Genomic DNA, 72,089 nt, shown 5'->3' on the forward strand with positions numbered 1-72,089 from the left:
GTCTAAATCCTCTAATTGAGACCACATTGTCCACTGAATGCCCAGATTTTGTACGGCTGTGGTTTGTTTCATGATCCAGTCGACTGCCAGAAGAAAGAGGAAAGGGGACAGTAGGCAGCCCTGTCTGACTCCTGTCTCTACTGTAAACCAGGTATCCCTCTGCCCAGTCGCTTGGCACCTTTTCTTCATCCCAGATCTGTCCAAAGAGTTTGTGGAGTAGTGTTGTTGCCATTTCTGGGTCTGCTTTTATGGCCTCTGGGGGTATTCCGTCAGGTCCTGGTGCTTTATTGTTTTTCAGTTTTTGAATGGCCTTTTTTATTTCTTGTTTATTGGGCTTGTTGGTATTGACCGGTAGGGAGTGTACCGCTGGATGGATGTTGGCTAGGGCTGTCGGTTTGGGTCTGTTCAGTATGTCTCTGAAATGTTCTGCCCATCTCTTCAGCTGAGCCTCTTGCTTTGTGAGTGTTTTTCCTTCTTTGTCTAATATTGGTCTGTCCGGAGTTTTGCGTTTATTAGCCAGTTTCCTTGTGATGTCGTAGAGTTCCTTCATGTTGTGTTGAGCTGCTGCTTCTTCTGCTTGAGTTGCCAGGTTGTTGATGAATTGTTTTTTGTTGTTCTTGATGCTCCTTTTTACCCGCTTGTCTGCCGTGGTGTAGTCTTGTTGTGCTTTTACTTTTGCAGCTCTTGTGCGACTATTGTTGAGAGTGTCTTTGGCTTGTTTGCAAGTCTGAATTTTCGGTAGTGTTTCTCCTGTCATCCACTCCTTGTGGTGCCTTGTCTTCCTCCCACATGTGTCCTCACATGTCTCCGTCCATGCCCTCTTCATGTTCTGCCAACGTTCATCGATGGATTGATGTTCTTCCAGTTGGCTCAGGGGGTGGAACCGGTTTGAGAGACTGATTTTAAATTTCTCTCTGGTGTTCTGATCTTGGAGGAGGCTGACATTGTACCTTGTACTGACTTTTTTTGCAGTGTTGGTGAATTTCTTGAGTTTTAACCGGAGAGTTCCTATCAGGAGGTGGTGATCTGTAGCTGCATCGGCTCCTCTTTTCACTCTGACGTCTTGGAGGGATCTCCTGAATTTCTGTCTGATGCATATATGGTCAATCTGGTTCTCTGTTTTGTGGTCCGGTGAAATCCATGTGGCTTTATGAACTCTTTTGTGTGGAAAGACGCTGCCTCCTATGACCAGGTTATGAAATGCGCAGAAGTCTGTGAATTGTTCACCATTGTTGTTCATTTCCCCTAGACCATGTTTGCCCATTATTTGCTCTTTTCCTGTGTTGTCTTGTCCTATTTTTGCGTTGAAGTCTCCTGTCAGGATGATGATGTCTTTCTTTTTCTGCCGGTTGATGACTTGCTGTAGTATATCGTAGAAATTATCTTTTGCTTGCTGTTCTGCCTCGTTAGTGGGTGCGTAGCATTGTATGATTGTGATTTTTTTGCTTTTGGTGAAAAATCTAGCTGTGATGATGCGTGCATTTATTGCCTCCCACTCCATGAGGGACCTAGCTGCTTCTCTTGAGAGCATGAGTCCTACTCCCTCTGTGTGTGGGGCATTGTCTTGCTCATGACCTGAGTATATTATTGTTTCTCCACTTGAAAGTTGTGCTTTTCCTGATTGAGTCCATGACAACGACAAGTGTAATAATAATGATATGTGTAATGTGACTGTCAGTCACGATATTCAGACATGGCATGAGATCATGGGTCATTGTAATTACAAGGATTTACTGAAACTGCAAGCAGTGACAGAAGGCATGCACATTGAAGGTGAAAAGCGTAGACCTGACAAAGAATGTGTAGTGTGCATAAAGGAGAAGTTCACTCAATCGAGAAACAGAAATCCCACAGAAAAAGTAAAGGTACCACTCGTCGTGGGCCTGGTCTTAACACAGATCTAGCCGGTCCAGTAAGCAACAAGTCCATAGGAGGCTTTAGATATGTACAGTCTTTTACAGATGTGTGTACAGGGGCAGTGTTTGTTTACTTTCTCAAAGCAAAGAGTGACACACTCCAGGCCACGGAGAAATTCCTGGCAGACGTAGCCCCTTATGGCAACATAAGATGCTTGAGGTCCGACAACGGAACCGAGTTCACAAATAGAGAGTTCCAATCACTGTTGAAAAGGAACAAGATAAGACACGAGACGTCATGTCCGTACTCCCCACACCAGAATGGAGTGGCAGAGAGGGAAGGACGTACTCTTTTCGAAATGGCTAGGTGTAAGCTAATAGCTGGTAACTTACCTAAGAGCCTATGGCATTATGCGGTACAAGAAGCCGCTTACACCAGAAACAGGTGTTTTAATAAGCACACGCGCACCACCCCGTATACAGCACTGACAGGGAAAAAGTGTAATCTAGCTAGAATGCACACATTTGGATCAGTGTGTTATGCTTACCAGCAGGACAGAGGAAAGCTTGAGTCCAGATGTGAAAAAGGACTCTTTGTAGGGCACGACAAAGGAAGCCCCGCTTTCCTAGTCTATTATCCCGGTAAAGGGAAAGTGCAGAAACACAGGCTAGTCAAATTTGTCACTGGACTCCAGAGTAAGGTGTGAAGAAACAGAGACACCTCAGCCTAGTGTACTTAGCACAGTCGTGCAGACAGACAGTCAACAACCCCCAGAGGACGATGACGAGGAGCACCCGAGGGTGACGTGCAGTGGGAGGTATCCCTCACAGGAACACAAACCCCCAAAGTATCTGACAGACTATGCCCGGAGAGAAAGTGACGAGCATTGATTACTGCTACAGAGTAGTGAGTGGAGTACCTCAGACCTTTAAAGAGGCCATAGTGTCCCCTGAATCAAGTAAATGGGAGAGAGCAATGGATGAGGAGATGAGGTACCTAGAGGACAACCACACCTTTACTCTAACTAAGTTACCAGAGGGCAGACAGACAGTGGGAGGAAAATGGGTGTACTCAATCAAGGAGGGTATTGAAGGCCACGACAAGTACAAAGCCAGGTTTGTAGCTAAAGGTTACAGTCAGAGGGAGGGGATAGACTACGGTGAGACCTTCTCCCCCACAGCCAATCTGACCAATGTAAGGGTAGTGATGCAGAAAGCGGCTGAGGACAGTTTGATTTTACACCAGATGGATGTGAAGACAGCCTACCTGCACGCACCCATAGATAGGGAGATATACATGCATGGAACAACCTGAAGGTTATGAGAAGAAAGGAGAGAAGCTAGTGTGTAAGCTAGAAAAATCCATTTTACGACCTGAAACAGTCTGGGCGAAATTGGAACGAGATGCTTCATACATGTCTCATTGAAGATCACTTCCTACAGAACCCAGTAGACCCCTGTGTTTACTCAAGGGAGTCAAAAGAGTCAGGAAAAGTGATAATTGTCATTTGGGTGGATGATTTGATCATCGCAGCAGACAACACTAGAAACCTAGAACAGGTGAAACTATGAATTGAAAATGGGGGACCCTGATGTAAACAAGTCAAACGTCTTTCTCTGGTCTGCATCCCCTTAACAATTGTATGTATTGAGCCGTACTGTATTGTACCCATTCTGCAATCTGTTAAATAAAGTTTTCATTCATTCATTCATTCATTCATTCATTCATTCATTCAGGTATGCTCTCCACCAGATTTAAAATGAAAGACCTAGGCAGGTTAAAGCATTTTCTAGGCATGGACTTCGAACAGTCTGCCAGTTGTGTAAAAATATCCCAGAAGAGATATGTGGAAAAGATCCTGAAACGTAGAACAAGGGAAACACCATGTGATCAAAAACTAGACTACCAAGAGGATGCTCAGAAATTGACAGATGTAAAAATGTACAGAGAAGCTGTAGGTAGCCTCATTTATTTGACAACATGTACTCGCCCTGACCTATGTTTTGTAGTGAGTAAATTGTCACAGCATTTTGCTGACCCCACAGAGGAGCACTGGATTACAGCAAAACATGTTTTTCGTTATCTTAAAGGTACAGCAGATAAACAGCTTTGTTTCAGAAAGAGCAGCGAGGGCTTAGGGCTTAAAGCCTACAGTGATGCAGATTGGGGCGGCAGACACCACAGACAGAAGAAGTACCACAGGGTATTGTGTGAGTTTGAACACAAACAGCTCACTGGTTTCGTGGAAAACAAAGAAGCAGCCCACAGTGGCACTATCAACTTGTGAAGCCGAATACATGGCTCTAGCTATGACAATACAGGAATGTATTTATCTAGAACAACTGCTCGAAGGAATGGATACCTATGTATATAAGAAAACTGTTGTTTATGAAGACAACCAGGGAACCATTGCAATTGCGAGAAACCCTGTGTGCCGACAGAGGTGTAAACATGTGGATATAAAATATAATTTCATCGGATCTGTCATCAGGGAAGAAAGGATGACACTGATTTATTGTCCGACAGACGACATGGTAGCAGACGCTATGACGAAGCCTGTTTCCAAACTGAAATTGAGAAGATTTGCAGAGGTCATGTTTGGTTTGTAAATATTGACTGTTATGTAGTATTGACTGCCATATCCTTTTTGATGCTCTGAACTGTATTATTTTCTTTGAAGAATTGTTTTTGAAAAGTTGTACAGTATACAAGACAGCCGTAAGTGGGAGTGTTAAAGTTATGTGATGTGCACGATTGCATGTAACTGTCTAACTGTTTCCACAAGAGGGCGCTATAGGCAGAGCTATTAATGCTGGCGCCAGGTAAGAGGTATAAACGGAGATGTTGACTCCCCATCTGTCTCTTCCTCCGTCGCTCTCACAAGAGAAGGACTCTCATGTACTATTGGGTGCAATGTGATAATAAACCACGCCGTTTAATGGCTAAGTGAGAAGACCTTGTCAGGGCTGTACACTGCGATGAGATTATCACGAATTGCCCCTTTAATTGGCCGTTGCGATTGGTAAATAATATTTGGGGGTGGGCTTGCGAGTAGTGATTTCAAGCCTTGCATTCGCATTTCACTCCTAAATTATCCAAGGCTGAGCACTCACTCTGATAGACTGGCTGACTGTCTGATTTAGCTATGACGAAAAGTAAAGTTTCTTCATAGCTCATTTCTTCATAGAAAGTCACAGGCACCTGGAATCGCGTGCCTGTGACTTTCAATTCCCTTATCGCTGCCAGGTTTTCCCGACCGTTATAACGTTAGCATGTAGCTAATGGCAGACTATTTGATTCCTTAAGGCAAGCCAAGGGCTCGAAATTGCCTGGGTTTTGGTTATATACTCCCGAAATGCTCCCGCTGTTTGGCTACTTCTATGTGCAGTGAAAACTACTCGAAATGTTTTATAACCTAGTCATTGATTTAGTTCAGGGTTAGCCGCGGAGCTAACGCTAGCTAACGCTAGCTAATCAAGCTCACAGAGAGAGATAAACAGCTGACAGCAGGTAGTACAGGTACAAATACAATAAAACAAGGGGTGGGGGCTGTTGTGTAAACCTTGTACTCTTTAGTTCACATATAATAAGAGACGGAGTGTTTGTTTACTAGTCTGTACTCTGTAAGCCAGGAAGTACCATGGTGCAACATACAAATGTGTCCGTGTAGCAACACAAGCCAATACCTTACAGGACAGGGGCCCGGGGATGGAGCTCTGTGTGTGTGTGTGTGTGTGACTGTGTGTGTGGAAGAGAGAGGGAGAAAGAGAAACAGAGAGCATGATTTAGTGTATGTCTTAGAGCTGTGTTGCAGTGTGCAGCAGATACTGACTATGAACACTGTTAATACACCGTTATCAATGAAAGAAGAAATGTTTTGCCCCTAAATTTGACCCTAAAAAATATTTTTTGCCCCTAAATTTCTCGTTTAGGGGCAAGTGTGCCCCTAGTGAAAAAGCTTAGCGTACAGCCCTGCTTGTCGTCATGACCAACTTATTGTCACCCCATAAGTGACTCTGTCAACAGGGAGTAAGGTTAGCATGATGATGGAATGTTTAAGATACTTGCCAGGCTGTCAATAAACAAAGATCTGACGCTGATGCTGGTCTTCTTGTAGGTGGTGAGGTGATTAGACGGCAGGTGTGGAGTCTCCATCCATCAGCATGATTATCAGCTGTGCCTTTTGCGCGCCCGTGGAGCGCGCACCGGAGTGCAGGGAGTGGATGGGACAGACACAGGGTTAGGGACAGACATGATGGGGGTGTGTGAGGGAGACAGAGAGGAATGTGCAGGTGAAACCGTAACAATCTTTAACACCTCCCACATGCTTCAAAGACACTACCATCATCCCGGTCCCAAAGAAGGCTTCTCCAGCCTGCTTCAATGACTACCGTCCCATTGCTCTGACACCCATCATTATGACGTGCTTTGAACATGCAACACATGAAATCCACCCTCCCTCCCTCCCCGGACCCCTTCCAGTTTGCATATCGGGCCAACCAGTCCGCCGATGATGCAATCTCCACTGCCCTCCACTCAGCTCTCACCCATCCAGGGCCGCGGGAACTCAGTCAACGTTGGGGGTGCTGAGATAAGTGATATAATAACATCATAGGTTTACCACTCTGGTAAACCAACACTCTCGTTCACTAGAGGAGACCACTGCCCAACTCCGCGCTCTCACGCTCAGCTCTGCGGAGCGAGACAAACAATGTAACCGTTTTGATGCATACATCACAGCCCAGCCTACCCCACCGCGTGAATATTTTAGGCAACCAACTTGTGTTCAGCGTTTCTCTGATTGGCCACTACGCCCATGTGACCGCGGCAGCGCGAGAGAGCGGCAGTGCGGAAATAGGCTGCATTCTATTGCCATTCTCTGCGACAAACTCTAACCTTAACCAACTCCGAAACAGCGCCTAAACTTAACCCTTCTAACCTTACCCAACTCCGAAACAATGCCTAACTTTAACCCTAACCTTAACCAACTCCGAAACAATGCCTAACCTTAACCCTAACCTTAACCAACTCCGAAACAATGCCTAAACTTAACCATAACCTTAACCAACTCCGAAACAATATTGCCATGCTCTAAGACAAACTCTAACCTTAACCAACTCCGAAACAGCGCCTAAACTTAACCCTTCTAACCTTAACCAACTCCGAAACAATGCCTAAACTTAACCCTAACCTTAACCAACTCCGAAACAATGCCTAAACTTAACCGGCGAAAGAATGCATGTTAAAAAAAATAATAATAAAAAATTGAAGGTATTCGAACTTGTCACCAACGCACCGCAGGATCCACAGCAAGGCGGCGAACCAGTTGAGCTAGCCGTCAATGTTGAAAGAGGGGGAATTACGGCTACATAATGCTGCCGGGGCAGAGCTCCGCGGCTCCGCTCTGCCGCTGCCGCGGGGGCGTGGCTAGACGCAAGTTGGTTACCTTAAATAATTACGCTACCCCACCTGTCGCGCCCCCGTACAGGGAGCCCCATGTCCCCGCACCAGAACGCTACGACGGGGACGTCTCTAAATGTTGTGCCTTTATTTTTCAATGTTCACTAGTATTCGGACAACAGCCGCACACCTTCCAAAGTGATACATCTAAAATCGCTTACCTGTCGGGTCTGCTCAAGGGTCCTGCGTTAGAATGGGCGACAGCTCTCCACTTCAGTCACCTCTGCAATTCGTTCCCTGCATACATCGCCGACATGCAAAAGGTCTTCGACCACCCTCCCGGCTCGGATAGTTCTGCTGGCTTGTTCGCGATCCGCCAGGGAAACCGCAGCGTGAGCGAATATTCCATTGAATTCCGTATCCTAGCAGCGGGCTCCGGGTGGAATGCCATTCCGTTAAGAGGGGCATTCCTTCAAGGCCTCAGCGACGTTCTTAAAGACGAGTTGGCGTCCAAAGAAAGACCGAACTCCCTGGACGAGCTAATTGATTTAGCCCGGTACTGTACAGCTGATGATATATTCCTTTACTGCGAATTCAGCGTCCCAAAAACTATTCCAGGCCGCGTCTATTTTTTTACCAACGGATTTCCAGTTCCGCGTTGACGCTTCCAGGCCATCGGCTACACGCTGCTTTAATAACACTGCATTATCGAGACAGCGCCCCTATGAGGATCTGGCCAGTAATGAATTCCAAGAGTAGGGTAAATCTGCAGTGCTGCTCTGTGACATTGAGTAGCCTCGGTATTACAATGGAATAAAAGCCAAAACAACCCTGCACCCATCTGGACACTAAGGACTCATACGCCAGTATGCTGATAGTGAAACTGGACCTGCTGGGGCTGAGCACCTCGCTGTGCAACTGGCTGCTAGACTTCCTGACCGAGAGGCGTCTATGCTTTAGGCAAGTGGCTTGTCCTTCTGCGTTCCCGTTTTGTGCTCTGATTGGCCACGCACGTTTCTGGTCATGTGACATGTGCTCCCAATAGCGTGACGAGCTGTGTCTTTGCCCATTTCCGCGTCGAACAGCCTGCAAACTACCTGGCGTTCTATCGCCATGCTCTAAGACAAACTCTAACCTTAACCAACTTCGAAAGAGTGCCTAAGCTTAACCGTCGAAAGAACTTGCCGTCACGCTCTAAGACAAACTCTAACCTTAACCAACTTCGAAAGAGTGCCTAAGCTTAACCGTCCAAAAACTTGCCGTCCCACGATTGGCGCACATGTCACATGACCAGAAACGTGCGTGGCCAATCAGAGCGCAAAACGGGAACGCGGAAGGACAAGCCACTTGCCTAAAGTATAGAAGCGACCGGGAGACCACAGGCAGTTCGGGTTGGCAACAACACATCCAGCACCATCATCCTGAACACTGGGGCACTGGGGCAGCCTAAGGATGCGTGCTCAGCCCCCTACTCTTCACACTACTGACTCACGACTGCACACCAAAACGCAACATCAACAACCTCTTTGTCAAGTTTGCGGACGACACAACTGTGGTGGGGCTCTCCTGGAACACCAACACCACATCACTGGCCAAGAAAGCTCAACAGCGCCTCTACTTCCTCCGCAAACTGAGAAGAGCTGGAGCCTCAGTGCCCATCCTGTGCTCCTAAGAGCCACCGAGAGCCTCCTGACCAGCTGCATAACCGCGTGGTACGGCGGCTGCACGGCATCCTGCCGCAAGACTCTGCAGCGCACTGTCAGAACAGCTGAGAGGATCGTTGGTGGCACACACTGCCACTTTAGTGCCATTATTGTACTGCCATTATTTATTTTAATATGTACCACTGCTGCTAGAAGATTTGCACTAAGTTCTCATTTATTTCACTCATTAATTTCATTTTAGCTACTGTTTCAGCCTCATTCAGACGTTGTACCACATTGTCTGCATTTTTACTCCATTGTACTTAGGTTTGTATATTGTATAGTCAGTGTTATTCCTCTTTTACTTACTTTTTAACTGTATGAAGCACATTCTCAGGGGCTCATACAGAACCAAGCATTTCACTGTAATGTACATGTAGGGGTGTAAAGTACTTGAGTAATTGTACTTCGTTACAATACTTAAGTACTGTTTTGGGGGATTTGTACTTTACTCAAGTATTATTAGGTTTGTATACTTGTACTCTTACTCAATTACATTTCAGAGAAAAAAAACATACTTTTTACTCCTTACATTTAAAATGCAGACCTACAAAGTACAAAGTATAAATCTCGCAGGTCCAACAATTTGAATTAGTATATTTGTTTCTGCAGCCAATCAAATCAGCCAATCAAATCCCCATCAATGGAAAATGAACCCGCCCACACCCATGCTGATAGGTCCTTATGCAAGACTAGAAAGTGGGGATCTTTGATTAAACACCTGCTATCAGAAGAATAGAGTCAGAAAAAAAGTGTTTACTTTTTAGTACTTAAGTACATTTAAAAGTAGAAACTTTTAGACTTTTACTCAAGTGTGTTTTTAGCCAGATACTCTTGACTTTTACTTGAGTACGATTTTGAGACGGTACCCATACTTTCACTTTAAGTATCATTTTTTTGGGTACTTTTTACACCCCATTGATGTACCTTATACGTGACACACACAAAATACTTGATATAGTCCTGTATATTGTGTCCTATATGTTACTTTATGTTTATATTGTCGAGATCTTTTTTATATACACCGTGGGAAGGGGGGAACGTAATTTCATTTGTCTGTGTATATCTTGCACATTATGGGAAATTACAATAAAGCTGACTTTGACTTGACTGATGAATTGAAAATGGGGGACCCTGATGTAAACAAGACGAAAGTCTTTCTCTGGTCTGCATCCCCTTAACAATTGTGTGTATTGAGCTGTACTGTATTGTACCCATTCTGCAATCTGTTAATAAAGTCTTCAATCAATCAATAAACTAAAGTGTTAAGGTGAGTGTGTGCAATAAGTGTAGATGGATGGGTTGATGTTACATAGATAAGAGTATAATGGGGGAGCTCTAAAACGCTAAGAGGTGGTGTAGAGAATAGATGCTAAAAGATTATTTGAATATTTATTCTTTAACACGAATATCAGTCTCCTTAGAGACCGTCAAAAATTGCCAATGCCGACTATATTTCAAGTCGTCACGGCGGGGTATTGGGTAAAGTTTTCAACTAGCAATAATCGCGCCTCGGATAAACCTCATAGGCTACGATACTGCCACTGCGCAAAGCTAACCCTTTTAGGTCCACAGCTGGGGTATACGAACGGCGAATATTAGAACCACAGTTACGGTCCAGAATCTTTGCACACGTTATAGTACGTTTTTTTTGCAAAGCAGACACCAAAAACACATGTGTTTTTATGTTTGTGTCTATTTGATCATTTGCGATTTGTTCTTAGCTGTATTTTATAAAAGAAATGTTTTGTGTACTAGGTCGCAATGCATGCCGGGATGTACATGATGTGGGTGTGTCTTCGGCTCATCTCAGACCGCTGGAACGAGAACGGCGTGTGGTTCTTCTTTCTCTACATCATTAGAGCAAAACATATGAAATGTTTACTCATATTTGGTTACAGAATGTATAGACTAAAGTAATTCCACGATTATATACTTCTTCATACAGTCTTCTTTCCATACAACAATCTCCTAACGTGTGAGTGCACCACCTTTCCAATATGTAGGTTGTAGTTACATTTACATGCCAGCAGATGACGGCATGTGGCCGCTTTCAGCACTGAAATGAGACAAAACATAACGTTTTTGAACAAACATATCCACTCAAATTTGAAGTGACATCACATAAAATAAATAGCCTCAGAGCCCAATATTACCACATTTTAGAGTATCTATCAGAGTTGATACTCTAAAACTGTTCAATTGTTAAGATATGTTGAGATTTATTATCTGTAACATTGGGTGAGATACTGTTGGGTCGAGAGATGTTAAAATGTATTGTCAACATACAGCACAAGTACAGTACAACGAAAATTAGTTTGGCATCCAACCATAGTGCAAATGTAACAGTAAAGTGCAACAATATACAGTGTTGAAACTTGAAACACGTATGAGCACGTTGTTGAGCAGTGCACGTGTGGCTCAGGATCCTGGTGGACTGGTCATATCAAACTCTGAGACCACTTATTTTCAGTGATCTCACTTCAGATTTGAGTGGGTATGTTTGTTCTCATAATAGCGTTTCACATCGCTACTTTTAATAAGTGCCACGGTTTCTGAACATATACGATTGATTGATTGATTGATTGATTGATTGAAAACTTTATTAACAGATTGCAGAATGGGTACAATACAGTACAGCTCAATATAAAAAAAAAACTGCTAAGAGGATGCAGACCAGAAAAAGACTTTTGTCTTGTTTACATAAGGGTCCTCCATTTTCAATTCATCAAGACATTTATGACATACAATACATACAAATATACCGTACTGTGTAAAAAAGAGAGAATCATCTTTAAAAAAAAATAGGAATCCGAAGAGGAAGAAACTGTACATTAGAGGGGGTGGGGGGGGTTTGATGAGTGGGTAGGGCGTTCCACATTATTGTGGCATAATTGAGAAACATGTTTAGTCCCTTGTTTGAGCCGAATCTGGGTTGAGTGTGATTTGTGGAACTCCCTCTGGTGTTGTGGTCGTGGACTTCACTGACCTTTAGGAAGTATTTCGACATGTACATGGGTATCTTTGTGGTGTAGTCATGTATCTTGTAGACCAGGCCCATTGCAAGTTGCTGTACTCTGTCGTCTACTCTAAGCCATCCTAGATTGTCAAAATGGGCAGGGGTACGGTGTGTTTTCGGAGTAAGGCCAAGCAGTAGTCTGACCAGTTTGTTTTGTGATGTTTGGAGCCTTGTTTTTAAGGCCTTTGAGGTGCTTTGGTACCATGAGGTGCAAGCATAGTTGTAGAAACCTTGAATGAGTGCTTGATTGATTGATTGATTGATTGATTGATTGATTGAAAACTTTATTAACATATTGCAGAATGGGTACAATACAGTACGGCTCAATACAAACAATTGTTAAGGGGTTGCAGACCAGAAAAATAAGTTTGTCTTGTTTACATCAGGGTCCCCCATTTTCAATTCATCAAGACATTTATGATATACACGACATACAAATATACAGTACTGTTTCATCAAGACATTAATGACATACAAGACATACAAATATACAGTACTGTTTAAGAGAAAGAGATCATAAAAAAAATATATACATTCGAAGGGGAAGAAACTGTACATTGGAGGGGGTTGGGTGGGTGGGCGGGGGGTTTGGACATTTACTGGGGCCAGTTTCTAATTGCAGCCACCCGTAGGTGCTCTTTGAGAGCGGTTTTGAAGGAGGGTATGGATTCACTTTATTTTACGGCTGTGGGTAGGGCGTTCCACATTGTTGTGGCATAATTGTGAAACGTGTTTAGTCCCTTGTTTGAGCCGAATCTGGGTTGAACATGATTTGTGGAACTCCCTCTGGTGTTGTGGTCGTGGAATTCACTGACCTTTGGGAAGTATTTCAACATGTACATGGGTATCTTAGTGGTGTAGTGTATCTCGTAGACCAGGCCCATTGCAAGTTGCTGTACTCTGTCATCTACTCTAAGCCATCCTAGGTTGTCAAAATGGGCAGGGGTGAGGTGGGTTCTAGGAGTAAGGTCAAGCAGTAGTCTGACCAGTTTGTTTTGTGATGTTTGTAGTCTTGTTTTTAGGGCCTTTGAGGTGCTTTGGTACCATGAGGTGCAAGCATAGTCATAGTACCCTTGAATGAGTGCTCCTGTTAGAGTATTCAAGGTATTCTTATTTACCAGAGAGGAGATCCTGTACAAAAATCTTGTTCGTTGGTTGACTTTTTTGATTACATTGGTTGCTATTTTGTCACAGGAAATATTTGCCTCTAGGATGGAACCCAGGTAGGTAATTTCATTTTTCCTTGTGACAATATTGTCACCCACTGTAACAGAGAAGCCGTTGGCCTTGCTGAGTTTGTTATTTGATCCAAAGAGAATGGATTCCGTTTTACCCAGGTGTAATGATAGTTTGTTATCAGCGAGCCAGGTGCAGATTACACAGAGTTCAGAGCTGAGGGCTTTTTCAACCTGCAACTTGTCCCTGTCAGAGACCAGCAGGGCTGAGTCGTCCGCGAACAGGAACAAGTTGCAGTCACAAGCTGATAACATGTAATTTTCATAAATTAGGAACAGTATAATATTTTCCTCAGTTTTATCATTGACAATGTTTTTTTGTGCAGATTTGATCATGGTATTTACATTGTTTCTTAGTCTATTTCGTTGTTGTCTGAGTCTAACCACGTGGGCTCGGAGATCACTGTTGAAGCTTTTGGCAAGCTTTGACAGACTTTTATGAAGTTCAGAGCATTTTTTGTTTCTGGTTTTCATAGCGGTCAGTATGTCCGAATGCATCCATGGCTCAGCGTGATTTTTAACCCTGGTGGTTCTCAGGGGAGCCATGTTGTTACTTATACTTATATTGCTGAGAATTTGGTTTTGAAGCCATGCCATGTTTCTTCAACTAGTGTAGGCCTACCCCTGAGCTCATCAGACCAGTCCAGGTTCTCCAGTTATATATCGTATTTGCTTCGCGTCCCGCTCTGAGCCTTATGAGATATCCCTTATCTCCTATGATACCTATTGTATCTCCCACGAACAAACTACATGCACCCCACCTGTATGGGGCCCCGCCCCCATGGTGGCACCGCCCATATAGCAGTGACTCTGGTCACCAAACACCCTTCCTCTATTTTCGTCCCAGCGTAATGGCTGCGTGCACCATACAATAACTAGTAGGATGAAAAGATTAAGGAAGGTTCGTAATGTTGAGGGCTTACCGGAGGATTGTGTTTCCCTGGATTCTCCGGAGCTTGTTTCGACGACGCATGAGACCTATGCTGGTGGTTCCTCGGCTGACGGCGACGGACCGAGGGGCAGCGTACAAGGTTTGGCTAACGGGTTGGCTTGTACAAAGGTGAGGTCTGTGTCAGTAGGCATCGATGTCGGTGTTGGTCGTGCTGTGGAGTATGTTTCGGCACCAGGGCCGGGGCGGCTTGGCGATCGTTCCACTGTAGTGGGCGATGTCCTGGCGATCCTGGAACATGCTGTTAACGCTAATGCTACTACTGCTTTTCCTGCTGACACTGATGTTGACGCTGGAATGTCTGATAATCCCCGCCGCGGAATTCCGCTTTTCCCTCCTCTTGCCAGCTTCATTGATGAAGGTCAGTCGGTGGTGGATGTGGGGGGGTTTGCTGAGCTCTATTTACCTTTTTTACGGGTGAAGGGGCTGACAACGGGGTGCAGGCCGGGGGTACCTTGGCTGAGCAGCCAGGTAGCTTTTTTCCTGTGCCCAGGCGGGGATGAACGACGTTCCGCCCGGCTGATGCTTGATAGCATATCGGCTCGGAGGGTGGCAGTATGGACGAATGAGTGGTATACTGCTGCAGGATGGCATTTAGCGGCGGCCAGTGTTATGGCTCAGCTGGCTACTTTCCTATCCAAGATGGCGTCGGGTTGTAGGTCTTTGGGTCAGACCGACATTGTAAACGTGATTCATGTTTGTGGTGTTATAGAGATCTTGACTCAGTCGCAAGCTATAACTGCGGGGAGGATTCGGATGCTATCGACTTTGGTTGTTAGGCATGCTTGGTTGGAGCAGTCTTCTCTTGGGGAAGAGGATAGGTTTTCTCTCCTCACGACTCCTTTTTCCACAGATAGTCTTTTTGGGCGTTCTGTGGAGGCGCAGGCGGTTATTGATCTGGGTCCTACACCGCCTCACGCTGTGCAGCCAGAGGTGGGAGCACGGTCTCGTCAACGACTGTGGCGAGATCCTCGACAGGCGGCCATGTTTCCCCCGCCAGTGGTGCCCTGGTTGGAGAGTCAACAGGGTATCGCGAGGCCGACAGCCTTGGCGGCCGAGGGATCGGCCATTTTGGGTGATTTCGGGTTTGGTATACCAACCCGTCGTCATTTTGCCGCGAGCAGCCCGCTCCCCGTTCAATCCGCTTTCTGTTACCCTCAGAAGCGGGGCTCTGAGCGTTCTCCTTTGGCTGCGGGCCGCGAACCTTCATTGAAGCGTATGCGGCCCCATTTTTCGCTTCTCATGGGGGCAGGGGCTGACACCCAGTTGATGGCTGAGCCTGGGTCTGTCCGTGAGAATGTTCTGTCGTCGCGTGGTTCCTACACCGCAGGTTGTGGGTGGGTGGAACCTGGTGTTACAGCTGCCACTAGCTCCAGTGGTCAGCAGGGGGACTCGGTGCCTCTTCTGTTGAATGCTCAGCAGGGGTTACCCCGGCTTCGCCCTCGCCAGGCGGGGTATCGCGCTGTTGCCTCCCACTCCCGTCAAACCGGCAGTGGTCTGCAAAGGAGAGGCGAGCGTGATTTGAGTGGTAGCAATATCACTGCAGGGCTTCGGCGTGTAGGAGCCCATGGGGTCCTCATGCCTTGCGTGTCTAGCTGCAGAACGACTCCTCAGCATGCGCTGGAGGGGTGTTCAGGGGGCGAGTGTGTGTCCACAAGTTTGGTGACAGCTCCTCCCGTATCAAACCGGCCCTTTCTGTCGGGGTCCTCCCTTGGGTGCTTTGCACGACGGGGGGGACCGGGCCAACTATCTACTGTTCCTTGCGGCCCAGCGTCAGTTGGCGGCGGGGGCACTGTGGGATTATATTCACATATGGCGACGGGAATGCCTTTTGAATCGGTGGATGCGGAGAACGTTAGAGGCGGGGCTGGTTTTGCAGTTCTCAGGTTTGGTACCGACCCTATTGTTAGGGTCGGACGCGGTGACAGCCCTGGCCGACGAGATCCAATCTCTGTTGGCGAAGCAGGCCATCGTTGTGGTCCCGAGCGAGGACGCAATGTCAGGCGTCTACTCCCGTTATTTTCTGGTGCCCAAGAAAACAGGGGGGGTCAGGCCTATGCTGGATCTGTCCGCGTTCAATCGGTTGATTGTAGCGAGACCATTCAGGATGTTGACCGTCCAACTCCTTCTGCTTGCTGTCAGGAGGGGGGACTGGTTCACCTCCATAGACCTGAAGGATGCGTATTTTCACGTTCTTATTTTCCCTCCTCACAGGAAGTTCCTACGGTTCCTGTTTCAGGGCGTAGCGTACGAGTACCACAGAATGCCGTTCGGTTATTCTCTGGCTCCCCGCACATTCACCAAGTGCGTGGCGGCTGCTCTGGGGCCTTTACGTCGTCAGGGGATACGAGTCCTATTCTATCTCGACGACATTCTACTCCTCAGCCGTTCAGAGGAGGTTGCCAGGTCTCATACTCGGCTAGTGGTGGAATTCCTCACCAGCCTGGGTTTTGCTGTGAATTGGAAGAAGAGTACCCCTCTTCCCAGTCAACAGGTGGAGTACTTGGGCTTGACATTGAGGTCGAAGCCCATGCTTGCGACCCTCTCGGAGCGGCGTCGGTGGGTTCTCCGTCGCGCGCTCGAGGGTTTCCGTCTGGGAGGGGCGGTTACGGCGCTGCAGGTGATGCGTCTGCTGGGCCTTATGTCGGCTGCTCACGTGGTGGTTCCTCTTGGCCTCCTCTTTATGAGGAGGATACAGAGGTGGTTTACCTCTTTGAGAATGGATCCGGTGAGGGACAAAAGGAAACGGTTGACGGTTCCTTTGTCGATATGGGGAGACCTCGCCCATTGGAGGAGGCTGGGTATCCTCTCCGTTGGGGTCCCCATGGGCAGCAGGGGCTCACACGTCACGGTCTTCACCGACGCCTCTCTCACAGGTTGGGGAGGTGTGCTTCGGTCCCATGCAGTGGGGGGCAGCTGGACAGGTCATGCTGGCCTGGCTACCCTGCATATCAATGTGTTGGAGTTGAAGGCGGTTCTTCTGGTCCTCCAACGGCTCCACCACCTGGTGGTGGGCAGGCACGTTTTGGTCAGGACGGACAATGTGACGGCGGCGGCGTATATCAACAGGCAGGGTGGGACTCGTTCCGCCCGCCTGCTCCGGGCGGCGCGCAAACTGTTGCTATGGGCATCCCGCAGGCTGCGCAGTCTGAGGGCGCTCCACGTTCCTGGTACGGAGAATGTGGGGGCGGATATAATGTCTCGGGGCGGTCTTCGTCACGACGAGTGGGAACTCCGCTCCGACATAGTCAGACAGATCTGGGATCGGTTCGGGGAGGCCTCGGTAGATCTGTTTGCGTGCCGACGTTCTCACAAGTGCCCCTTGTGGTTCTCGCTCAGTCGAGCAGATCATCCCCCCTTGGGGGTGGATGCCTTCTCGACTTTTCCGTGGCCACCCGGTCTTCTGTACGCCTTCCCTCCTGTACAGCTGTTGAGTCAGCTGTTGGAGCGGATACGGAGGGAGCGCAGGGCGGTGATCCTGGTCGCGCCGGACCGGGGCACGTCAGTGTGGTTCCCGGTCTTAATCCAGCTTCTGATCGCTCCTCCTTGGGTCATTCCGTGGTCAGAGACGGCTCTCTCACAGCACAACGGAGTGTTTTTCCAACCTCCGGTGTTGGGTCAACACCTGGTGGTGTGGCTGGTGGGAGGGTGAGTCTGGAGAGGATGGATCCCTCTGTGGTTGATACCATCCGGTGTGCGCATGCTCCCTCCACTGTCGCGGTTTACGCGGGCAGGTGGCGTGCGTTCCAAGAGTGGTGTAAGGGGGGGGGCTGGGACCCAGTCTCCTGCCCCCTGGATGCTGTTCTGAGTTATCTCCAGTCTCTTCTTGGTAGGCTGTCGGCTTCGACGGTGAGGGTATATGCGGCAGCTATATCCTCCTATCATGAGGGTTTTGAGGGGACTGTTTTGTTCAGCCACCCTCTTGTGAAGCGTTTCCTGCTTGGCGCTTGACGCGTTAAGCCGGTGCAACGCTCCTTGGCTCCGACTTGGGATCTTCAGTTGGTCCTCGGTCGGTTGTCCTTGGCCCCGTTTGAGCCGCTCGAGCAGGCGCCTTTGGGACAGCTGTCCTTCAAGACCGCGTTCCTACTGGCTGTCACTTCCGCTAAACGCGTAGGTGAGCTCTGTGCTCTCTCGGTACGTCCAGAGTGCCTGTCTTTTCGGACCGATTGCGGTGCCACTCTGCGACCTAATCCTGCTTTCGTGCCTAAGAATATCCGGAGTTCCTTCCGCTCCCGGGATATTGTGGTTCAGGCTTTTCGTCCTCCTCCTCACGCTAGTGAGTTGGATGCGGGCCTTCACCTGTCATGTCCAGTCCGTGCTTTGGGGGTTTACCTCAGCCGTACTCAGGACTTCAGGGTTACCGACCAGCTTTTTGTCTGTTACGGTGGGGCTCGTGCTGGTAAGGCACTGTCGAAGCAGCGCCTGTCCCATTGGTTGTGCGAGGGTATTACCCTCTGCTACACGTTGGCTGGGCAGGATCCCCCTGGGGGCGTCAGGGCGCACTCCACTCGTGGGGTGTCTGCCTCTGCCGCCCTCCTGGGTGGGGCCTCGGTGGAGGACATCTGTGCTGCGGCTTCATGGTCCTCCCCGGGCCCCTTTGTAAGGTTTTACCTCATGTACATGACCGGGGGTTCTGTCTCCCAGGCGGTTCTGGGGTCTGTGGCCTTTCCTGCTTCCCGTCCTTTGGTTGGGTAGCAGGAGTGTATGGGTATGGGCCACAGTGTGTTGAGTCACACGTGGTTCCGCCTGTACGGTGTGTTCAAGGGGTTCTAGTTCCCTCTTGTTCGCATTCAGGTGGAGTTGACTGCGCCCCCCCTTCATTAGGAAGGATGGGGTGACAGGGCTCCCCGCACCCCTTGATGTGGGCTTACGGGTCCTCAGGGGGTACATTTGTCGGGCCTCGCGTCCGCTCTTCCCCATTATCTCATAAGGCTCAGAGCGGGACGCGAAGCAAATATGATATATAACGATAGGTTATGTAGATAACCTAGTTATATTAGTATTGGCTGAGCGTCCCGCTCTGCGCGGCCATGAGTTCCCTCTTGAGGGATCTTTTCCTGGGACAGGTTTTGGCGAGGAAGGGTGTTTGGTGACCAGAGTCACTGCTATATGGGCGGTGCCACCATGGGGGCGGGGCCCCATACAGGTGGGGTGCATGTAGTTTGTTCGTGGGAGATACAATAGGTATCATAGGAGATAAGGGATATCTCATAAGGCTCAGAGCGGGACGCTCAGCCAATACTAATATAACTAGGTTATCTACATAACCTATTGTTATTGGTTAAAGGACTGTTTTGTGACAGCCGGCCTTTTGTTTTCGTTTTTTTGCGGGTACAGAATATCATAAAATGATCGCTCCTGCATACTATAACCCCTTTATTGGAGATCTTGGACTTGTCCGAGGTTAGAATGAGATCAATGGTAGTTTGAATTTAATCACACACCCTTGTGGGTTGGGTCATTAGCTGGCTGAAACCGTGCAGATCACAAAACCTACTGAAGGATTTGAAGACGGGTGCTTCTTTACGTTGCATATCCCTGTTATCCTGTGTGCCCTCCCGTAAAACGGAGATGTGATTGTTGTCTATATGTTGTCTAGATGTATCTATGTGTATATACCCTCTGTACAGCACTTTGGTTGACATGTGTCATGTTAAATGTGCTATATAAAAAAATCTGATTGATTGATTGATATCCGTGTTCCAGTCCCTAATACGAATTTTCTCTACATCATCCACCCCAGCTAAGCACCCATCAAGTATGTCATAAAAACCACTCTGCTCTGGACGACACACTGGTTTAGTGCTCCCAGTGAGAAGTATGAACAGAAATGAGTTAGTCCATTTCGGATGCCCCCACGGTTAAAAGAAATGTTGTGCTAAAGTGCCCTTTTGAGTGGAGAAAATGAGAGGACATGTCCTATTGATGCCCCTCCAATGGTTAAACTTGACCATGTGCCCCCACGGTTGAAAAACATTGTGCTAAAGTGCCCTATTGAGTGTAGAAAATGAGAGGTTGTGCCCTATTGGCTGCCCTTCACATGGGAAAACATAGCAAGAACATTTAATAACGTGTCTTAATGAGTGCTCTATTAGTGGTTAAAATGTGATGCAGCTTACTAGGGCAGGCTTTCCTAAAGTGGGTGCCATGATGACGAGTCTAGGGGTGTTGCCAAATAGTTAAACCCATGTTGTGCAGTCGGTGCCCTTTTTTCTTTTCGCCCCTGCCCTTCAAACAGCCCGAGTCCGCCACTGTGTAGATATAGCTATAGTATCTACAGATATGTAAGTAAAATGACTATGTGCAGGTAAGTACAGACAGGTGGATATATATATATGTGGTGAGAATAAATACATATATGGTACAGTATACACAGCATTTGTACATGCTATCATACAGAGCTATGGGTTATATATGCATGTGTATTCAGACAAATATGGATATATATATATATATATATATATATATATATATATATATATATATATATATATATATATATATATATGCGGTAAATATAATACTTTTTTGCTCCCTTTATTTAATCTTTCTGAAGTTAAGCACGTTATTTGAACATTTTATTTATTTTCTCTTATTTTGAAATGCAGCCCTACTTTTATTTAGTTAATAAGATAATATTATACATATCTGCAGTCGTACATATATGTTCAGGTCTATGTTACGTGACAATAAATATTGTCAAATGGTTTTTTAATCATACTGAATTCATTTGATTTGACAGTCAGGTATTGATCACATGCAGATGTTGATACAAGTGATAGGCTACTTAAATATATATCACACTAAATAGTTAGCCGGTTAGCCTTCGGGAGAGAGAGGTGTTAGTTGGACAATGCCTAGGCTAACCGGTACTGTCCGCTTCCATTCATTGTGCTAAGCTAGGCTAACATGCAGCCAGATAGATTTCTACTGAACGCACAGAGAGGAAACTGGTATCTATCTTCTTTCCCAAAATGTTGGCGTGTTCCTTTAATAAGGACCCAAACGACCAGAGAATTGGTACAACGTAATGGGCCTGAGTCAGCCAGGGTGTCGTAATACATACATTTTACAGGATAAGGCTGGTGTAATACATACATTACCTACAATGCATTTCAATGGGGAAGGATTCACTGGAGCACACAGACAGTTTAGGCCTTTATTTCTGGCATGTAATAAAGACATGTTTTGACCACCTCTTGTCAAGAGCAGACGATGCATTTCTCCTACTTACACGTATGATCCATCCAGCCAACACCCTGATGTAGCTCGTATCCAGAAGTCATAGAATTCCATTGTTGCCACAGAGCCATACTGTTGTTTTCGTCAGTATCATTGCGACGAACATGGGCATTGTACGCGTATATTGAATTTAATAAGAAACTGAATGTAGAAAAAGAGATGATATTCTTTCTGGGTATTTATTACAAAAGTGAATAAGCAGAGTACAGGTTACAGACTGTGAATACAGCTCGTCGAGTTCATGAAGTCAGAAGAGGCCGTGTGGTGTGTGTGTGTGTGTGACAGGTTCAATAGTTTGAAATTCAGTAATAGTCTTGGTATCGGGTGAAATGTCTTGGCAGTTTGCTGTGAGTTTTTCTTGAGTTCCCTGTAGGTTTTGAGCCCAGCAGGCTGCAACATTTTTGTAACGTGTATCAATTCATCATCAATTTGATAGCTTGGCTTTCCTTTGCATCTCACTGTAGCAGCAAAGCACACAGGGGTTGTGTCGGTGGCTGTGGTGCTTTAGCGGCATAATCTTTGCTACCCAGTAGCCCCCAAACTGTACTGCATGCATCAAGTACCACTGGTAGAATATATGTATAATGTTAAGCTATAAGGAAAACAAGACACTGGTGTGTTTGAGCTGCATAAAAGCTCAAGTAGGTACGAGTAGATTGTCAGCTGTCTACTTAGCAGGTTGTGCTGCCGTTGTAATATAATTGTGCTTGGCTAATGAGGGTATTTTTTATTATTGTAGCTCATTGAAATGACCTTGGTGTGGAGCCTACATGATGATATTGTGTCTTGTGCACCTATATCACCAGATCACCAGAATAAATCTGCACATGAGCTGAGAATCTGTGGACTTTGAATCACATCTGTTACACAAACTATACTGAATGATTTTAGCATACAATGGGAATACATGGCTTGCTGGTTGAGAGCTCCTAAGGGTAGGAGAGAGTAGGAAGAGTATTGTGAGTAGAATAAATCCATTGTAGGCTTTGGCTATGATGACAAGAATAAAAAATAAATACACTTACACTGACCTTATCCTTTACAGTTTCCCAGCAAAGTTCTATCAGTATTTGTGAACATGAGCTACTCTCTCCGGGAACCAGAGACCACTCAAACCTGTGACGTCATATCAGGTACAAAGTCTGGAGCTGCTCCATAGACGATGAACGGGAGACTGATTTTGTGTCATGTCCAAATGAGCCGTATTCTACAGTAATATTCTCAGTTTTGAAGCCGAAAACTGCATCCGTATACACATAACGCGGGGGTGTTCTCAGTGTCACCTGTAACATTTTTACCAAGTCCACTGTCTATAGCGCGGCTTCAGAATTTATACTTGATGACATCACAAGTTTGAGTTTTAGCACTGTGGTTTTTGGATTAGGGAGAGAGTTGTTTTTACTTTCCCTAATATCTCTGGACCGTCTCAGACCATGTGTAGAATTCTGAATTCATACATTATATTAAAAAGAAAGCTTGCCCTCATGTCATGCTCAGGTTTGGATTCCTTTCCCTTCTGTAGTCCATGGAAAGGAATCCCAACCTGAGCACGACATAATGAGCAAAATGGCCACCATGTGAAATATGCATAATAGAGGTGACATATTAGAGATACATAGAGTGAGCACCTCCCTATCTATACAGTACGGAGAAAGTGTTGCCATAGCTACCACTCCCATCAGAGGCACATTCAGAAAACTCCACACATTTTCTCCCCCGAAGACAACACTGCTTCTTCTTCCTTGTTCAGATTCAGTGTCGGTCGGAACACTGAACTTTACACATTACGGCCACTTAGTGGAAAGTGATGGTGGTCTGTAACCTCATTATAGAATAAATCATAGCCTCTAGGTGGCGGTATACACACATGAGAACAGTCAATAACCCCCCCATACAGGCTGTGGGCGAAGATCATCTGCCCCACACGCGTCTATGCCTTCTACAACGCTGTTCGGTTTCCGGGTTCCTCTGATTGGCCGCTGACCTATGCTATTACGCCCCCCTTTACAATCTCGCGCTGTGAAGCGCCAGCGGGGCGATGCGGTGGTTTCTCCCCGGCTTCCGTGCGCCGCGCTGCCGCCGGCTTGACTCGGTCCAGCTCCAGCAGCAGCGGCCGTCTTCCGCCGCCTGCGGTATCCTCCCTCCGAGGCGGCTCGTTCTTATTATTATCCCCCATTGTTCAGGTCGACATGCCTGCACAAACACCCGTTGGAGGAGTAGTGGGGGAGAAGCAGAGGAATATTTTTAAATAGCAAGAATTATCGACTGGCAACTCTGTGCTCGTGAATGAATGAATGAATGAATGAAAACTTTATTTAACAGATTGCAGAATGGAATCAATACACACAATTGTTAAGGGGATGCAGACCAGAGAAAGACGTTTGTCTTGTTTACATCAGGGTGCAGCTGCAGCTGCCGGTACTGTATGGAGAGAGAGGCACACAACAACAGACAGACAGCCGGTTTCAATCACTGAGCTGTCTGTCTGTTGTTGTGTGCCTCTCTCTCCATACAGTACCAGCAGCTGCAGGTATGACGAGCACAGAGTTGCCAGTCGATAATTCTTGCTATTTAAAAATATTCCTCTTCTTCTCCCCCACTACTCCTCCAACGGGTGTTTGTGCAGGCATGCGTTGCTCATGGGACGAGATTGCACTCCGTGCAGACTAAGATTTTGAACAGAAGCGCGTGCACGCACACAGGAATGCGCTGCACTCGCCAACTCGCTATAAGTACCCACCTGGGCTACTTTGCATATCAATAGCGCCGGTCGTCAGGTGTGTTAAATACGTTCTCAGATACATTCACACCTAACTTGTGAATGATAATGTGTTACATTCCATTCGTAGAGGCAATTAGGCACTGTCTTTAGTCTGTGCTCAAGCGAGGGGACATTTATGCGCATTAGGGCGGGCCATACTTATTTTTTTTTGGAAAATCAATGGAGTGGGGTGTCTAAAATATGTGTTTTCTTGTGGGGAATTCAAATATGGGATTATTTTTCTAATCGGATAACTCCTACCTACATTGTTTTGGATTTCAAAATGGCCGATTTGACAATTTTTCATCCCTTGGCCATACATGGATGCCAACATGAATCTGAAGGAAATCCTAACATGGAAGGTGTCTAAATGATGTGTTTCTTAATGGGGAATTCAAATACGAGTTCATTTTTGGCATAGGATAACTCTAACCTACATCATTTTGGATTTCAAAATGGCAGATTTTACCATTTTTCACCCCTTGGCCATACATGGATGCCAACATGAATCTGAAGGAAATCCTAACATGCAAGGTGTCTAAATGATGTGTGGATAAATATAACCTGCATAATTTTGGATTTCAAAATGGCTGATTTTACCATTTGAACCCATTGGTATTGTATTACAAATTTGCAAAGATAAAAAATATATGGGAAATCATTTATAATGACAAAGCCATCAAATTTATTAACAAGTGAACTGTATATAACTGGATACAACTCCAAAGATCAATAATAATAATGCTAACAATAATAAATTGTATTTGTAATGCACACAAACAACTAAGTGCTAAATCTCGATCTCCTGACTTCTTGAACTTTGCCAGGTTCCAATATCTTGATTGGACTCATTCCTACTGTACTGCTTTAGCCACCAACCTACAAACACAAACTTAAAGTCAACGTCAGCCATAAATAGGTGAGCTCTTTCCAGAACTACTCAGCAGAAACCTCTGTAACCATTTTAACAAACGTCTCAATGTATTGAGAAAATCGGGAGCGCGCATGCACGTGGCGCCATTAGCGTGCGTGCAATCACAGTTGATATCAGGAACGCACCGCTGTGTTTGTGCGACCATGTCGACCTGAACAATGGGGGATAATAATAAGAACGAGCCGCCTCGGAGGGAGGATACCGCAGGCGGCGGAAGACTGCCGCTGCTGCTGGAGCTGGACCGAGTCAAGCCGGCGGCAGCGCGGCGCACGGAAGCCGGGGAGAAACCACCGCATCGCCCCGCTGGCGCTTCACAGCGCGAGAGTGTAAAGGGGGGCGTAATAGCATAGGTCAGCGGCCAATCAGAGGAACCCGGAAACCGAACAGCGTTGTAGAAGGCATAGACGCGCCCCACACATGATGGCCGTGAGGAACGGGAATGTCTTCAGAAGTGCTCACTCCGTGAGAGGTGACGGGTGACCAGCCGCGACAAGACAGGAAACAGAAGGAGAGTCAATTCTAACTGGGCCAGCAGAGGCACGTGATAGGCCAACGCGCTGATCCTCCCGCCCACCAGGAAGACCAGGGCGGCTGACGGGAGCCAGGCCTCATGTCAGGTGACGGCATTGACACCGGGGCCTCCCTCGGTGGGGGCGAGGAACTGGACCTTGGGGACGGCCAGCGCGGAGTTGTTCCGCCTCATCCCTCCTCCGCTCGCCGCCGCCGCGCCTCCTTTCCTCATGGAGTTGTTGCGTCTCATGGAGTTGCGCTTGCGCAGAGAGTTCTGGTGCGACAGCTCGCTCTTCTGCAGCGTCTGGATCAGGATGGACGGCTTCTCGTCCAGTTCTCTGGCACTGCAGCGCGGCGTCGCCACCTTGAAGAACGAGCATCGGATCATTTAAAAACAAAAAAAAGGCAATGTTACCTGTGGTGTGTTTTTAGGGTAATTAGGGATGTGTACCGAATTTGGTACTTTTAAAGGTACTTACCGAAACACGTCGGTACTACCGAGTATCGATTCACGTGAGATAATTTTTTTTCTTTTTTTTTTAATATATATTTTTTCTTTTTAAACCTTTTTTTATTATTTCTTTTACTTTTTTCTTTTCATGTCAACGTTCACACGCACAATATATGCTTACCTAGGATTTGACTTGATTCAACAACAAAGCAGTCGGGGCAATGGCAAGCCGAAAACGGTCGAAAGTGTAGTTATTTGAAGTTTGGATTATTTTTTTCACAACTGAGGTAGGTAGATTAAATTTTTTGAGACTAAAGTACCGAAAAAAGGTACCGTTGGGTACCGGTATCGATTCACAGGTACCGGTACCGTATCGGTTCAAATGTGAAAGGTACCCATCCCTAAGGGTAATCCTATAGGGCAGTGGTGCCCAACCAGTCGATCGCGATCGACAGGTAGATCGCGGGCTGATTTCAAGTAGATCTCGATTAATAAAATTAGATTATAATATTTTTTTTATTTTTTTTTTTCCAAAATCAACTCTGCCTCTCCTTGTTAACTACAACAAGCAATGCTGTTTGTTATTTAAGATGAGGTCGGACTCGGCACTGACAGATTTGTGTTCATTATGCTGCTTTTATAAAGCCTCAAATGACGGCTTACAATATACAATTTTGGCTGGTAGCTCTCGGCTAGGTGGTAAATTAAAAAGTAGATCTTGGTTCAAAAAAGGTTGGGCACCCCTGCTATAGGGTGTGGGGATGGCTGGTTGGAGCATCCACACCTGCCCTTGGTGGAGGTCTGGGGGCAGGTCTGATTAGCTTGACCAGGGGCAGGTGTGGCTGATCCCAGGTCTGATTAGCTTGACCAAGGGAAGGTGTGGCTGATCCCAGGTCTGATTAGCTTGACCAGGGGCAGGTGTGGCTGATCCCAGGTCTGATTAGCTTGACCAAGGGAAGGTGTGGCTGATCCCAGGTCTGATTAGCTTGACCGGGGGCAGGTGTGGCTGATCCCAGGTCTGATTAGCTTGACCGGGGAAAGGTGTGGCTGCTCCCAGGTCTGATTAGCTTGACTCAGGGCAGGTGTGGCTGATCCCAGGTCTGATTAGCTTGACCTGGGGCAGGTGTGGCTGATCCCAGGTCTGATTAGCTTTACCGGGGGCAGGTGTGGCTGCTCAAACCAGTCCTCCCCACTAGGGCTGCACGATTAATCGATTTCGCGATTTGTAATGATGCAATTATCAAATCGCAAAAAAATAAAATATCGCAAATCTTTTTTTTTTATTATTATTATTCTTTTTTTTAACCAGGAAGTCCCATTGAGATACAAGATCGGTTTGGGAGAGGGAGGTAAGGGGTTTTAGATTGTGTGTTGTGAAGTTTATACTTCAGAGAGGGAGAGTAAAGTACAGAAAAAAATGTACCGTTGGGTACCGGACCGGTATCGATTCCCAGGTAAAAAGAAGTGTCCCGAAAAGACCCAACGCGTAGGCCAGATGCAAGCCGCATTTTACAATAACCTCTGTGGAGCTGCTTAAAAACTTAAGAATCTGTAATCCCGTCAAACAGCGTCCTCTAGACAAAAGAAACCCAGCTTGATTTCGCTATTTGTTTACATGTTTTTTTTGGGGGGGGGGGGGGTGACTGCCAAGAGCAGTCTGGATAAATTCACAGTATAATAAGTTACTGTGTTACACAAACCATTTGCTTATTTGCAAATAGTCTGAACTATTTTCTTGGGGAACAACCACTGGGCACAGTGATCGTATGCAGTGCCTCGAAGTCCTTATTGTAACTTCCATCAACAAAACAGACAGGAGCTCAAGCCCCTTTGCACTATCCGGAGCTAGTGTGAGGAACAGCATGGATTGTGCTGAGAAAGGACTCTACCGATCAACAGCATCATTGGTGAGTAGCAAGTGGGTCTAGGGTTCCCAAAGAAAAAAATCACAAGTATCCCTTTAAGAAAATGACAACCCCTTACCTTGACAGTGTTGCCAAACTTGGAGTAGTCCACCGAGTACACACCGTCTTCCTCCGTCACTATGGGAACGAAGCGGTGCCCCCACTGGATCTCCTCGGTGACGTAGGAGGTCCGGGCCTGGGTGGTGATCCCTGTGGTCTCCACCACCCCCTCCAAGATGACGATCACCTCCAGGTCGCTGCACTGCAGCTCCATGGCGGACACGTCGTACAGGGGACTGTGTGGAGATCATATGACAGCACGTATGTAGTGATGAACCCATGCCCTGCTAGCCACACCTATCACTGCTACAGTTTGGATGACGATGATGATGATGAAAATGTAGCACTTTTCAAAACATCGTTAGAAAGCATTTAAAAAGGAGCTGTAAGTGGTATTTCTTTTGTCAATATATGTGTTAAATAGCTCTACATTCCAACAGCCATCAATGGAAGACCTATGTTAGCCCTTTCACTGCCACAGGAGGTTAACCCTTTACTATCACACAACCGACGGTCGCCGGTTAACCTTCTGTCGTGTGGCAGTGAAAGGGTTAACCGGCTGTCGTGTGGCAGTGAAAGGGTTAACCTTCTGTGTATTGTTGCAGTGAAAGGGTTAACCGTTTGGTAGTGCGGCGGTGAAAGGGTTAATGACAAGCCAATTTATACCGGTGATGGGGGTGTAGAGCTATTTATTTAATTTTTTTTAGTAACGACTCAAATCAATCGAATACTGCAATTTGTCTGTGTGCTGTACTTACCTGTTCTTGTCTATGATATGACAGATGATGAGCGGGGCCAGCAGGAACAGACTGTTGCAGGCCACGTCGCTGTCCGTCTGGACGTCGATCTGGTGGATGGGTATAACCTCGCCCTCCGGAGTGGTGGTCTTCCTCACCACCTGGACACAACATCAACCGTCCTTGATGAACACCACAAACAGGTATTATACATTTCATTCACCCAAGATGTAGAATAGAATGCAAGGGAATAGAAGGCAGGATCCCCCACACCTTTTCAGTAGGGCTGTTCTCCACTAAAGATATTCTTAGTCGACTAATAGTCATAGGACTTTCAGATAGACAGATCTGTAATTCTTCCCACATACAATAATGCAGAGGGAATGATTTAAATCGAGTCCTTACCAGAGATGTGCTCATCATTTTAAATCTAGTCCTTACCAGAGATGTGCTTATGATTCTTCAGGAAATAACTCACTCAGCATGGAAAGAAGCAACAAACTCTTGGTGGACTAAGATCAAACCGCCTGATTAATGGACTAATCTAATGGAACATAAGGGGACAGCCCTAGTTATTATTATTAGGGATGCTCGATATTGGCTTTTTTACCGATACCGATATACCGATATTGTCCAACTCTTAATTTCCGATACCGATATCAAGCGATATAAACCGATACCGATATATGCACTTCCTGTGCGTTTATGAGCCATTTCTGAATAAATTCAGATGTTCAGTGATTGACGTGGAAGAAAAGTGTTGCATTATTTCACAATCTTGTAAGTCGTGATATTTGTTCTGGCTTGTGATTTGCGATAACAATTAGTCAAGTCAAGTCAAGTCAGTTATATTTGTATAGCACATTTCCAGGCAGCGGTAGCTGACACCAAAGTGCTTCACAAGCAGGTTGATAAAAACAAATTAGTGTGAGGCAAGGTATAAGATTAAAAGAAAGAAATAAAAAAAACATGGCAAAGCAATGAAAGCAACAAAACAAACAATATGGTGCAAGATATAAGATTAAAAAAACATAATAAAGCAATGAAAGTAATAAAAACTGGTAGGACACAGTAAAACAAAGAGGATAGAAGGGTCAGGGGTCTAGTGGTAGTTAAGTAGGGGGGAAGGCCAAGGAGAACAGGTAGGTTTTCAAGAGTGATTTAAAAGCCTGTCGGTTAGTTGGTTCTGATATATCATACATACGGGATAGAATAGAATAGAACATCCAGCCCAATGACAGCTACTATGATCATACTCCTCGTGATGTGTTTGATGCAGATAGGATAGAATAAAGTACAAACAACTCACAAATACAGGCACACATACACAGTACTGTAAATACAGGATAGGATAGAAAAGGATAGAAATACATGCATAGATCCACTTGCAGTCACATACATAACACTCTCAAACAAACCACACACCACACACACACACACACACACACACACACACACACACACACACACACACACACACACACACACACACACACACACACACACACAGTGTCAGCAGTGACATCACAGCATCATCCTCGCAGTTAATGTCTGGTAATGCCTGATCCCATACAACCAATAATGTCTTCTTAGTGATCAGAGCCAGTAATAATAGAAACACACAAGCAGGTAGGATCAACACTATACATCTCACCATACGGGCTGTATGAGGAGATGAGAGAAGAGAAGAGAGGAGCTACTTAGAGACCAACAGAACTGACTCCTCCCGATCCTCTCCATGACAACAACATCTAACATGATCATTTTAGATTGTGAATGTGTGTGTGTGTGTGTGTGTGTGTGTGTGTGTGTGTGTGTGTGTGTGTGTGTGTGTGTGTGTGTGTGTGTGTGTGTGTGTGTGTGTGTGTGTGTGTGTGTGTGCATATTTCCCCTTTTTTTAAAGATCACACAGAATTCATGTAACCAATATTTAATTTCTTTCCTGGTTCACTTTTGCCTTGATCACTTAAGTACAGTACCATATGACAAATAAATCAGCTTTATTCAAATCTGTAAAACCATATACTGAGCTGACCATTATTCCAATCTTTAAAATCCTATTATTGATTTAATTGTTTTAAAAATCAAATAAAAAGGTGGATTAAAATCTCAATCTCAATGCAATTGTTCCAGTTTTGTATTACTGTAGGCTACATATATTACTGTAGGTATTACTGTATGTTACATATATTAATGTAGGTTATTAATGTAAGCTACATATATTACTGTAGGTTATTACTATTGGTTACATATATTACTGTAAGTATTACTGTAGGTTACATATATTACTGTAGGTTATTACTGTAGGCTACATATATTACTGTAGGTTATTACTATTGGTTACATCTATTACTGTAGGTTATTATTACTATAGGTTACATATATTACTGTAGGTTATTATTGTAGGTTACATATATTACAGTAGATTACATATATTACAGTAGATTACATATATTACTGTAGGCTACATATATTACTGTAGGCTACATATATTACTGTAGGTTACATATATTATACTATTACAGACTGCAGAACAGAACAGATCAGAACAGATCAGAACAGATCAGAACAGATCAGAGCAGAGCAAAGCAGAGCAGAGCAGAACATTAACATAACTCTAACCAGACAGTGGCTCCAATGACTCTTCCTGGGGTATCTGATGTGGATCATGAAACACAGAATAGAATAGAATAGAACAGAACAAAACAAAACAAAACAAAACAAAACAGAACAGAACAGAACAGAACAGAACAGAACAGAACAGTACCTGCAGTCTGACGGCAGCACCAATGATCATGCTCTTGCGGAGGTCTCCGATGCGGATCATAAAACACAGCCGGTTGTTTCTGACAGCAATCACAGCGTGGCGGCTGAAAATCAGTGTCTCAGCGCGACGGTTAGACTGGGCTGTTTTCATAAAGATACACCCTGGGGAGATCAATACATAATTATTATAACTGAATTATTACTGAATCAATCCACTGATGTGTCAATCAATAAATCATCTATCTATCTATTTCTCTCTATCTCTCCATCTGTCTTGTCTTGTCTGTCTACTGTATGTTTACCTAGCATGATGGCGTTGATGTGCCTTGTCTGTCTAGTGTCTACTGTATGTTTACCTAGCATGATGGAGTTGATGTGTCTTGTCTGTCTACTGTATGTTTACCTAGCATGATGGCGTTGATGATGAGTCCTACTATGTTCTGCATGATGAGGACAGTGATGGCGGTGGGACACTGTTCAGTTATCATACGTCCTCCGAACCCGATGGTGACCTGGACCTCAATGGAGAACAGGAACGCCGAGGTGAAAGACCTGGAGAGAGGAATGAAGAGGGGTGTGAAATGGAGATGGAGAGATGGGAGAGAGAGAGAGAGAGAGAGAGAGAGAGAGAGAGAGAGAGAGAGAGAGAGAGAGAGAGAGAGAGAGAGAGAGAGAGAGAGGACAACAATGCCACAACCTCAGAGAAACTAGCTAGTTACAAAATCATCTCAGGAATACAGTGGGCGGGACCACACATACCCTTTTTGTCAAAGTACCAAAGTGCCTTTTTATATATATATATTTAAAGGTAGAGTCTGTAGTCCTGTCAAAACAGCGACCTCTAGGCAAAATAGCCCCTCATGTTTACATTTATTTTGTTTTGGTTTAACATGTGGGTTGGAGGTCAGGGGTTAGTATTGCTGGCCACATTTAAGGCTCTGCCTAGAGAAGTCTGGAGAAATGTAAAGTACAAGTTAGAGCTGCCGCGATAACCGCATTACCGCGGTATCGCTGTTGCATCACGCCCACCGCAGAGTTGGGCTGAATACCGCATCACAGCTGTTTTTTATAAAAATAATAAAGTAGCGCCCAGACGTTGGGCTTGCGGCTCTGCAGATATACCCTACTTGGTTCCAAGCGACCCTATTGGGTAGGAGTGGTACCAGAAAAGTCATGTGAAGCATTGCAGACCACCGATTGGTCAGAAGAGAGACACGTCACACGTTGGAGTCTCTGAACAAAAACATAAAGCCGCCATCTTTACTGCCTCGCTAAGGATGTATTTCATTCAGGATTTGTTTGCGACAGCACCAACTGCAATAAACAAAAAAGGATGGATTCACTGTGTATTCTGCCTCATTTATTGATGAAACAAAACCGACATCAACCCAATTTACCACCGAGCGGAGAGTTTAGTGTCACAACAAGATCGCTGATGTGTTAAGTTGGTTGTTGTTATTAGCCTAATACTACGTCAGCAGATATACACGAGAGGTAACGTTAAACCCGGGTTGCTTGGTAGAATAGACACAATGAGAGGTAACGTTAGCTTTAGCAGAATAGACACAACGAGAGTCTGGTTAATGTTGTTATTGATTGATTGATTGAAACTGTGTTAAACTCTGGCTTGCTGCAAGCCCTCGGACATGGCTATGCCCACGGAGCTTTCAGTGTACACAAGCGGCCCCGCCTGCATCCCCACACGGAGACAAACGGAGTAGTACCTGGCTCCTGGCTGCAGTGGAAAAGGAACGAAGTACCAGGTACCTAAAGCGGGTCGAGTCGAGTAGGTACTATGCAGTGGAAAAGCGCCATTAGACTAGAGGCAGGCTATAAGAGTAGACTACTAAAAAAAAAAAAAAATGCATTCAAACTTTTTTCTTTTTTTTTGTGCGCACTGTGCGGTAATAACCGCGGCGGTAGGAAATATTTCGCAAATTTGTGCGGTAAGGAAAATATCAATACCGCGGCAGCTCTAGTACAAGTTACTAATTTACTATATAACTATATATATTAGGGCTGGGCGATTAATCAAGTGTTGGCTTTCCATGATCATGAAAACAAGATAATTGAGATAAAACCCAGCTGGGGCCTCATATTTATGCGCCCGGAGTGAGTGGCCCTTTTTTAAATGTTTCGCCCCTGGCACTGAGAGAGTCGGTACACGGCACTGTCTACTAGAGCCATATGAAATCCGTTTTATTTTTTTCCAAATTCCATTAATTCTTTTTCCAAATTCCGTTTTAATATTTCAGAATTCTGTATTTTGCTTTGTACGCTCATTTTACCATCAGAAATAGTGTCTAATAAGTGGGAATGAATAAATGTCCACAATTTAATAAGATATAACAGTCCATTTAATAGGGCTGTCTTAAATACTTTGAAGCTTCGAAGCTTCGTTCGATGGGCATGGGATTCGAATATGAAAATAAAATTTGATTATTAAAAATAAAAATAAAAAAAAATTATATATATTTTAGCAAAATCAACTCTGCCTCTCTTTGTTAACTACAACAAGCAATGCTGTTTGTTATTTAAGATGAGGTCGGACTCGGCACTGACAGATTTGTGTTCATTGTGCTGCTTTTATAAAGCCTCAAATGACGGCTTACAATATTTCATGAAAGCAAAGTTTTTGTTTGTCTAAGATTTAAAAAGGTTTAAACTTTACAGCACTGACAAAGTTGAACAAAGTGCTGTACAAGTCCCACAACATAAAGAAAAAAAAAATTAAATATATATTTTTTTATAGTTGATTCCATTTTTATTGCTCAATTCCGCGATTCCGTCCGCGATTCCGTGATCGCGGATTCCATATGGCTCTACTGTCTACATATACAGCATGTATTATATATACAGTCTAATGTTAGTGTTTCAGCTTCCCTATGGAGACTTTTGCACTTCTTATTTTCCAAGTTGCTTGTTTACCTTTGGCGCCATCTGATGGTTCGTGTCATGTCAATAAAACCAATGGAATTTGAATTTGTCAGGGAAAATTGGAAGGAGAGGGTTATAAAGAGAGAGAGAAAGAGAGAGGGGGGAGCAGATGGGGAGTGAGCAGGGGTGGGGAGTGAGCAGGGGTGGAGAAAGGGAGGTGGGATGGAGAGAGAGAGAGAGAGAGAGGGGATGGAGAGAGGCGGTACAGAGACAGAGATGGAATGGAGAGAAGCAGATATAGTGGGGAGTGGAGAGAGAAGAGGGATGGAGAGACAGGGTGGGAATGTTGGGAGATAGAGAGTGTAAATATGGGAATGCGAGAAAGCTGGGTGGATGGAATGAGAGTTGATGGAGCAAAAAAAAGAGTAATCTTTTTCTTGTATATATATATATAGAATACATTCACAGAGCTTTTAGAAAGGTGCAAAATAAAAGTAGTGCCCCCCCCCCCCAAAGAAGTATTGAAAATTAATAATTAAAAAAGATTTTGTGCATCCAAAATTAATGTTGTCGTTTACATATTGCAGGCATGTATCCCCTCCCTAATTCCCATTTCCCCCACGTGGAATGCACCTGATTGGATAAATTACATGCTGGTGCTCTAGTGCGACATCTAGTGGCTGAATGTTATCTATAGCACCTTTAACTCATTGACCGCCACGCTTAAGTGCGCCAGATGGCGCTAGAGCGCCACCGCTTTAATCAATGGGAGGAGTGGGAGATTTGCGAGTGCTTAAAATATATCTTAAATTATGGCTATGGGTCTAATACACTCGTCGATTATCAGTGAGTTGCTTGCAGTCAACATGTACAAAACGGATTGTTTTTTCATCGGTACATTTCCGTTTTATACCGTTTTGAATACGAGTATAGTTTTGGTGATTTCTAGTAATTCCAGAGAAAGACGCGATAATAGCCCTTTAGTGGAATACACAAAACACGTTGTCATTTTTCGGCTGATTGTCGAATCTTCCTGAAATCAACACTAGATCATAATTATTATCCTTCCTCGTGCACGCATGCAATGTTGTTTAGAGCGGCGCGGCGCTCCCCCCCCTCCTCCCACCCAACGGAAAACAGCCACACATACACACACAGATACAGCGTCGATCGGGTAGAAATACATATCAGATCAACGATCAAATTTATATATAATTAATGTTCTTACCTTGTATCTGATGTAATGCAAAAGAAATAATCCAATTATCTGATCGCCATTTGAAGTACTGGGCGCGGAGGTCTGTCGTGCCACGTTCAACAGCATTGCATATGAGGGGGGGGGGGCCAGCGTCGCAGATGTATCGTTGAAATCAGGTTACCTCGCCTGATTATTTAAACCACGCCCGCCCGCACAGCTTGGATCATCCCAGAAAAAAAACTATACCATTCCCAGTGGAGTGCAATACCAGCCGGAAGGCGTAGGGGGCGGTATTTGCCCTTTTGCGAGCTCAGACCCATTCCCAACGATAGCATCAGGCTGAATGGATGAAAATGAATGGATATCGCTAATAAAAGAAATAACGATTAAAACCCGACTATACTCGTGATTGGCGCTGAACGGTCGGCGAGTTAACATGACTCATCATCAGGTCTGGCGTCCAATGAGTTAAAGGTGGGGTAGGCAAGAACCATTTTGGTAATATTTGATATTTGGTGAAATTGTCTACATAACAACTACCGATAAATCAAATGCTCTGAGAACAAATTCTGGTCTCTGTGACCCTCCCAGACCCAGAAATTAATTTACACATGACCCTGTGTGGCCCCCCCTGGTGGCCTGGGGTTTGCCCGGTGTGCCTCGTCGGTCGTTCAGGCATGGTGGTATGGAAAGAGAGGGGGTGTAAGGGACAGGCGGAGGGGTGAGAGGTGGATAGAGCGAGAGAGGGATGGAGGGAGAGAGAAAGAAAAAGGGATGAGGATGTGATACAGCGGTGAGAGATAGATGTGAGACAGGGATGAGAGAGGGGGGCGAGGGATGGAGAGCGAGGGGGCGAGAGAGAGGGGGGAGGGATGAGATAAGGAAAGAAGGAATGAGGAAGAAAGGGAGGAGGGAAGGAAAGAAGGATTGAAGGAAGGAGAGGGGTTGAGGTCGATGAAGGTCAGGGTTTAGAGAGGCGGATGGAAGGAGGGGGAGGGAGGGAGGAGAGGAGGGGGAGAGAAAAAAGAGGTTGATGGTGGGAGGAGTTGATAAGAATAGGTAGATGGGAGGTAGAGAGAAGGAGGAGAGAGAGGTCAGGGGTCAGAGGGAAAGGAAATGTGTTTTCACTCAAGTACAATTTTAAGGTACTTGTATTTACATTTTAGGGGACTTTGTACTTTTACTCCACTACATTTATCTGAACCAACCCATTAGTTATAGTTAATTTGAAGAAAAATATTTTTGCAATTAAAACGTGGCAGAAATGTGTGAAGATGATCAAATTTGAAGCCCGCTCAACCTCAAGAGTCTAAGAGGATGTAATCAGAGCAGCGTAACTGGACCACATACCACTTTAACATAACCTTTAGAGGTCAACGCTCTCCCAAGCACTGGAATACACAAACGGCATGCAGAACACATTTACGTTTACTTTTGAAGTACATCAAATATCAAATACTAGTTTTGAATGGCAGACTTTTACTTTCACCAGAGTACTATTTTATCTGGGTAGTTCTGCTTTCTCTTAAGTAAAGGAACTATGTACTTCTTTCACCAATGCATGGAAGAGAGGATAAAGAGGGATGGATGGATGGATGGGTAGAGAGAAAGGAGGGATGTAGGATGTTCAGGGGGGGGGGGGAACTCAGTAGAGGAGTGGGAATCGAACCGGGAACCTCCGGATAACCAGACGACTGCTCTACCTACCGAGCCACTGTCGCACCCCATTTTCAATTCATAATGACATTTATGACATATACACAACATAATGTCTGACTTTGGAGAAGGCGGAAAGCAGCGCACTTGATTGATTGATTGAAAACTTTATTAACAGATTGCAGAATGGGTACAGTACAGTACAGCTCAATACATACAATTGTTAAGGGGATGCAGACCAGAGAAAGACTTCCGTCTTGTTTACATCAGGGTCCCCCATTTTCAATTCATCATAACATATATGACATACACGACATACAGATACAGTACTGCTACATCTATACATTTATGACATACCAGATTTGCACATACAGTATAGCCTACTACTGTTTGTGATACAAAAAGAGTCCAGAAAAGAGAGTATATACATTTGACGTAAAAACTGTACATTGGGGTTGTTGGCGTGTTCTTTTAATAATGCATAATTTATTGTCCACTCTCTTTTATACTTACTTGACATTGGTGACGCACTGGTCCACCCCGGCGGAGACGCGGTTCGGGCCGCCGCGGTCTCGAACGTCGAGGTCTCCGTGAGCGAACGCCACCAGCCACCAGCTCATCGCGAACAGCAGCCAGCTGCTGACGAAGGTGGTGGTGAAGATGACCAGGGTGAAGCGCCACTTCAGGTCCACCAGCGTGGTGAACACGTCCTGTAGGAAGCGGCCCTGCTCGCGGATGTTCTTGTGCGCCAAGTTGCACGCGCCGTTTTTGGCGATGAAGCGGGCTTTGTTCACCCGGTCCCGGAACACCGGTTTGCGGGGAAGCCGGGACGCGGCGAGACCCGGCAGGGCGAACTCCTCCGGGATGATGCTTTTCCTCGCCAACATTTTCCTCACTTTTTAGTTCACGATAAAGTGCCGTTGATCGTTTCCGACAGTCTCACTCTCACCTGCGGTCGAACATGATTTTTACAAGACTTTTAAAAAACGTTTCATGTTTTCCTCGAGGACTGGTTCCATTCCGCCTTCTTTTGGGTTTTGATGAAGTAGATGGTGTGGGAATTCTGTTCCCTCATCCAACGCCCTGCGTCGTACCAAAGTTGCTTAGTGGAGTGGGAGAGTTTTTCGAGAGTTCAGGGCGCATCCCCAAGTCCTATTGACGTAGGCTGCCTTCCCTTCTTAGCCCATGGGCGGTTTGATCGATCTACTTTCATCGATCTTTCGATCGTTTTGAATACAGTGAGTTATTATCAGGGACTTTATTACTTTATACAATATATTTAGTGGATGTGTTGATTTGTGAGTAGAATATACATTATACAGTAAGCCTATGAGCGTGTATGTATTACTGTCAACGGTAGTTCTGATGCAGTTTAATCTACATTAGTATCTAGTTGTTAACTTAATATATTCATACCACTTAAATCCAGTCATTATTCACTTTCACTGTGGCAAAAAGTACAACTTTATTATGGGCCCTATAATAAACACATTTTGAAAAGAAGCCAGTAGGTGGCGCCATTTAGTAATGCATGGTATGGGACGGGCTCCGAATGAAACACAACCCTTTTCACTCGAAACCATTTGATCATGAATGAATGAATGAATGAAAACTTTATTTAACAGATTGCAGAATGGGTACAATACAGTACGGCTCAATACATACAATTGTTAAGGGGATGCAGACCTGAGAAAGACGTTTGTCTTGTTTCCATCAGGGTCCCCCATTTTCAATTCATATAGACATTTATGACATACACAACATACATGACATTTATGGCATAGGGACATATAGGTATTTAGTACTGATACATTTGTGACATAGGCGGTATTCAAATATACAGTACTGTTACCCCTAGATCCTGACAGAGTATATACATATGATGGGGAGGGGACTGTACATTAGGAGGGGGTGGGTGGGTGGGAGGGAAATATACATACGGTGGGGAGGGAATATATACATGCGGTGGGGAGGAGACTGTCTATTAGGAGGTGGTGGGGGTTTTGGGCATTTACGGTGGCCAGTTTCGAATTGCAGCCTCCCGTAGGTGCTCTTTAAGGGCGGTTTTGAATGTGGGCAGGGATTCACATTCCTTTACAGCTTTGGGTAGGGCGTTCCACATTGTTGTGGCATAATTGCGAAACGTGTTTAGTCCCTTGTTTGAGCCGAATCTGGGTTTAACATGATTTGTTGAGCTTCCTCTGGTGTAGTGGTTGTGGTATTCACTGACCTTTGGGAAGTATTTTGACATGTACATGGGCACCCCGGTCGTATAGTGTATCTTGTAGACCAGGCCCATTGCAAGTTGCTGTACTCTGTCGTCTACTCTAAGCCATCCTAGGTTGGCAAAGTGGGCAGGGGTGAGGTGGGTTCTGGGGTTCAGGTCAAGTAGTAGTCTGACCAGTTTGTTTTGTGATGTTTGTAATTTTGTTTTAAGCGCCTTTGAGGTGCTTTGGTACCATGAGGTGCACGCATAGTCATAGTACCCTTGAATGAGTGCTCCTGCCAGAGTCTTCAGGGTATTCTTGTTTACCAGAGAGGAGATCCGGTACAAGAATCTAGTTCGTTGGTTGACTTTTTTTATTACATTGGATGCCATTTTGTCACAGGAAAGATTTGCCTCTAGGATGGAACCCAGGTAGGTAATTTCGTCTTTCCTTGTGACAATATTGTCACCCACTGTAACTGAGAAGCCGTCGGTCTTGCTGAGTTTGTTATTTGAACCGAAGAGAATGGACTCTGTTTTGCCCATGTGTAATGATAGTTTGTTATCAGCGAGCCATATGCAGATTTTGCCTAGTTCCGTGCTGAGGGTTTTTTCAACCTGCAATTTGTTCTTGTCAGAGACCAGCAGGGCTGAGTCGTCCGCAAACAGGAACAAGTTGCAGTCACAGGCTGACAACATGTCATTTGCATAAATTAGGAAGATTTATCATTTTTAAAAGATACGCACAATTTATAATGCTTTATACTGTTTCTTTAAAAATACTTGGGTACAGAACCAAGCATTTCACTGTAATGTACACATGCACTTTATATGTGACAAATACAACAAAACTTGAAACTTTAACTTGAACAAAAGAAAGTCTAACATGGCCTATAAATACTTATACTATGGAATTACACACTACTTAATGTATTACATGGCCCATAATGGCCCCCAAACAGCATTGCCAATTTCAACAGACCCAATAACACTAGTCTGAAACGTGTTCGTTACTTCTCACATAATTGACATGTATTATACACGTGTATATGCACAGCTTTTAACACTGTGAATGTAAAGGTGTTGTAAGTGGTGTGTTTTTGTTCAAATACGTGTTAAATAGCTCTACATTCACTGATATAGAGTGTTTGGTGAGTAAAATGGGTCCAATCAGGAGAGAGAACCCTTGATATTTTTACTTATTTCTAGAAATCTTGCTGGCAGATTATTATACTTGTTTCAAGCACATTATTTGTTTTTATGTCAGTTCTCTCTCCTGATTGGATGAAGTGTAAACGGGATACTAGCAAAGGTATTTTCTGTTTACTGCAGAGCGGAGGGACTGGGAGACCCATGTTACTGACCAAACACTATCAGTGATGGCTGTCGGAATGTAGAGCTATTATTTTAACATGTAGAGCTATTATTTTAACCACTTAACTCCTCATAAACACCTATAGAATTGTGGAATTGGGGTCCTATAGACACAAAATAAGACTGAGAACCACTTGTGTATATTATCCATATGGTTATGGGGAGGGAAGAGGAAGGGAGCCCCCCCACCCCCATTGTTGTATATTAAAGTTGTACCTCCCCACGACCCATGCACCTTATGTGCTCCGTGGAGGACTGCGCACTGTGCAACAATGATTTTCACAAAAACAGGAGCACAGTCATACCATGTATGTGTGTGTGTGCATATACATGTACATGTTTGCACATAATTGTGTGTGTGTGTGAATGGAAAATGGCACAGGAGAAACGAACTAATAACAGGCTGACAGACTATCTCAGTTGAAGTACAGTACTGTACTATGCATTCTTCGAGACACTAAATCAAAACAAAGTGAAAAGAAAACAATTATTTCTTGAGATGAGACGTCCGTTTCAAACATGACAGGACAGTTATGGCGTGTGTATGATAGAGCAAAAATTATGAAATCCTTGCAATAGAATCTGTTTGGCATTCTGTTGGGCTGATAACCATGCCAAATGTGGCGGAATTACAAAATAATTTATGTATAATTTGATTTGATATAATTGATTCCGTTTTTTGGTGAGAAAAACTTTGTTCCTAGTTGGCAATTGCAATTTTAGCTAGCTGATATAGCTAACATTCGCAAACTTTAGGTCAGCAAATTTGTCTCATTTCTTATTATTAAACTGCAAAGAAAGTAATTGGACACTCTGCTTTCTAAATATTGGCACCAGCACCAGTCACTGAAAAGCCTATATCAGTCAACCACTACCCCTTACCAGATATGATCAGATTATTGTACCCTTGAGCAAGGCACATAACCTCTGTGCACTGGCAAAAGTTAATCTCAAACGGTTCTTAAAAAAATTAAGCACTTTGCATCAGCATTTCAGCCAGTCCAACATAATAGATAGTGTGTGTGCAATATATGTGGGCTAATAACCATTCAAAACACAATAGATCTCTGGGAATTTACTTAAAGGGGCCTAGCTTAGCACAAATGAATAGAAGCGGATACTGATCAGCTAGCCTGGCTTTTGGCCAAACATACCCCTCCCGGAGTTTTAAGCTAGGCTAGTGGTCCGTATCCACTTCTATTAATTTATGCCAAGCTAGCCTAGCTTGTAGCCGGATAGCTTTCTACTGAAAGCACAGAGAGGAAATTGGTATACATCTTCTTGTCTGACTCTGGAGAAGATGGTAACTGCATTTCCCATAATGTTGGCATGTTCCTCTAAAGCAGTGGTTCTCAAAGTGGGGGGCGCAGAGGCATGACAGGGGGGGCCTTGAGATTAATTTTTTTTTTTTTTTTTTTTGGATTACAGAAAATTATCACTAAAGTGCTATCTGTTGCAGCTGCACTGTTCTCCATGAAAATACCATATTTGGATAAGTTTGACCATTTCTCAAAATCTGAAAATCATTATTTAATAAAACACAGAAAAGGATCACCAAGTTACTCTCGATAAAAAAAAATTTACAGACAACATTGAGACAAAGCTTCCTGACACATCTCCATCCAAACTCTTGGAAGAACTAATTGAAATCTCATCTGATACCACCTGGAGAGCTAGTTTCAGAGTGTGGTGCTGAGTACCAAGTATCTCATGATGCAGCAGTTAAGGTGTTGATACCATTCAGCACCACATCTGTGTGAAGCTGGCTTTTCATCCATGACAGCTCTGAAAACAAAATATAGGGCCAAGTTGAGCCTTGAGGATGACATGCGTGTTGCCTTGTCAAAGACTGACAGCAATAAAGACTGTTTGCTTATTTCCTATGTTCGCTTTGTAAATTCCCAGTCACTGAGTGAAGATCTGCTGTTTTGCAAATATGTCAAAAACATGAGCTCTTCAAAATTATTGACAGTTACCTGACAGAACATGGACTGAAATGGGAGAACTGTGTGGGCTTTTGCTCTGACGGTGCGCAGGCCATGGCAGGGAAAAGGAGGGGGCTACAGGCGCTCATCAAGGGGGTCTCGCCAAACGCGCAATGGACGCACTGTAAATTCACAGAGCGCCAGCGTCAAGACAGCTTAGCCCTGAGCTGAATGAGGTTTTGACAGAAGTTATAAACGTGGTAAATTTCATCAAAACCCGAGCCCTGAAAGCGCGCCTGTTCTCTGCGCTGTGTGAGGAGATGGGAGCTGACCATTCTGCAGTGCTGTTTCACAGCGAGGCAAGGTGGCTCTCGCGAGGGAAGGTGTTGTCAATTTGAAAGGTCACGATATTGGTGTTATTTCAATAAATTTAAACATGGCCCATTTCATGACTATTTTGTTGGGGCGGGGGGGGGGGGGGGGGGGGGGGGGGCCCAAGATATTTTGGTCCGCCAAAGGGGGGCCTGACAGAAAAAGTTTGAGAAGCACTGCTCTAAAGGAACATGCCAACATTATGGGAAATGCATTAACAGTGTCCTAATTATTACTGTGACACAGGATGGCTTAGAGAGGCTGACCAGTAAGCGATCCCCGCCACCATCAGGAGGTAGGGCAAACAAACTAAAATGTATAGATACTGAATTTCCCCAATGGGATGAATAAAGTATCTATCTATCTATGTTATGAATCTCTTACTCAATTTAATCTTGTATTAATAAAACATTTTACACGACTAAGGTACCCAGGTACATGTCAAATTACTTCCCAAAGGTCAGTGAATACCATGACCACAACACCAGAGGGAGCTCCACAAATTATGTGAAACCCAGATTCGGCTCAAACATGGGACAAAACACGTATCGCAATTATGCCACATCAATGTGGAATGCCCTACCCACAGCTGTAAAGGAATGTGAATCACTACCCACTTTCAAAATCACTCTCAAAGAGCACCTACGGGAGACTGCAACAATCGAAACTGGCCCCTGTAAATGTCCTAACCCAACCCCCTCCAATGTACAGTAAATGTCCTAACCCAATAATACACAAGACCCTCTTCTTGGGACCAAGTAAGGTTTCGTGGATAATCCAATGTACACCCCCCCCCCCCCCCACCGCCAATGTACAGTTCCCCCACCCCACCTACAAACCTCCTCCAATGTAGTTTCTTTATCAAATGTATACTCTCTTTTTTAGACTATTTTTGTATCACAAACAGTACTGTATTTGTAAGTCTGGTATGTCATAAATGTATAGATGTAGCAGTACTGTCTATCTGTATGTCATGTATGTCATATGTTATGAATTGAAAATGGGGGACCCTGATGTAAACAAGACGAAAGTTTTTCTCTGGTCTGCATCCCCTTAACAATTGTGTGTATTGAGCTGTACTGTACTGTACCCATTCTGCAATCTGTTAATAACATTTTCATGCAATCAATCAAAACTATAGAGACAGAGCACAAATAGGTCCCGCCCACATCGGAGGAGAAAACATTCCATCTCTCTCCATTGACTTTGTCTTGTGTGATAGTGCCTCCTTGTCATTTTGGTCAGCTAGCAAACACCAGGAAAATACCTAAGATCTGCTGTGTGATGGGATGCAATGCCAACAGGGTAAAGAACCCAGAACTACGTTTTCATAAGCTTCCAAACCAAAAGAACTGAGCCTTTAAGAATGAGAAAAGTGGATTTAGGTGATAAGATGTGAGGCATCAGCAGCAAGAATGGGAAAACTGTGGTACCCTGACACTATGGCCTCTATGCCTACTTGTGTAGCAAGTCATGGTAAGCATTAAAAAAAATGCATCAGAAAGCTATAGCCTGCCCTACAGTATTATTTTTGCAAGTTTCTTAGTTAACACATTGGCTAAAATTGGCTTGATAACAGCTAACTTGCTCCATTGTAATTTTAGTTCAAATCTTTTCATTTGCCATAAACGCTACTTTTCCTCCCTCCTGTGGTGTGTCTAACCTGGAGATATTGACAGTATATTGTTAGTCAATATACCTTGGTCTCTGGTATAGACACAGGGTGCTACAATAATGCTTTGACATGCTAATATTAATATGTTTTTAATAGGGCTGTCAGTTTATCGCGTTAATTAGATCAATTAATTACACAGCAAATTATCGCATTATGAAAATTAACAAAAAATTATATTAAATTATATTATATTAAAATTGTAATGAACCAAATGAGAATATCAATTAATTTTTTTTTTATATCTTTGACTGTGAATAACACCATGCTAAAATTGACCAGACCTGAAAAATCTAAGCAAATTAATAGATGGAAGATGATTAAACAGAAGGTTTTGTAGAGTACTGCATTCTGCCATCCAGACACATGCAATTTTAAATATGATTATAGAATATCAGGCATAAAATGGTTATGCGATTAAAATGCGATTAATTAGATTAATTAATTACAAATCCTGTAATTAATTAGATACATTTTTTTAATCGCCTGACAGCACTAGTTTTTAATTAACTACAGGCATTTTGTTTGGTTTTCCCCCTCCTTGGTTACATATTACTGTGCCAGATTGTTTCCCCTCCAGTGGGCGTGGTTTTCAGAGTATGTGCTCTAGCTCTATATCAATATGTTAGGCAAATGTATTCCTCCAGTGTAGGCCATTTCAGTGTAGGCCAAATGAGACATTTTAATTAAACTGAATGTACAATCAATCACATGTTGAAAGACAAACATGTTGACGGAGGGGCAGCATAATGGAGAATGTGGTATTTGTTGGCATTTAGAGAATGAATTATCGCTTAATTTATGGTTATGAGGTTGGGCGTTATAATAATACCGTGATATGGAGTTCAGGGTCATAGCTCCCAGCCCCAACAGGGGGGTGTTATCCAGCTGTGATCTAACGAACATCTACAGTCATCTACAGTGCCCACCATCTCTACCAACATGTCCATGAGAAAGGCATCAAACCCCCCAAACTGCTCCAGGGGTGCTGCACTGACCTCTTACCTCACTGATGAAATACATGGGGGGGGGGGGGGGGGGTTGGAGGAATAAGCTGAAAGACAAATCTCAAATTTATTTCAAAAAGATTTATAATAAAGTAATATTCGAAGTGACCATCTTCACTCGTCAATCGATGTCCCACTAATTGCTAACGGTCCGAGACACCTGTAACGTTTCTCTCGACAGGAGTGGAGGTGAGTTTCGGGTCAGCAACGATGATTGCAGACAGACAGAAGGGTTAGTTGGCTTCGGAAAACAAGGCCTGCAACACCCGACAGTGTTTGTACTAATGTAGATGCTGTGGAAATAGAATCAACAGAACTGCAGACTTTAAACCCTTTCACTGCCACACTACAGAAGGTTAACCCTTTACTATCACCTTACTAGGTGATAGTAAAGGGTTAACCTTCTGTAGTGTGGCAGTGAAAGGGTTAACCTGCTGTTGTGTGACAGTGAAAGGGTTAACCTTCTGTGTATTGTAGCAGTGAAAGGGTTAGCCATTTGGTAGTGTGGCAGTGAAAGGGTTAAACTCCGGTGGTGAGCTTCGGCATGTGTAGGCTACGCCACAACAACCAACCGCTCCCACCCGGTCGATTTCTCATTGAGCGCGATGGTAATGTCAGTTCTATCGATTCTTATTCTGTGGTAAATACACGACATCTAAATGGAACACATAAAAACGACCCAGGTCTATGCGCTAATTGCGTTTCAAATCCTTGCATTTTTTTTTTTTTTTTGCTTTGATCGATTGATCTTTCTTTGCATAATGGCATTAATGGAAATCTTTTGTAAAAGTACAAAACCCAGCCCACTTAAAAACATACTTTCTTATTGCTTACATACAAGTGATAAAGAGTATTACAATTGATACATAATTATAGTACATATGATCTGATACGTGTAACAAAGATATAATTTTAAACAAAATAATTAAAGACTTGAAATCATATTCATAGAAAATATCCTTATGGGACCCAGTTGTTAGATCAGTTTCTAGATCAATCAATTAATCAATCAATCAATCAATCAATTTGACAATAAAAAGCATCAAAAACATAAATATATAAAAAGCTAAATTGATTGATTGATTTGATTGTTCGATTGACATGATGGTGTGGCTGTGCTGGTCTGGTTACAGATTTCACTCTTGACCAGCTATGGAACTTGGGATGGATTTTCAGCTCTAGCCTGGGAGCCATTATGAATTGAAAATGGGGGACCCTGATGTAAACAAGACGAAAGTCTTTATCTGGTCTGCATCCCCTTAACAATTGTGTGTATTGAGCTGTACTGTACTGTACCCATTATGCAATCTGTTAATTAAAGTTTTCAATCAATCAATCAGGTCTTTTTGGATGCCATCTCGCAACCATCTCCTCTGGGTGGCGACACATCGGGCAACTTTTTGGGCAACATTATAGGGCAATATGCTCGCCAACAGGAAATTAAGTGAGACAGAGGAAACAATATACAATACAATTCAACTGGGCAACAAGAGGTTGTCATGCGATCAGTAAAAAACATGTTGTCCAGTGTTGTCCAACAATGTTTCCTAAAAGGTTGCTAAAAGGGTTCACCACCACACCTCCACGTCAGATCTTAGCCATGTCAATCAGTGGCTAGTGAGGTCATTTGCACCTAGTCTTACTCTTGAAATAGTAGCCAAAGGCAAATGGCCTTAGTGATTCTACTCCTGGCTCTGAAGAATCAAATGATCAGTTTGTTGAGTAATTGATCGACTGATTGATTGATTGATCAGTCTATCTATCAGTTGATTGACAGGCTGGCTAAAGGCTGATGGTGATTACATGTTTATTGAGAAGATTTGACCAAGCAGCAATCAAGCCTTTGTTTTCACTTGGTGTCTCAATGCCCTGTGGCGGCCATTCTGTGTCCCTGCTAGTAAGTGTTCCTTTGTACTGAATTCAGGGGCTTGTATTTATCAAACTTCCAAAAGGGTTGGGCACCGAGAACCGGTTCTAATAGGAACCGGTTCCTAACTTCCGGTTCTGGACAACATATTTGCATTTCGATTCTTAATTTCGATTTTTTTTTAACTTTGTTAATTAATACCCTAGTTACAGTACAGCAACCAAATTAAACGGTATCAAGTCAACTGACAATGTGAATAGTATGAAAAAAAAATAAAAAATCCCGCGAAATAAGCTGTGACCTGTTTTGACCTGCACCTCAAAGAATCGGAATCGAGAATCGTTTAGAACAGGAATCGAAATGGAGAATCGGAACCGGAACCGGAATCGTTCAAATCCAAACGATGCCCAACCCAGTGACCTAGGATCAGACTGCTCAGGTCACATGACTGCAGGGGTGCGTTGCTCATGGGACGGGGTTGTGAGCAGAAGCACGCACACGCACATGCACGGATGTGCACGCGCGTGCACACGGGAATGCGCTGCACTCGACTGATGCGCCAACTCGCTAAGTACCCACCTGGCTACTTTGCATAACAATAGTGCAGGTCGTCAGGTGTGTTCAAATACGTTCTCAGATACATTCACACAAAACTTGTGAATGAAATGTGTTACATTCCATTCGTAGAGGCAATTAGGCACTGTTTTTAGTCTGTGCGTATGCGAGGGAACATTTATGCGCACGCACACGTGGCGTCATTAAAACACTGTGCAACCAGCTTTGAAATCAGCAACGCACCCCTGCATGACTGTATAATTATATTATACACCATCACTATGACTGATCTCAGATCAACACTCCTTTGATGCTTGAGAATTACAAGTCGTGGACAAACAAAATGGCACAAGTGGAAACAACCCGTGGATTAATCGTCTTGACTATAATGATCGCTAGTGTGTGTTGCCTTCCGCTGAATACACACGGTGTGCTGCACTCAAGAACCAGAACCACTTAAAGAGAACACGTCACACGTTCCTCAGGTGTACAATCTCACAATTGAGACTAAATATTCGAACGATGACGTAACAAAGGCTATACTGGCCACTGATGAGCCTCTGGGGTTCTAGAATTCCCAGATGGAATCCAGAGAGAACGCACCAACGTCAGTTTATGCCTGAAAGGGTTACGCGTTATAGACGAGCGAATGGTGACAGTCTACAGGGGTTTCTCTTTCCCTTTCACAGCCTGCCTCGCTACTTCAACCCACCCGTCAAAGACACTTTTGTCCAGGTGTGCACGGAACGTCTCTGTCCAGAGTCTTTAATCTTCAGGATTTCCCCCGGCTCACCGAGAAAACAACCCCCGAAGGAAACACCGGTCTGTATATCGGCTCTGCCGATTGATTGACAGGGCTGACCGACGGACAACTGCATGGGCGGGTCTACATGTCGGCCTTGACAAAGGAGGCGAACATCCCGCCCTCTCGCTCCAGCAGAGTCTCGGGCTTGTCGTATTCTAGAATGTTCCCTCTCTTCATCACTATGACCAGGTCAGCAGTCAGGATGGTGTGGACTCGATGCTGAGAGTGCAGAGAGAGAGAGAGAGAGAGGGAGATCAGCACCAGACAATAGAAATAGTGTTTAATAAGAAGCTGAAAAAATATAGTTTTGAATTATTACATAAATCACTTTTTATCTTCCATCTGTTTATTTTTTTTATACATCCTCATTTATAACTATTACACTGAATAGTTTCAAAGTACATTTGAAAGTACATGTGAAAATACATTTGAAAGTAAACTTCTTCACTTTATAATCTGACATGTTATAATCCTATGTTAACATTTTAAAAGATTTAAAAAACAAATTGGCAATGTTGAGCTCAAAATATGCTTTTAATTAGGGATGTACCGATACTGATACTGGTATCGGATATATCAGTCCAAACCCAGGCTAAAATAGAATATTCGTATTGGAGAACATACTAAATCTGATACCAAGAAACACGTCTAACATGCCATAAATCAAAGCAAAGCAACTTGATTTGCTGCATTTTTGACACGTTAACTCTCTTAAATGGAGAAAAATGGACGATTCTTTGTCCAATGACCTCAAAATTATGGTCCAAGTCTATACTGTTCAAGTATCGGATCGGTACTCGGTACTCGGCCAATACTCAAAGCCCAGGTATCTGTAACGGGACTGAAAAAGTTGGATCAGTGAATACCTACTTTTAACCAGTTGGTTGTACTTACCCTAACCCACTTAACCCTTTAACCCTAACCCTTAATCTTTACTGTACCCTAACCTTAACCTAACCTTATAACCACTACCCTTCTTTGCCATAACCTTACCCTAACCAGGACTAGTATGTGAGTCCCAAAATGTCAGAATATGACATGTAAAAAATAGAGTATGTTGGTACAAATAACACTGTTATGTCTGTGATAGTGATATTTCAAGCAATGTTGAGAAATAAAGAAAAAAGAAAGAAAGAAAGAAAGAACAAAAGAACGAATGAAAAAAGAAAGAAAGAAAGATAAAGAAAACATTGGTCCTCATTCTCGAACGGACATATACGTAAAACTTACCAAGGAATTCCTTCGTAACTCGATTTACGTACTTAATCAGCATTCTCGAATGGCTTCGTATTGTAAGTTCTTTGTAGGATTTATGTAGGATTACGTACTAAAAAAGTTAATCGGACGGACCGGTGTGCGCCTGTGATTTCAACAGCTTTCTCTGGGACAAGTCATTGGGGATTGCCGATACTACCGACATCCGTGGAATTAAATAATTATAATGATTATTAATACAACAATATTTGTATCATTAATAATTACGTTTTGCATTTATAGTCCTGACTCAATGAGGCATCGTGAGTATTACACACACACTGCAAACTAAATAAATAAGAACTAAACCGATCGCCGCGGATAGCTACTGTATAGTGGAATATACTGTATTAATATGCCATATACTGTCTTCTTCTCTATGATATTATTTATTGTTGGTTTGATGTATTCCTATTGCTAAATTTGCGGCTTAGTGAGGCAGCCTCAGCGCACGAGCACACACACACATACTGTATATGTGCAAAATTAATCGTTCCAGCAAAGTAGGCTATTATTCTATTATTCTAATCACTTGTTTTATTAGGTATTGTAGTAGTAACTTCTACTGTAGAACATGACATCAAGTTTCAAGTTTCAAGTTTCTTTAATAGTTGTCATACAGAAGTACAGAATACTTTTATACAAAATGCTTCTTACTGTTACGCTCCAGAGACTGTGCTAGACAAGATAAGTATGAAATAAAATAGTATAGCATGTAAAATAGAAGTAAAAATAGAGGTCACAGTGTTCAGTATAGACATATGTACAATGTTCGATGCAGAATAGAAGTAACTGAGTTACCATACAATATACTATGCAATGTACTAATATACAATACTATATAGTGCAAAGCAGAAATGGGATGGTACAATTTAGGTACAATTTACAGTAAGGTGTACGAGTTGTAGTGCAAATGTGTTTAGGTGATCTAAAGTGTGGAGAGTGGGTGCTGCAGTGTGTTGTTTGTTTAAAGTGAGTGTGTGCGTGTGGATGTGTGTGCTGTGTGCATTTGATGGTTGTTGCATAGTGTTTATTGTTCGTTGAGCAGCCTGATGGCCTGGGGATATAAGCTTCTTCTGAGTCTCTCTGTGCTCGCCTTGAGACTCCGGTATTGCTTGCCTGACCGCAGCAGTTCAAAGAGGCAGTTGTTTGGGTGGCTGGAGTCCTTGATGATTCTCTTAGCCTTACCCCTGCACCGCTTGTTGTAAATGTTCTGGAGGGTGGGAAGCCCCCCTCCAATTGTGCGTTCGGCTGAACGTGTCACTCTCTGTAGTCTGCTTCGGTCTTGTGCAGTGATATTCCCAAACCAGGAGGTGATGTTGCCAGTCAGGATGCTCTCTATTGTACATGAGTAGAAGTTCTTAAGGATCTTCTGACTGACTTGGAACTTCCTTAGGCGCCTGAGGAAGTAGAGGCGTTGTCGTGCCTTCTTCACAACACTGTCAATGTGTGTGGTCCATGTCAAGTCCTCGGATATGTGGGCTCCGAGGTACTTAAAACTGTTCACTCTCTCAACCGGTGCCCCGTCGATGCTGAGGGGGCTGTAGACCCCCGACCTTCTAAAGTCCACAATCATCTCCTTTGTTTCGCTGACGTTCAGGGAGAGGCTGTTCTCCTGGCACCATCCCGCCAGGACCTTTACCTCTTCCAGGTAGGCCCTCTCGTCGTTTGCAGAGATCAGGCCCACCACTACTGTGTCGTCAGCAAATTTGATCATTGTGTTGTTACTCCGCTGAGCCACACAGTCATGTGTGTACAGGGAGTAGAGGAGGGGACTCAGAACACAGCCCTGGGGGGGCCCTATGTTGAGGGTGATGGATGAGGAGGTGCAGTTGCCTGCTCTCACCACCTGGGGTCTGCCCGTCAGGAAGTCCAAGACCCACTGGCAGAGGTCATAGTTCAAGCCCAGATCCCTGAGCTTGGCTATGAGTTTGGAGGGGACTATGGTATTGAATGCCGAGCTGTAGTCGATGAATAGCATTCTCACATAGTTCCCCTTCCTCTTGTCCAGGTGTGATGCTGCTGTGTGCATCACATGGGCTATGGCGTCCTCCGTGGACCTGTTGGGGCGGTATGCAAATTGCAGGGGTCCAGGTTGATGCGGAGGGAGGAGCAGATGTAGCCCTTTACTAGCTTCTCAAAGCACTTCATGGCTATGGAGGTGAGAGCTATAGGGCGGTAGTCGTTGAGGCAAGCAGGCTTGGATTTTTTAGGTACAGGGATGATAGTGGACTTCTTCAGGCAGGTGGGGATGACAGCCTGTTCTAAAGACAGGTTAAATATGTCAGTGAATACCGGGGCCAGTTGGTCAGCACAGACTTTTAGGACGCGGCCAGGGATGCCGTCCGGTCCTGTTGCCTTCCTGATATTCACTTTTTTAAAGGTCCACCTCACCTCATGCTCTGTTACCCTGAACACTGAGTCTCCATCAGCAGACCCCCCCCCCCCATTGCCGTGGCTTGTAGGCTGGTGTTGTTATTACCAGCCTCAAACCTCGCATAGAAGGTATTGAGATCATTTGCTAAGGAGATGTCACTGTTCAGTTTGAGGGAGGTGCCTTTGTAGTCTGTCATCGTTTTGAGGCCCTGCCACATAGCTCTGGAGTCAGCCTGTTCAAACTGAAGTTCAATTTTATCCCTGTAGCGCCGTTTTTCCTCTATTACTGTCCTCCTTACATTGTATCGCGCCACCTTGTGGTCATTCATGTTGCCTGCCACCAGGCCGGCGTTGTATGCTGTGGTGCGCGCTTTCAGAGCTTCACAGACGGATTTGTCTACCCAAGGCTTTTGATTTGGGTAAACTTTAATTATGATAGTGGGTATTGTTTCTTCCACCAAAGTACAAACAAAGTCCATCACTGTCTCCGTGTAGTCATTTATGTTATCTGTGTTGTCACGGAATACACTCCAGTCTGTGCACTCAAGCGCAGCTTGGAGCGTCTCCTCTGACTCCACATCCCATTTCTGCACCTCTCGCGAGACTACCGGAGTGCTCTTGATTCTTTGTTTATTTTTTGGTGAAAGAAAGATGGCCGCATGATCAGACTTCCCGAAGTCACTAGCAGAATGAGCCTTGTACCCACCCTTGAATTGCGAGTAACAGTGGTATAAAATGTTACCGCCTCTGGTGTTACAAGTCACATGCTGATAGAAGTCCGGCAATACCTTTCTCAGATTGGCGCTATTGAAATCACCCACAACCACAATAGCAGCGTCAAGGTTCGCTGACTGGAGTTTGTTTACCTCGTCGTGGAGCCTGGAGAGCGCGTCACCAGTGTTTGCTTGCGGTGGAATATACACTCCGATCAGGATGATCGACGTTAGCTCCCTCGGGAGGAAGAAAGGTCGACACTTGATGGATATATATTCCAGGTTGGGGGAGCAGTGGTTCGATAGTTCCTTCACGTTGGCTGGATCGCTCCAATTGTTGTTCAACATGAAGGCTATTCCACCTCCACGCTGTTTGGCGGATTCTACTGTTCTATCCTTGCGGTGAATGAAGAAGTGTTCGGCCGGTTGGATGGCGTGGTCTGGGACGTCCGGCATCAACCACGTCTCGGTGAAGCAGAGAACATTGCAGTCTCTAACGTCTCTCTGGAATTGAATCCTTGCTCTGATGTCATCTAGTTTATTGTCTATTGATTGTACATTGGCTAGCAATATACTGGGTAGTGGCGTTCGGTGTCGCCTGTTTCTCAATCTGTTACGGACTCCAGCTCTCTTCCCTCGCCGCCTGGATCCTTTGTTCCTTGGATCGAGGTCTGGTCCGATTGTCCTCAAGATCTCAACAGGCCATTGTTGTGGTTCAGAGAGCTGATCCAGAGAGTAATCCAGTTGGTAAGTTTCCTGTAATCCAATGTCTATGAGTGACTGACGGTCATACACATTAAATGCACCAACAGTTGGTACAAACAAAACTCTTAAAACTATAAATATTAACAAAAGTAAGCACAGTCTCGACAGAGCGCACAGACAGGCAGCCGGTCGTTGCGGCGCCATGACATCTCATTTAGTAATGTCAATACTGAACGACTTGGCTTGATTGGCTCTTTACAAGCGCGCAGTCATTCAGTATTGACATTACAATGAGATGTCATGCTAATTAGGTCATGCCAATATCACTTCGATATGACAGACATCCGTGGAATTAAATAATTATAATGATAATAAATACGACACTATTTGTATAATTAACAATTATGTTTTACATTTATAGTCATGACTCAACGAACCATGTCCGGAAATTAATAAATAAATAAGAACTAAACCACGGATAAGAAACCACGCCACGGATATAGCTATAGTGAAATAGACTATTAATATTCCATATACCGTCTTGTTATTATTGTATTATTTATTGTTGGTTTTATTTATTTATTACATTGCTTGCACAGATCTAAGAGCCAGTGTAGAAACGGCTTGATTGTATGTTATCTTACATTTGCACTCTGGTTGGATGCCAAACTTATTTTCGTTGTAATGCACTTGTGCTGTATGATGACAATACATTTTAATCTAATCTAATCAAATTTTGGGAGATTATATAAAAGATTATTATTATCATTTGGAGTCGCAAGTCGCTGTTGCGCTACGGAGCGTGCGCACGTGTGTGTACAGGATACAGTATCAGCTGCTGCATCGTTAATGAACTATAGATTTAAATGGAATTCGTTAATCTATTCTTAGTCTATTCCACTATATCGCACGATTGGGTTATTAAGATGCAGTAGGTGAGGCAGGCGGCTATGTGAAGATACTGTACATAAGATAAGTGTGTGTAATGCTGATTCCTCATTGAGTCATGACTATAAATGCAAAACGTAATTGTCGCATTTTTTATCATTATAATTATTTAATTCCGATGATGTCTGCAATCACCAACTATTTTTCCCAATGAATCATTTTACCAGTTCCATCACCTGTGCATTGTATGTTTAATGTTTCTATTGCACTTTACTATTACATTTGCACTCTGGTTAGATGTTGTATTGTACTTGTGCTGTATGATGACAATACATTTTAATTAGGGATGTCCGATATTATCGGCCTACCGATATTATCGGCCGATATTGGCATTAAAATGTGATATCGGAAAATATCGGTATCGGTTTTAAAAAAAGAATTATTATAATTTTTTTTTTTTACATTTCTATAACCTTTATTTATCCAGGCAAGCAAGTAAGAACAAAATCTGATTTTATTTATTGTCAAAAGTATGCATAATGTTGTGTTAATTCCACAACAAGAGATATATAATGTTAATTACCTTATTATTATTATGTTTTTTGGTGGGGGAAACCCTGCATATATCGGTATCGGTTGATATCGGTTGATATCGGTATCGGAAATTAAGAGTTGGACAATATCGGTATATCGGTATCGGTAAAAAAGCCAATATCGAGCATCCCTAATTTTAATCAAATCGAATTGTGATCAGTCGCAAATCGGTTCCGCGCTACCTGTTCCACACAAGGATCCACACAGCAGAGATGCAACGGCAGACCCTCTCACCTCCTTATAATGAGCTGGCGGGGCGTGTCTGTATATGCAAATGAGGATATACGTGAACGCGCCTGGAGTTGTGAAGGAGTTATGTCAGTTCATTCAGCGGAGCACAGCCACGAACATTCTGCCCACTTACGGAGATCGTTTCACGCGTTCAGGAATCTGGAAGAGGATTTCTGTAAATCTGTCGGTACAAACATTTGACCAAGATATTTACGAAGGCACTTGCAAACACGTTCGAGAATGAGGACCATTGTTTCCTTCCTGTGATTATAAATTTTAGACTAATATTCTAACCTTCTTATTCTCAGCCTATTGACTGGACACGGTTTACTTTCTCTCAGTTCTTTCAGGCTACCTGTTATGTTGATGATAGTAGAATTTGATCTTTACTCTATTGTTGCACTTGTTGTTACTAGTAAGTAAGTTACTCTGGATAAATGCCTAAAATGTAATGTAGGCTAGTAAGGCTACATGAAATGGGCATGCAGTATAGGTACCAACCAGGCTGTGGCAGTGAGGCCTCAGCAGACCCAAACCCGGCCACACGCCCCCCCTCGAGGAACAGACCAGAACCAGGTTCAGAGAGAGAGAGAGGGAGGGGGAGGGGGAGGGAGAGAGAGGGTGGAGGAGAAAAGAGGGAATGAGAGAAATAGAGGGAAAGAAAAGGACAGAAGGAAGAGAGGGAGAAAGACTGAGATAGAGGGGTGGAACATAGGAATATGGAGAAAAGAGGTAAAGAGGAAAGAAGGAAAGAGGAAAGTATAGAAGGATGCGAAAATGAGAGGAGAGGAGAAAATAGTATAGAGAAGAGGAGAGAAGATAAGATAAGAGAAGAGAATAGAAGAAAAGAGGATAAAGAGAAGGACTAGAATTGGGCTGGGCCAAAGCGGGCTAAGCTGGACTGGGCCGGGTCTACTTGTGAGACCTCACTAGCGCGCTAAAGAGGCTGTCCTGCTGAGCTAGCAGGTTAGGCCCAGAGTCGCTCTCCACCAAGAGGCCTGAGGAAAACACCAACACCTGGCCAGCATCCAGGATGGAAGCCAACTGGTGCTGGGAGGTTACAGATGGATAGATGGAGGGAGGGAGAGAGAGAAATAGAGAGAGAGGGAGGGGCGGACAGGAGATAGGGAGCGGGATGGACAGAGAGCGGGAAAGAGGGGCGGATAGGGGGATGGAGGGAAGGAGGGACAAAGGAAGAAAGGGTTGAAAAGTAAAAACATAAGGGAGATGAGATGGAGGGACGATAGAGAGAGATGGAGAGAGAAATAAATGGATGGACGATAGAGCAGAGAGATGGAGGGATGATAGAGAGATGATAGAGCAGAGAGTGGAGGAAGTGGAGGGATGAAAGGAGGGAGGAATGGATAGAGGAGTGGATAGAGAGGAAGAGGGAAGGAGAGAAAAGGACAGAAGAAGGATTTAAGGAGGCAGAGGGAGGGATGGTAGGCGAGTATGGCACGCACAGAATTGAGAGGGAGGAAGAGAGTTTGCAGAGAGGAGGGAGGAGAGGACGATCGAACATGAACAGGAGACAAGATCACAGAGGGAGGGAGAGAGAGAGAGAAGAGGAAGAGAGCAGAAAAAAGGAGAAAGGAAGAGATATAAGTGAAGCAATCAGAGGAGAAGATCGAGTTTACAGCAGAGAGAAAAAACACTTTTGGAAAGTTAAAGCTTCTACATGTAGAATATCAATCCAACATCAACATATCATTGTCAAACTGATTTTGCATTTAAATGACCAAAATGACCAATTCTAAATGTTCTAAAACCTGCACACAAAAAAGGGATGCAGGCTTTACTTTTCACATATTAATTTATTTGTTGACGCAGTAGCCTATCCCACGTACAGGTTTGCTTCCTGTCACAAAGAGGATGTTGTCATACTTAACCTCTTAAGTCCTAGTCATATTTTCAGAAAATTTGCCTAAAGGTACATACCCAAGTAAATGGAAGATTGCTTCACTTCTTCAAGGCCCATTTGCATGTTCTTGGTATCTAGGGACATCTATGGACCTCAGGGAATGTATACCCAGTGTCAGAAATAGTGTGTTACTATGCTTAAGTAAATTATAATGAACCAAAGGAGAATATAAATAATTTATTTTATTATTTGTTTTCCATCTTTGACGGTGAATAACACTATGCTAACATTGACCAAAAAAAATTCCACTGAGCTCATTTAGCACCTTCTTGAGATCAAGTGTACAAAAACTCTAAGCAAATGAACAAAGGGCAGATGATTGATACAGTACTGAATTTTTCCATCCACACACATGCAATTTGAAATATGAACATAGAATATAGAATATTGGCCTATAAATTACCTTATTATGGCCACGTCATACATCTATGGATCGGCCCAAATCTCCTCTTTCCAATGGCAGAGTTAAATATGGATTTAGTACCATCAGGCGCCCGTTACAGGGCAGCCAAGACCATGAATGAAATCTACTGTAAGTACAGTTACTTTTGTATAATGTCCATAGCTCCGCCATCTTTTACAGGATTGCGAAGCGTTTTTTCCTAGACATTCACAGAAAGGTAAGGAAACAATATACGTTGTATTTGATGGCAATAACGTTGAGGTTTGTTTGATCTGAATTGATTTTTTTTATTTGATTTATTTTGAAAAGCAGTAAAACATATTTACAGCAAATGTCACAAGAAAGTCGTGGGACTTATTTCCATTGTTCGACCCATGAGATATAAACACAAATTTCACGTCAATATTTGTAAAAGAAAAATGGTTGGACTACGTTTGTATGCGTTATAAAATGTTTTATAAAATGTAGACATCCATCGAAAGCCCTGGGTCTCCTCTTTCTTAGGACTACAATGATTTCATGACAGCTTCGATTTTTATAAGCTCACAGCTAATAACACTTCAAATCATTGGTAAACAAATGTAGTGCTGAAAATATACACATTGACTGCTGTTTTTATAGGGTTATTAGGGTCTTTACTCTTGGCTACATTCTAAAAAGAAACGCAACATCATTAAATACGGACTGTATTGATCTATTTGTGACGTGAAATAAATCTATCATTCTGTTGAGAGGACGATGTTTTGTGTCCTCACAACTGCGCACATCACACCAAGCTGTCAAAGTTTGACAATGAAATGTTGATGAAATTCTACGTACAGCTGCTTTAAATAAGGTTACATTTGCAGAAACAGCAGAGGGAAAATGTACTGGAGAAAGATGCAGGGGAAGGATAATATAAGGCGTCTCTCTCTCCGACGATGGATGCAGAGAGAGCTCAGACCTGGAGAACCTGTAATGGTACAACATGACAGAGAAATGTTGCCTCGCTGTAGCCTCAGTTTGAGTGCTGATCTAGCTAAACTAACGTGGAGACACGCTAGTGCCTTTGGTCTCAACAGTGGCATTGTTGACGTTTACAAAACGAGACAGTTTCTGCATGCTACAGAGCATCCATTGCAGTCTACCTCATATTCATTCTTAATACCTACATTTGCTCCATCTCGTCTGGCTCCAACGGTGCTCCAAGGATCCAGTTTTTCTCTTGTAAGACATTACGTAATTCAATACTAAAGATATATCGTACTTTATTTTGACTTTTCTGAGGTTTCTTTTCCCAAAAACTACCCAGTGCAGCGTTAAAGGTATAGATCGAATATTTGTAATTTATTTAAAAAAAAATTACATCCACAGAGCTTTTAGAAATGCAGACTAAAAGTATTGCTTTTCCCCCCAAAAAAATATTGATTAATGAACGTACAGTATCATTTAAAAGAAAATTGGCGGGTCCAAAATGAATGTTGTTGTTTACATGGTGTGTGCATGTATCCCCTCCTTACTTCCTGAATGTTATCTATAGCACCTTTAAATAATTGTTGGCAATATTGCCCATTGCCTCAACATGTGAATGGTGTGTCATGGCCTGAGGGTGTGGTCTGTTGAGAAGCAGAAGAACTGGTTCACAGCTTTCCCCTTTCTTCAGCAAAATGACCAGAAATACCAGGAGGCGCGAGTGATTGACTTACTGCGATGGTGACGACTGTCCTGTCTGCGAACGCTGTCATCACAACCTTCTGTAGGATATTCTCCTGGGAGGGAGCACAGAGAGAGGAAGTCTGTTTTAATAATAATTATTTGGGCAATCAAATGATTTTGTTGATTGTTTTAAACCTCTAAAGCCGAGTGTTACGCCCACGCGGCACTAGACATGGTTGGCAAAACATTATATATCTTTGGAACCGTTTTTGATAAAGACTCGCTTTATTGTATTCTCTTCTCTCCGTCAATTGAAAGGGTATCTCTCCATCGCCCACAGGCTGGCTGGCAGTGTGCGGAAGTATGTACATAGAAACATGAAATATCTAGATTGGTGGTTTTATCTTCTGAATGCAGACTGCATCTAATCTGCTGTATATATCTATCTATATCTGTCACAGAGCTTTTAGCCTATAGCCAATGGAAATGCTACAAATGGTCAGGTGGGCTGGGAGGATAATTCTTAATGTTTCTCTATACTCCAGTGCACTCTGCAGATTGGGCCGTCAGACAGACAGACGCACACAGAGGTATAATGTTCAACAAGCATTGGAACTTGTTGTGGATGTTGAGGATGATCCAGAAAATATAAATGAAAAGGACTCTGAGCCAGAATGCTGGGACAGTGATGATGACAATCATAGTGAAGGATTTGCGTTGAATGATCTGACAACAATACAATTTATTGCGCAGCTTGAATGTGTTAGGGCTGAGGCCAAACGTTCCAAGGTGCGGACCTTCGTCCGTTAACGTTGGCACTCAAATCTTAATTAATGGGTTTGAACCTCCGCTTTTTTCCCGTTTAAATTTTTTTATTTATTTATTTATTTGACACAAAAACATTGGCATTAAAATGTGATATCGGAAAATATCGGTATCGGTTTTCAATTTTTTTTTTTTTTTTTACGTTTCTATAACTTTTATTTACCCAGGCAAGCAAGTAAGAACAAATTCAGATTTTATGTATTGTCAAAAGTATGCATAATGTTATGTTAATTCCACAACAAGACATTATGTAATGTTAATTACCTGAAATTATTCCGTTTTTTGGCGGGGGAAACCCTGCATATATCGGTATCGGTTGATATCGGTATCGGAAATTAAGAGTTGGCCAATATCGAGCATCCCTAATCAGAATGCTATGCACGTTTAGCTTGCTAGCGTTAAGATAGCAGGAGCCGTCTGCCAACAAAGATGTTGCTTCAACAAATGTATTGTGTTGTAAAATGGATTACCATGCAAACGTTATTGAAGACTCCTGTGACCAGTAAGTAGGTACTACTTTTACTAACCATTTTGACCGCAGCAATATGCGCAAGAGTAAGACTCGACAGTACTGAACCGGTAAGATTATTTAGGAGCAACCATGTGACAGTTCGATGACCTAAACTAACGTTAGCTGCTAATGTCAACCAAGCTGGTCCCCGAGAGGTTTATTTCTCCTACAGTGAGGGTTAGTGTGTGTGAGTGTCTCTCTCTCTCTCTCTCTCTCTCTCTCTCTTTCTCTCTCTCTCTCTCTCTCTCTCACATGATTAAAAATGATGGTTCGAAGGTCCGTTTGAAAAACCCTGCCGAAGTTCGAATCCTAAAAACAGGCTTCGGGGACAGCTCTAGTGTGTGTGTGTGGAGGGGGGGGTAAATTGCAGGGATATACTGGTCCAAATATGAAGGCAACACCAACATGTATGTATTTATGTATGTCTGCTAAAAAACGCCCAGAACAATATCCAAATAAATGTCTGTCACTCACAGAGGAAAAGATGTATTTGCACCAAACCGCACATGGAGGTTGAAAACACCTAAATAGAACTGTCCATGTGGAGAGTTACAAAAATGGTTTTCTCACTGGGCGTTTTATTTAATTTTTATGTCAGATATTGTATATTCATTCACACAAAGGTAATGTATGAGGTTGACTTTACACTGCACCAGAAATAAAGGGTAGGTTCCCCTGAATCACAAAAGGTACACTTGATACTGAGAATAAGCTCAGAATTATATATAAGAATAATATAACACTATGTCCAGTGGAACCATGGCACTTTGTCGGGACTGCAATATCAATGTGTGACCACTGGGGACACAAACACGCACACACGCATGCACACATATCTGTGCATACGCACACACACACACACACACACACACACACACACACACACACACACACACACACACACACACACTCACACACACACACATACACACACGCTCACCGTGGCCATGTCTATGGATGCTGTGGCTTCATCCATGATGAGGATGCTACTCTTCCTGACGAAGGCTCTGGCCAGACAGAACAGCTGTCTCTGCCCCACACTGAAGTTCTCTCCTCCCTCCGTCACCACTGCATCTACACACACACACCACACACCACACACACACACACACACACACACACACACACACACACACACACACACACACACACACACGCAATAAATATATATACACACACACACAATACATATATAATACACACACACAATAAATATATACTGTATATACACACACAGTAAATATATACACACAATACATATATAAACACACACAATAAATAAATATATTATATACACACAGTAAATATATATACACACAAACAATAAATATATATACACACACAGTAAATATATAAACACACACACATACATACACACACATACACACAGTAAATATATATATTAAGGCTGTCAAAGTTAACGCGGTATTAACGCGTTATCGCCCGATTCTATTAACGCCACAATTTTTTTTAACTCACGATTAACTTTTAAGAAAAAAATAAATATGTAAGGGATAATGTCATTGTCGCTAAATAATTGACCGACACAGAGTTTAAAATACCGAGGCGCCTCGCCGAGGTGTTTTAAACGTCAGTGAAGGTAAATTATTTTGCGACAATGACAACGAGTATAGCTATACATTATCCCGCTTATTACATGGCTAACTTACTAACAATATACCTAATTCATTTTACATGGACAAGACGAGACGCAGTTCTGTCGCTCCCACTGTCATCGTCACACACACTCCGCTGTCAGTGCAGCCGGCAGGTGTGTCTGATTGGCTGCACTGATGCAGTGTGTCAGTGGGCTTGATTGCGAACAGCTGCGCACAGCGGTCATTATTGTTCGGCAGAGGTCCGTTATCGAGTAATAACGGACCTCTGACAAGCGCTATTGACCAATCACAAGCAAGCATTTCGGCGAATGTGAAAACGCCATGTAATAAATATATATATATATATATATATATATTTTTTTTTTTGCTAGACTTCACTCAGTTGTATTATTGATGCTCTCATTGATACTGTTTGTTTCTGAAGTGTGTGTGTGTGTGTGTGTGTGTGTGTGTGTGTGTGTGTGTGTGTGTGTGTGTGTGTGTGTGTGTGTGTGTGTGTGTGTGTGTGTGCGTGCGTGTGTGAGAGAGAGGGGGGGGGGATGTAAGTACTCAGCCCTTGTGTGGGTGAATGTAACAAGTTCCTAACGTCTTCTTTCCCCTATTATTTCATGCACACTTTATTCATTGTTTTAAATTATTATTTTCTTTTAAGTTATTTTGTGCATCACTCTGTTTTGAATTTGATGCAAATTTGCAATGCATGAGGGTCATCCTTTTGTGTTAAATGGCTGTATAAAGCAAGCATTTGTTGACTCTCATGTTGATAAGAGTATTAAAACTTGGAACTTGAAAAATATCTGTTTAAGGTAGTTTTTTTTTTTAAATGCGATTAATTTGCAATTAATCGCGAGTTAACTATGGACAATAATGCGATTAATCGCGATTAAATATTTTAATCGATTGACAGCACTAATATATATATATTATACACACATACACTGCAGTACATACACACACACATGCCACACACACATGTATAGTACATACATACATACATACATACATACATACATACATACATACATACATACATACATACATACATACATACATACATACATACATACATACATACATACATACATACATACATACATACATACATACATACATACATACATACATACATACATACATACATACATACACACAGGTTCTAATATACTTATTATGTTTGTACCTAGTCCCCCAGGCAAAGCTTTGACCATATTCTTCAACTGAGCGATCTCTAGCGCCTCCCACAGGATGCCGTCAGTACACGTTCTCTCAGGATCCAGGTTAAATCTACAACAGGAAAACACATTTAGATCAGAATAGAACACTGTGTGTGTGTGTGTGTGCCTATTAAAGGCCAGACAACTCTCTTTTTGCTCAGATATTAAACCATTGCACTCAACAAATTGCTTTTGCGTTGCCTGTGGATCCTGTGTGCACACAGTCCTGTAGTTGCATGCTCTTATAAGGAGCTGGCAGGGTGTTTATGTATGCAAAATCAGGTGTACGAGAATGCACATTCAATTTAAGAATCCTCCTCATTCAGTGGAACACAGCTGAGAACACTTTCGCTGTTTAAGAACACATGTCCATGCGTTCATGAATCCGGCAGGGATCTTTCTTAGGCTTGGTCTTACAAAGATATTTCAGAAGACACTTAAGAAAATGTTTGAGAATGAGGTCCATGAGGTCCATTGGGCCTCATCATCCATTGGGCTTACCTGTCTGTTAAGAGAACAATAAGAAAAGCCACCGCCACATTCATCAAGCCGTTCTTAACGTCCAAATATGTGCTTACCCAGGTGTCTTGCATGATGAATCCCACTCATTCTTGAACTGAAATGTGCGTTTGCGCCCAATTCATTTGCATACGGACACGCCCGCCAACTCCTTATAAGGCGAATGAGGCGTGTGTAAAACAGCCGTGGTTCGGCATCTGATCCCTTTCTGATATATTCAACAGGAAGCGATTTGCAACTGATCTCAAAATGACACACACACACACATCTCACGACTCGTGACTCAGTGCATGTGTGTGTGTTCCTGTGGGTCGCTCATCGCATGTGTGTGTGTGTGTTAATCTGATGACAAATAAAGACTTATACTTGTACTTATACTTGTACACTGATCACGCCATTCAACCGGCCGATTTTTTCACTCACCGAAAAGACCGCTCAGAGGAAGATTCCGGTAAAAAGCGGGGAGGTGGGATAGCCTTCATGCTGAATAACAATTGGTGTGATCCAGGCAACGTGAAGGAGCTTTCAAACCACTGCTCCCCAAACCTGGAGTATATATCCATCAAGTGCCGGCCATTCTTTCTCCCAAGAGAATTAACGTCGGTCATTCTGGTCGGAGTGTATATTCCCCCTCACGCAAACACTGGAGTCGCGCTGTCCTTGCTTCACGACGTGGTAAACAAACTTCAAGCAGCTAACGTTGACACTGCTATTGTGGTTGTGGGTGATTTTAATAGCGCTAATCTGAGAAAAGTGTTGCCAAACTTCGATCAGCATGTGACTTGTTCCACCAGAGGCGGGAATATTTTAGACCATTGCTACTCGCAATTTAAGAACGGGTACAAGTCTCAAGCTACTAGCGATTTCGGCAAATCAGATCATGACGCCATCTTCCTTTTGCCTCAGCATAAACAAAGTCTCAAGCGCGTTCCTGTAGTAATGCGAGATGTGCAGCGGTGGTCTGGAGAATCAGAGGAGATGCTCCAAGCTGCACTTGAATGTACAGACTGGAGTGTGTTCCGCGACAACACAGACAATATTAATGACTACATGGAGACAATGCTGGACTTTGTTTGTACTTTGGTAGAAGAAACAATCCCCTCTACCACAATTAGAGTTTACCCAAACCAAAAGCCTTGGGTAGACAAATCCGTCCGCGAAGCTCTGAAAGCGCGCACCTCAGTATACAATGCCGGACTTGTGACAGGCAACATGAATGACCACAAGGTGGCGAGATACAACGTAAGGAGAGCAGTAATAGAGGCAAAAAGGCGCTACAGGGATAAAATTTAACTTCAATATGAACAGGCTGACTCTAGAGGTATGTGGCAGGGCCTCAGAACGATGACAGATTACAAAGGCACCTCCCTCAAACTGAACAGTGACATCCAATTGGCAAATGATCTCAATACCTCCTATGCGAGGTTTGAGGTGGTGAATAACAACACCAGCCTACAAACCACTGCCGATGGAGTCTCAGTGTTCAGAATAACAGAACATGAGGTGAGGAGGACCTTTAAGAAAGTGAATATCAGGAAGGCAGCAGAACCGGACGGTATCCCCGGCCGCGTCCTAAAAGTCTGTGCCGACCAACTGGCCCCGGTATTCACTGACATATTTAACCTGTCCTTAGAACAGGCTGTCATCCCCACCTGTCTGAAGAAGTCCACCATTATCCCTGTACCCAAAAAATCCAAGTCTGCTTGCCTCAACGACTACCGCCCTGTAGCTCTCACCTCCATAGCCATGAAGTGCTTTGAGAAGCTAGTGAAGGGCTACATCTGCTCCTCCCTCCCCATCAACCTGGACCCCCTGCAATTTGCATATCGCCCCAACAGGTCCATGGAGGACGCCATAGCCCATGTGCTGCACACAGCAGCATCACACCTGGACAAGAGGCAGGGGAACTATGTGAGAATGCTATTCATCGACTACAGCTCAGCATTCAATACCATAGTCCCCTCCAAACTCATAGCCAAGCTCAGGGACCTGGACTTGAACTATGACCTCTGCCAGTGGGTCAACTGCACCTCCTCATCCATCACCCTCAACATAGGGGCCCCCCAGGGCTGTGTTCTGAGTCCCCTCCTCTACTCCCTGTACACACATGACTGTGTGGCACAGCGGAACAACAACACAATTATCAAATTTGCTGACGACACAGTAGTGGTGGGCCTGATCTCTGCAAACGACAAGAGGGCCTACCTGGAAGAGGTAAAGGTTCTAGCGGGATGGTGCCAAGAGAACAGCCTCTCCCTGAACGTCAGCAAAACAAAAGAGATGATTGTGGACTTTAGGAGGTCGGGGGTCAGGGACTACAGCCCCCTCAGCATCGACGGGGCACCGGTTGAGAGAGTGAACAGTTTTAAGTACCTCGGAGTCCACATATCTGAGGACTTGACATGGACCACACACATTGACAGTGTTATCAAGAAGGCAGGGCAACGCCTCTACTTCCTAAGGCGCTTAAGGAAGTTCAACGTGAGTCAGAAGATCCTCAAGAACTTCTACTCATGCACAATAGAGAGCATCCTGACTGGCAATATCACCTCCTGGTTTGGGAATAGCACTGCACAAGACTGTAGCAGACTACAGAGAGTGGCACGTTCAGCCGAACGCACAATTGGAGGTGGGCTTCCCACTCTCCAAGACATTTACAACAAGCGGTGCATGGGTAAGGCCAAGAGAATAATCAAAGACTCCAGCCACCCAAACAACTGCCTCTTTGAACTGCTGCGGTCAGGCAATCGATACCGGAGTCTCATGGCAAGCACAGAGAGACTCAGAAGGAGCTTCTATCCCTAGGCCATCAGGATGCTCAATGAACAATGAACAATGAACAATAACAAACCATCAACACACCCACAGCACACACACACTTTAAATAAACAACACACTGTAGCACCCACTTTACCACTTTAGACACTAACACACTTTACACTTTATATTTATATTTATATCATTGGTAAGGAAATTGCACATCACTCTCATTCCCTATTCCTTATTGCACATCATTGCACCTCACCACCACAAGGTGGCACCACAAGCTAAGCTATACCTCACCATTTCTACATTGTACTGTACCTGCACTGTATATACTGTACATACTATATATATAGGTATACTGAAAATGTTTGTTGTTTACACTGTTTACGTACTTGACTTCTTGACTTTCTATTTTATACTTATATTATACTTTTATACTATCTTGTCATTATCTAGCACACTCTCAGGAGCAAAACAGAAAGAAGCATTTCATGCAAAGTATTCTGTATTTCTGTATGACAACTAATAAAGAAACTTTAACTTGAAACTTGAACTTATACGTATATGCAGTGGTGATTTCATAAGGGGTTGCACTGTGTTTTAATGATGCCACGCGCGTGCACATGCTCCCGCGCATGCACATACATTTTCCCTCGCGAATAAAGACGATGCCTAATTGCCTCTAGGAATGGAATGTAACACTTCATTCACAGGTTTTGTGTTGAATGGTCGAACTGTAGTATTTGAACACACTTGACAACCTGAGCTATTGTTATGCAAAGTAGTAACCACTTTCAAAAGGAAACGTGTGTGTCTTATTATGTCCTCTATCGTGTTATTTTCCTATCCAACAGTGAGAGGGAGAGAGTGGAGAGAAAGAGAGAGAGCAGAGAAAAAGAAAAAAAATAGAGAGAGAGAGAGAGAGAGAGAGAGAGAGAGAGAGAGAGAGAGAGAGAGAGAGAGAGAGAGAGAGAGAGAGAGAGAGAGATAACTAGAAAAAGATTGAGGGGGAGAGAAAGAGGGAAATAGATAAAGAGAGAGAGAGAGGGAGAGAGAGAGGAGAGAAAGAGAAATATATATATGAAGAGAAAAAGATTTAGAGGGAGAGAAAGAGGAAGAGGAGATACAGTGGGAAATAGATAAATAGAGAGAGAGTAAGCTAAAGAGAAAAAGATTGAGAGGGGGAGAAAGAGGAGATAAAGTGGGTAATAGATAAAGAGAGAGTGAGAGAGAGAGATAATGGTCCCATGTCCTCACAGCGACCTGTCCGTGACGTCGGCAGAGGAGTCAGATCACTGTCTCTGTCGGCGTCCCACTGTGGTTTAAATAACACACACAGCTGGGACCTGACCTCTGCCTCACTCAAGGGTCAAAAACATGCAAAGAACTCATTCTCTGATGTCGTACTGTATTTTGACGTGTGTATCCGGTGCAGGGTGAGGCTCAGTGTGGGCTGCAGCCTGCTTTCTTCTGGCGGGTCAGATGGACACACACACATAGGCGCTCTGTCTTCCTACTGGCACAGAAATGCAGGCACAGGCGGATGGCAGCCTTTCGTCAAGTGCAAGGCAGATTCTTTCTACCTGCGCCTGTTTGGTGATTTTGTGGCTCGAAAGGAACCTGCCTGTGCCGACTTTGCAGAGACAGAACAATCCATGTCCACTGGTGAGGTGCAATTTTGGTATCCATTTTGACACGAAATCACGCCTGCTGCACCTCTTCCCGCTCAGATCACATCTAAGCGCAGATGCTGGCGCTATTTTCGTGACAGTAGTCTAGGAACCTCTGTCCAAATTCCGAGAGACGTTTTTTATGGATGTTAAAATATACAGTTCATCCCACACTTATTATGAGCACTTTCACACTTTATGTGAGCACTTTATGAAACAATTCCCTTAATTAAAAACTGAAACACATTTGCTTTGGAACTATTAGTCTGCATTGAAGTTCAAGTTCAAGTTCAAGTTTCTTTATTAGTTGTCATACAGAAGTACAGAATACTTTTATATAAAATGCTTCTTTCTGTTTTGCTCCAGAGATTGTGCTAGATAAAAATAGATAAGTATAAAAGTATAGTAAGTATAAAATAGAAGTCAAGTACGTAGACAAAAAGTGTTCAATATATACATATATACAATGTACAATGCAGAGTGCAATGCAGAGAATACAATATACTATATACTATACAGTACAAAGCAGAAATGGGATGAGGTACAATTTAGGTACAATTTACAGTAAGGTGTAATGAGGTATGGGTTGTAGTGCAAATTCTTTGCCAATAAATATAAAGTGTGTTTAGGTGTTCTAAAGTGGGTAAAGTGGGTGCAGCAGTGAGTTGTTTGTTTAAAGTGAGTGTGTGCGTGTGGATGTGTGTGCTGTGAGTGCATTTGATGGTTGTTACGATTGTTCATTGTTCAAGCCTTGTTCATTGAGCAATCATTGTTCATTGAGCATCCTGATGGCCTGGGGATAGAAGCTCCTTCTGAGTCTCTCTGTGCTTGCCATGAGACTCCGGTATCGCTTGCCTGACTGCAGCAGTTCAAAGAGGCAGTTGTTTGGGTGGCTGGAGTCTTTGATTATTCTCTTCGCCTTGCCCATGCACCGCTTGTTGTAAATGCCTTGGAGAGTGGGAAGCCCCCCTCCAATTGTGCGTTCGGCTGAACGGGCCACTCTCTGTAGTCTGCTACGGTCTTGTGCAGTGCTATTCCCAAACCAGGAGGTGATATTGCCAGTCAGGATGCTCTCTATTGTGCATGAGTAGAAGTTATTGAGGATCTTCTGACTCACGTTGAACTTCCTTAAGCACCTAAGGAAGTAGAATAGCACTACTGTATGTGTTATCTATCAGCTGACATAAAAACTGGTTAAACAATTCCCTCAAATTAACTTAACAACAAAAGCAATGCGATATTTTGCTTGGGAATGAAAAGTGTCTGAAGTGTCTCTCTCAGCACCATGACGTGAGCTGTCCATGGTGGTGAAGGAGCAAGAAGCACAAGGGGAATCTGCTTCATTTCTTTATATAGCGCCTTTCAGGAGACCCAAGGTGCTTAACAAGAGGGGGCAGCTAGGGGAAGGGGATCAGGGGAACACCGTAACAACAAAGTAAAAAAAGAAAAGAAAAGAGGGAAATCATTTATAAATGTGGTGAAGAGGTGAGTTTTGAGTTGGGATTTGAAAGAGTGCAGGGATGTAGGACTACGGATGTTTGGAGGGAGGGAGTTCCAGAGGGTGGGTGCGGCAACAGAGAAGGCTCTGGGACCAACAGTGCGCAGGTTGGTAGTGGGGATGGAGAAGAGACTGGAGTCAGAGGACCGCAGCCTCCGGGGCGGGATGGAGGAGGTCAGCTAGGTACCGGGGGGCAAGGGAGTGAAGGGATTTGTAGGTGATGAGGAGGATCTTAAAATTTATGCAGGACTTGACTGGAAGCCAGTGGAGGTGGATGAGGGTGGGGGTGATGTGGTGCCAGGACTAGCAGCAGAATTTTGGACATATGTCATAAACATTTAATAAAATAAAAATGTGAATGTTGATTTAGAATTCAAATGTCAACAATATGAATGAAGCTTCGAACTATTCGGTACAGCCCTAGCCGCCACTGAGCACAGCGTGTGTGTGTGCGTGTGCGTGTGCGTGTGCGTGTGCGTGTGTGTGTGTGTGTGTGTGTGTGTGTACCAGACCTACCTTATGGAGCCACTAAACAGCACAGGGTCTTGCATGATGATGGAGAGGCGCGATCTGAGCGTCTGCAGGGGCAGCTTACAGATGTCAATCCCATCAATGATGATCTTCCCTACAGAAAAAACACATGTATTTGATACTTTATTCATTCATTCATTTATTTATTTACATGAGTGTGTATGTGTGTGTGTGTGTGTGTCTGATATGTCCTCTAACCTCAGTTATTTTCCTATTCAACAGCGAGAGGGAGAAAGTGGAGAAAAAGAGAGAGCAGAGAAACATGAGAGAAAGAGAGAGAGAAAATAGAAAGAGAGCAGAGAGAAAGAAAGGACAGAAATAGAGATAGAGTGGAGAGAAAGAGAGTGAGAGAAAGAGAAAAAGAGGGAAAGAGAGAGAGATTGAGAGGGAGAGAGATATGGTCCCATGTCCCCACAGTGACCTGTCCATGACGTCGGTAGAGGAGTCAGATCAGGGTCGCTGTTGGCATCCTGTGTGTATGTGCGTGCGTCTGTCTGTCTGTCTGTCTGTCTGTCTGTCTGTCTGTCTGTCTGTCTGTCTGTCTGTCTGTCTGTCTGTCTGTCTGTCTGTCTGTCTGTCTGTCTGTCTGTCTGTATGTCTGTCTGTCTGTCTTAGTTCTATTGAATCCTGTATTCAAATTCTAAATATACAAGCTATCTGAGAAAACATTAGCTAGTTAACAAAGTAACAAATTGACAATGATTTCCACACTTGGCACCAATGTGCGTGCATACGCTACACAGTGACATGACGACCCTTCCTTTTTTATAGTTTCCTTGATATATGCAAATAACTACATCACAACATAGCAACCGTTCTCCTTCCACTAGGGCTCCTAGCTATGGACACAGATGGAACAGCACTCCTGGAAATAAACGAGAACGAGAGACATATTTTCTGTTATGAAATTCCACATTTCCCAGCAATTTTTGGGTGCTTTGTGATACGTGTATTATTTGGGCCGTCAGCCCAACCCAGAATGTTCCCTGGTCTCCAACAGTTGAGTCAGAGACACAGATACCAGTCTGGCTTGGCTTTATAGGGCCAACACCGCTCATGAAAATGTGTCATTATTAACAGCTGAACTGTAGTGTGTGTGTGTGCGTGTGTCTCCTTGTTTTCCTACCGATGTGAGGACCAAATGTCCTCACAAGGCATGAAAAAGCTGAATTAT

General features: G+C 43.8%; 2 protein-coding genes across 2 annotated transcripts in view; both read right to left on the reverse strand.

The window, feature by feature from the left end:
* Positions 1 to 23,993: 23,993 nt before the first annotated feature.
* kcnj8 (potassium inwardly rectifying channel subfamily J member 8) lies at positions 23,994 to 38,356 on the reverse strand. The gene is made up of 6 exons (XM_084330124.1): positions 37,773 to 38,356; positions 31,932 to 32,080; positions 31,530 to 31,690; positions 28,784 to 28,923; positions 28,045 to 28,261; positions 23,994 to 25,974 (listed from the first exon to the last, which is right to left on the reverse strand). Exons 1-6 carry the CDS (start codon positions 38,144 to 38,146, stop codon positions 25,714 to 25,716), a joined length of 1,302 nt encoding a protein of 433 aa, XP_084186250.1. The 5' UTR covers positions 38,147 to 38,356; the 3' UTR covers positions 23,994 to 25,713.
* A 7,878-nt stretch (positions 38,357 to 46,234) lies between these two features.
* abcc9 (ATP-binding cassette, sub-family C (CFTR/MRP), member 9) overlaps positions 46,235 to 72,089 on the reverse strand; it is a 209,767-nt gene continuing 183,912 nt past the window's right edge. Inside the window, exons 35-39 of the mRNA XM_084330742.1 lie at positions 70,901 to 71,009; positions 63,898 to 64,001; positions 62,039 to 62,172; positions 59,813 to 59,875; positions 46,235 to 49,261 (exon numbers count right to left, since the gene is read on the reverse strand). Of these exons, the coding sequence (XP_084186868.1) occupies positions 49,124 to 49,261; positions 59,813 to 59,875; positions 62,039 to 62,172; positions 63,898 to 64,001; positions 70,901 to 71,009 (548 nt within the window). The 3' untranslated portion in view covers positions 46,235 to 49,123. The remainder of the gene's footprint in view (positions 49,262 to 59,812; positions 59,876 to 62,038; positions 62,173 to 63,897; positions 64,002 to 70,900; positions 71,010 to 72,089) is intronic.

This window comes from Notolepis coatsorum, assembly GCF_963971535.1.
Source record: "Notolepis coatsorum genome assembly, chromosome: 15".
NCBI lineage: Eukaryota > Metazoa > Chordata > Actinopteri > Aulopiformes > Paralepididae > Notolepis > Notolepis coatsorum.

Coding starts and splice junctions, on each gene's coding strand:
- kcnj8 (XM_084330124.1), bottom strand. CDS start 38,146: ATGTTGGCGAGGAAAAGCATCATCCCGGAGGAGTTCGCCCTGCCGGGT. Junction 28,924..31,529: donor GTGCTGCCGTCAGACTGCAG/GTACTGTTCTGT, acceptor TGTTGTGTCCAG/GTGGTGAGGAAGACCACCAC. Junction 28,262..28,783: donor CATATCATAGACAAGAACAG/GTAAGTACAGCA, acceptor ATCTCCACACAG/TCCCCTGTACGACGTGTCCG.